This window comes from Crotalus tigris, unplaced genomic scaffold, assembly GCF_016545835.1.
Source record: "Crotalus tigris isolate CLP2741 ecotype Arizona unplaced genomic scaffold, ASM1654583v1 scf7180000018806.1695572, whole genome shotgun sequence".
Taxonomy (NCBI): Eukaryota; Metazoa; Chordata; class Lepidosauria; order Squamata; family Viperidae; genus Crotalus; species Crotalus tigris.
The window spans coordinates 13844-85932 of NW_024097205.1; the positions used below are offsets into that span (position 1 = coordinate 13844).

At 39.8% G+C, this 72089-nt stretch overlaps 1 protein-coding gene across 1 annotated transcript; it reads right to left on the reverse strand.

Moving 5' to 3' along the window:
• Positions 1-4516: 4516 nt before the first annotated feature.
• On the reverse strand, positions 4517-26633 carry LOC120313845 (serpin A12-like; the record flags this gene model as incomplete). Its single annotated transcript, XM_039356193.1, is given in 7 exon segments — positions 4517-4526; positions 5026-5296; positions 16545-16667; positions 16670-16938; positions 16940-17205; positions 21422-21438; positions 26606-26633. Coding segments are annotated over 7 exon segments (984 nt in total), but the record flags the coding sequence as incomplete, so codon positions are not given.
• Positions 26634-72089: the final 45456 nt, after the last annotated feature.

The window sequence follows — 72089 nt, forward strand, 5'->3', positions numbered from 1 at the left end:
CACCTGTTGATTAACATATTGCTCCTGCCTTTCATCAACCATTCCTATTGATGTTCTCTTCCTCAATGTCTTTTCCTTCCTAATCCGCTGCTCTACCTGCTGTTCCTGTTTACCCTCCTCCATCACTGTCCATCTTCCCCTCTCCAATGTCCTCCCCGTAATCTGCTGACTTGCCTGTTGTTCATCCATTTCTGCCCATCCTCTCTTTTCTAGCATTCCTCCTCCTCTGACCTGCTGTCCTACATGCTGTTCCCACATGCCAACATCCATTCCTATTAAACCCTCCTTCTCAAGCTTTCCTCCCCCCCAATCTGCCATCCTGCCTGCTGTTCTTATCTGCCCTTCTTCTTTCCTGTCAGTCCCACCCTCTCCTGTTTCCTCCCCCCCTCTCCAATCCACTGCTCTGTTTGCTGTTCCTTCCAGCATTCTTCCTCCCCTTACCTGCTGTCCTAAGTACTGTTCCCATCTACCGACATGAGTTCCTGTTGGACTCTCCTTCCCAAATTCCCCCCCCCCAAAACTGCTGTCCTGCCTATTATTCCTGCCTGTCCTTCTCCATTCCTATCAACCCCACCCTCTCCTGTTTCCTCCCCCCCTAATCTGCAGGTCTGCCTGCTGTTCCTGACTATTCTCCATTCTTACTCCCTTCTCAAATATCCCCTCTCCCCCCGTGAATATGCTTCCAATCTTACGTGCCTCATCTTTTCTGTTCTTTTCTCTCTCCCCTTCCCTTTTGATCAGTTCCCTGGGGTCGGGCATACCCCTCCCCCGTGTTCTGGGCCGTACAATCAATTCTGCTGTTCCCAAGAATCTTCCCTGGTCCCCTTCTCCTTGCAGTCCTTCATCATATCCACCTTCTCTTCCTTTACTACCCTTACCTGTCTGTGACCCTTATTAGAGCACAACTGAGCTTCTCCCAACTAATGTTTCAAGTTTACATGTGTCTTATCTATTTTCTGGGCTGTCAGCCAAGTCTCCTTTAAACAATAACAAATTGAAGTATCAAGTTTAGTCACAAGATGTCGCTTCTGCCAATTGAAGATTTCCTTTGAATCCCAAAGTTATTTTAATCTTTTCAGTTTTGTTTCTATTTTTAAGGAAAAACCCAGTTCTTCAGTAAAAATAGAAAGTAAAGAGTAACAAATACAGAATCTTTTAGTCCACAAATTTTAGGAAATAAAATTCTGGTTGGGATCTAATTAATTTTTTCAACGTTTTAAACTACCTGAGTAGTCAGTCGCCACTGTTTCTGGAGGGAGGGCTAAATTCTCCCTTCCCTCTCCACAGGGGGGAAAATACTTAACAGCTTATGCAGGTACAAAAAATAGTTAGGATTTTTAAAAGGTAAATCTCACCCAGTCTTTTCTGCACTGTTTTAAAGTTGCCTGATGGTAAGTGTGACTTCGTCTGTCTGCAGCCTAGTGATGAGCCATATTTCTATGGCTGGTCTTTCGTCCGCTGGTTTGGAGAGTTTTGCCAGCTCTAGTGGGATCCAGCAAGGGTCCCTCCTTTATGGTCGCCCCTACAGGGCGACGTTCAACCCTTTCCAGGCTCTCCCAGTGATGCAAAACTGGACGAGGAAGACTGAGCTCGTCTTCGAAGCGTCCATGGCAGCCGCATTGGCAAACCGAAGTCTGCAAATTTGAAATCTATTTGCTCTTTTTCCTGCTTCTTTTTAAGTATCTTCTTTTCAGGTAATGCACAAATGTTTATTGTAGCGAAATGATATAAGCTATTAAAATGCTATTTTATATAATTCTAAATATAGGAATACAAACTAAAAGCATCATTATCCACACTTCTAACATTAGAAGTCTCTTCAAATGTATACATTTTACAAACTACATGAAAAAACAAATAAGCTTTATGCAGTGACTTTAAACCCGCACCTCCACTCCATGAGATTACTCACTGTATATACGGAGAATTTTCATTCATTCAGCTAGGTCTCCTGTCTTTTTGCATCTGCTATTTATGCACATCAGATTGCAGAGTAATGTGGAAATACTCACGTAAGCATTAACCAGAATATTTATTTTAAGTATTGCCTAAAGACTGGCAAACACAAAGTGCTTTTTCAGCAACTGAAATAAATGAAATATTCAAGAACCCATTCAATGTTGATTGGTTATAGTAATGGCCTTCAAAAATTAGGTACATATGCTTTTTCTAATAGATGGTCCTATAATTAGGATTTGGGACCACCCTGTCCTGTTTGTCTTTCATAAGTCCTTGAAGACCTGGCTTTGTTCCCTGTCCTGGGGCCCTGAGGGTATGTAGAGTCCTGTTCCCTGGCTACAATGATATATATTTAATTTTTATTATGCTGTAATTGTTTTAAACTGTTTTATGTTTGTTGGTGGCTCAGAATTACTTGCTTGAGATGGGCAGGCATAGAAATTAGATAGAGATTAGGTAGATGATAGATAGGTAGATAGGTAGATAGATAGATAGATAGATAGATAGATAGATAGATAGATAGATAGATAGATAGATAGATAGATAGACAGACAGACAGACAGACAGACAGACAGATAGATAGATGAACCACATCCTCAATAAAATAGTGTCTGTGGTAATGTGTGTGTATTACAGACAGGACACACAATTACAATGATGATGACGATGAGGATGAGCATGATGACAATGATGGTATGGAAATTCATTAAGTTTACTAAGTTTTAGTAAAACAGTATGCATTTGATGTACCCGTATGACCATTACTCTGCTCCTTTGACAGGGAACAAAATATTCCCTCTTCTCCCTATTTTATATTTTTATATTTTTCAAATTGGCTTGGACTTGATAGTTTTTAAATGGAAAAGGAAACTTTCTATTGTTTTCCTAACCTTCTGCCCAGGACTGGAATTAATCTGCAAAGTGTCAACGCTGCTAACATCGGATGTTCTTGCTTTGATAACAGATAGAAATGCAGCCATTTTACTCTTTTGTTTTTACAGTTAGTTGATGCTGGGAGGAGGAATGTGGATGAGAGTCCAGCTAGTCATAACAATGATAACTCAGCTGTGGGAATCCAAGGTTTTTGTGCTCAGAGTTGATAAACCTTAAATCATTTTCCATGTCATTCAGAAATTCTATTAGTGATAATCCAAAGGCACCTGAAAGGCAGCAGGGTAGAAATGACTGGATTATGAAGAAGGAGAGCCCTCAAAAAATTATCTAATCCAATCTCTTGCCCAGGACTAGAATTCACAATTACAATATTGAGCGCTGACAGATATCCATCTAGATTCTGTTGAAATAGATCCAGTGAAGGAAAGTCCATCATGTCCCAGGACAGGCTGTTCCATTATTGAATAATTACAGCATTACCTTTACATCTGTTTAATATTTCCCAAAATGTTTCTTTCTCTGGGGAGGGGGGTAGGTAGGTGCTGACTTCCAACACATTCTCAATTGAATACTGTTATCAATTAATTAATAATCTATCAGTATGAACAGCAAAGAAGTCTTCTTGAGTGGAGATTTTTCTAGCTGCATTCATAAAGCAAATCATATGGCCATTAAGGGCATCCAGCTTTCCCAATTGATGTTGCTTGCTGGAAAGGTCACAAATTGCAAATTTGTGACTGAAGTATGGTGCAACCAGTGGTAAATGTGAGCTGGTTGCCAGCACCTGAACTGTGTTCACATGACTGTGGTGGTGGTGGTGGTGGTGGTGGTATGACTGTTGTAAATGTGAGGTTAGGTTGTAAATTATTATTTCCAAGACCATCATAAGTTTGAACTGTTGCTGAACAAATATTTGTAAGCCGAGAACTACCTGTACCCTCTACGATAAGGCATCATTTGCAACGAGTCAATTTATTTTGGTCTGAAGATACTTTTTTCTGTTGCTCCACCTCTCTTTCCACCCCTTGATCTTTTCTGCTTCCCTACAACTTAGCATGACATTCTTTCAACATTTTTCCTTATTGTTTTAATGTAAAATGTCGATCATATTTGTTATACATTTTATTAATGCTTTCTGTATTTTATTTTGCTATTATCTGCCCTGAACACCTTTTTTCAGATAAAAACCAATTTACAGGCACAGTAATAATGTCTGCCAATTGATTGGGCTAGTTACCAATTTTCAAGGATGTGTCATTGGGTATGAATCCAGTAACACAGGTTCTTCAGTAACTCATAATCTATTGACCACAAGGTGGCAGACTAGACAAAATAGAGAATTAAGGATTTCTTCTATGTCTCCTCTTAATCTATCTGTGTAGGAGAATATACTACTTTCAGGAAATATACTATACAAAATCCAAATCTTACTGCAATCTGCCAAGATCATTCTCACATATCAACATACACTTTGGACACCTTTAGCTCTTGGACAAGCTTATTTGTTTGTATTATTTAATTACTGGGCCTCTGTTGGATTTTTTAAAATAAAGAGTGGAGCAGAAAATACAATTCAAAAGAGTGATGATTTTTTTCTTGTCTTGGTTTTTCCGCAAGTTGCTTTTTTGAACCTTATGTATCTGATTTCTAGAAAACATATGCTTTAATTCAAACTATGGGCAATTTACAAATATGTTAAGAATGGAAAAACTTTCAGTGACAGTTAATTTGACAACTTGCCCAAAATATTTTCAAAATTTCAAATGTAATCACCATCCCAAAAGAATAGGTACCCAAATTATTCTAGCTTCAACAATTGCATGAATTATAAGTGCTGAAACTCAGTAATATGGCTTTTAGTTTGAAGGCTTGTTCATAAGAACACCTGGCTGGTAATTAGTCTGCAGTTGGTTTATGCCAATCGCTGTTTTGATTTGGTTTCATGCGGTCTAACTTTGTGTTGACTTGTCTCCCCCACCTCCTCTGAGAGACAGAGACAGAGGGAGATCTTTCTTTGTCTATGTAGGTAGGAAGCTTGTGTCCCTTCAGATGTTGCTGAATGACTTCTAGGATCTGTCATTAGTGGGCAAGCAGTCTGAAAGGACATTCTAAAGACATTCCTGCTTTTAGAAGCTCATCCCACCATTGTTGTGCTTCATCTATCTTACTTACCTTTTCGAAAGTATACTTTTCCATTTCTATAAAACTACATGTGACAAGCTGCTGGCCACCCTCTCAAGCTGCCCTTTGTCAGGCAGAATAAAATGTGCCACAGTGTGACCTTCACAGGGCATTTTCAAAATAGTACACAATGTTTCATCATCATGCCCAATTTCAAACATGCCCAGTTGGAACCTCATTGGCACTTTCACAACCATGTAAGGATTCACATAGAAGTTGCGCTCCTCTGTGTTCTTTGGGTTAGAAAGCTTCTTCCATTTAGCTTAGAAAAGAAGAGATATATTAGTAAGTAATTTTGAACTGTGGGTCATACAACTGGGGCAGTTAAGAGAAATTGGTGTGTTTGCTGACTGGGGAAATTCTGTATGCCAGGAAAATACAGCCTTGAATGCTTATTCAACCCTTGTGCAGCTGCTTCTGACATAGAGGATATGGATGTCTGGACTGTGATAAAACAGTCTTTTGAAAGAATTGTGTATTTCCATGACTGTAAGTATGGCTTCCCTTCTGACACAGTTCCTCAAGAGAAGGAAGTGAAAGAATATCAGAGGTAAGATGGATGCTAGGATGACTATCAAAAGGGATACATGGACTTAAGAGTGCATCCATCTTGTGCAATCCCATCTGTTGTTAAGTCCTTTGATCGTGGGCGAATGATGAAAACTCATTGTGCAATTAATAGCTCTTTATTTGTTTAACAGCAAAACCACAACAAAGGCACGCAGGCCTCTTTTTATATGACCAGATCCCCAGACACAATGGCAACAATCAGAGCGCTTTCACACCTTGTGCATGCGTGCAAGGCTGGCGCCACTCAGTCTGGTCCCAGGCAGCTTCTGGAATGCCTGGGACCATTGCAACGTCCCGAGCCTGCTTGTGCAGGCTCAGGACACAACACCCCTCCCCCCTAGATTGAAACAATCCTGACATCCTCAACATCCTTCCTTGGGAAGAGTGTTATACATTCTAACAATCAAATGCACGGAAATGGAATGCCTGAGGTTGCCTTCAAGCAAAACCCCCTCCACATTGTTTTGGTGAATGTATGTACCCGAAATCATAAAATAAAACAAAATAACATTTTTAGTCAGTGACCTTAGGAGTATCACCCCTTGAACTGGACAGCAATTTCACAAAATCTTTAAGATATTTGGGTGGGCACTTGGCCTGTTGTGATTTCCTTGGACCAGGAGAGTTTGCTTGGCCCCCCTGCATGCCCACTAAGCTAGGTGGGCCAAGACGTTGCTGCCCAATTTCCCCAGGTGACCCTGGCCTACCTGCTCACCTACCAGGCTTGGCAGGCCAGGACTTTGCTGCCCCAAATACCCGGTTGACCTGCCCATCTGCTGTCTGGCTGGATCCTCTAAGTCCAAGCCAGCATCCCTTGGAGGGGTGGTACTCCCCAGTTCCACAATGGACTTTTCTTGGGAGCACTGTCCCTGGAACCCAAGGCCAGCAGATGGAGATTCCGGGGTAGCTGCAGTGCCCCAGTACCCTATGGATCCCAAGGCTGTGCCTGAAGTGCCAGAATCAGGAGTTGCCTCTCTGTTTACCCCCTTTCCAGAGGACTTCCTTCTGGGAGCAATTGCAGAATTGGGCCAGTTCCCTTGCTGTGTTTCCAGTTCTCTTGTAGGTTGTGAGTTGTGTGGATACCCCCGGTCAGTCTCCCTATCTGGACCACTATCTGTTGTGTGTGAATAATGTGGATACCCCCGTTGTGACTTCCTGTCTGGAGTAAATGTGGATGTGCGGGAAGACCCCCTGCCCAATGAATTCCTGTTCCGAGCACTTGCGGAACCTTGTGATGGGACATTCATGGCCTCATCAGCTGCTAGGGAAGACCTGAGATACTGATCCCCAGAATGCACATTATAATCCTCCTCCCCCCCCCAGAGCAGAGCCAGGAGTGGAAGGGTGAGAGTCCAGTCTCCAACGCAGCTGGTCTATGTGCCGCCGAAGTGGCCGTCTTCCAAGGTCACTTCATAGGACAAAGGTCCTGAGACCTTGCAGACCACAGAGATGACCAGGCCCACAGTTTCGAGTCCAGACCGGATCACCCACTTGCAGTCTCCTTGGTGTCCATGGTTGTGACACTTGTGATGCCACCCGGTCAGGGTGTAGCCTGTCCAGCTTAGTGATGAGCCGGTGACCCAGTGGAATTCAGCAGGGCTCTTCCCTGTGGAAGTGCAAGGTTTGGTGTGATGTGCAAGAAGAAAGTTTGCTAACCTGTGATGCCAATTACTGTAAGTCAGTTTCTTGATGGCATCCTTGGTGGTGCGCACCATTCTCTCTGCCATTCCATTGGAGGATGGGTGGAAGGGAGCCGAAGTTGCATGGCGGATCAGGTTGGCCTGAAGAAAAGCCTGGAACTCAGAAGAAGTAAATTGAGGACCATTATCTGAAACCAGAACATCTGGAAGGCCATGAGCTGCAAAAATTCCCCTCAACACCTGGATAGTCTTGGCAGTAGTAGTGGAGGACACAGGAACAACCTCTAGCCACTTGGAATGGCTATCAACAACAACCAGAAAGAATTGCCCCGGAAAGGGCCCAGCGTAATCTATATGCACTCTAGACCACAGGGTTTGAGTTTCCTCCCACCTATGAACTGGGGCCTGAAGCATTTCAGGCCAGGACTGTTGGCACACTTGGCACCCATGCACCTGGGCCTCAATGGCTTTATCAAGGCCAGGCCACCACAGATGGCTATGCGCAAGCACTTTCATCCTGACTATACCAGGATGTCCCTCATGTAATGAGATCAAGATTCTAGACCTCAATGAGGCTGGGATTACTATCCTGCTACCCCATAACAAGCATCCCTTGAACGTGGACAACTCATGCTTCTTATGCCAGAAGTTTTGGAACTCTGCAGCAGGGCACTTGTCAGGCCATCCTGACAATACCCACGTCAGCACACGTGTAAGCGTGTGATCAGGGCAGTTTCTGCAGCCACTGTCAAAAGCAAGAATATACAATATACAATATTGTATATTGTCCCTGTTGTCCACATTGGAAGCATGCAAGCGGTGGCCCCACAGGTGGTCTGGGTCTTTCGGTAGACGTAGTTGTTGGGGGTCTCCAGGGGGTTGGTTGTCGTCTGGATCGTTCTGGTTTTGCTTCAATTCCAGGAGAGGGAGGCTTCTTATAGCGAGAGAGCTTAACATCCAGCTTCACGGCCGTCTGGTACCACTCCTGCAGCCGATCAGGTACTTCTCGATAGATAGATAGAGAGAGGTGATCGTCTAATCCCTCGATGAAGTAATGGATGAGGGACTGCTCAGGCCACCCGTCTATTCGACCTGCTATCTTGCGGAATTCTCACACGTACTCCAGGACAGGCCTCCCGGCTTGTTTTATTTTGTGAATTTGTCCTGCTGCTTTGAGGCCAATGGATGGGTCTTCAAATCGTTCTCTCAGTCTTAAGAGAAAGAGATGGGGATCTTCAAATTCGGGGGCTTGCTCACTATATAGATTGTTCAGCCATTCAGATGCTTCTCCCTCCAGGTTGGTCACAATGATGTTAACCATGGCCCCTGGTTCCGGATAGAGATAGGCCCAGCGATTCAAGTGAGAACGCACTTGGTTGAGGAAAACCAATCTCTAGCATTGAGGGGAGACTCAGGGAATTCTTGAATGGACAGAATATTAACAGCTGGAGCAGGATTAGGCTCCAAGTTGTTCAATGGCAATCTGCTCAGGTCATCAGCATGACCCATTTCTTTTCCAGGTTTGTGAACCATTGTATAATCATATACTGAGAGGAAAATGGACCATCTCAGCATACGAGGGGAAAGGATATGTGGGGTCTGTTTGGTAATGGTAAACAACCCCAGCAGAGGCTTATGGTCAGTGTAGACTGTGAAATGGTGGCCATATAAGAAATCATGAAATTTCTTAATGCCTGCCACTATAGCCAATGCTTCTCTGTCAATTTGAGCGTAATCATGCTCTGCAGAAGACAGAGTCCTAGAATAATAGGCCACAGGAACCTGAGTACCGTCATCCTTCAGATGACTAAGTACAGCTCCAACACCATAGGGAGATGCATCGCAGGCAATGCAAACAGATAGTTGCTCATTGAAGTGAGTCAACACTGCATTAGAAGTGAGCAAGGCTTTAACCTCATTGAAACTTTGTTCGTGGACTTTGGTCCACTGCCAACAGGCTTGTTTGTCTAAGATCCTGTGTAAGGGCTCTGCTACTGCAGCTTTATATGGGAGAAATGCATGATAAAAGTTTAATAGCCCCAAGAAGACTTGCAGCTCAGCCTTAGATTTAGGGCTTGGGGCCTGCTGGATAGCTTGCAACTTAGATTCAGCAGGGTGAATGCCTTGAGCATCTATCCTGAATCCTAAGAAGTCAGTAGAATTGACTCCTATCTTACACTTGTCCTTCTTTAACTTAAGGCCTGCTTTTCTAAACCGAAGCAAGACAGCCCTTAATCTCTCTGCCAAGTTTTGAGATGACTCACCGGCAATGAGAACATCATCAAAATATGGGCAGACTCCAGGAATAACCTGAAGTGTGCTCTCCATGACACTTTGGAATATGCCAGGGGCTACATTTACCCCAAATTGCAGACTCTTGACCTTGAATGCTCCTCTATGAGTTACAATAGTTTGAGCCTCAGCAGCTGCCTCATCAACAGGTAACTGCTGATAGGCCTGTGCCAGGTCAAGCTTTGCAAAAATGTGCCCCACCCCCTTGAGGGAAGCTAAGATGTGGCTTACTACAGGTACTGGATAAGTGTGCTGCTGCAGTGCCTTGTTCAGTGTACACTTGTAGTCTGCACATATACATATGTCCCCATTAGCCTTTAGAGGTGTTACTATGGGGGTTTCCCATGGACTAGAATCTACAGGTTCTAAAATACCCCACTGGAGCAATTTGTCCAGCTCAGCATCAATCTTGCCTTTGAGAGTGAAAGGTACCCTCCTAGGCTTAACCCTGATGGGTGTTATGGTTGGGTCTAACCATAGTGAAACTGGAGGCCCCTTATAGGATCCAAGCTCTGAACTAAACACATCTGCAAACTCCTTACAGACTTCTGCCAAGCTCCATGTTTGCAAATGATGCAGCCCAGTAACCTGGATTCCCAGAGCCTTGAACCAATCGAGTCCAATAAGACTCGTATGTTCACCCCCAACAACCAACACATCTAAGGGACCTTCAAAATCCTTTTGCTGTACCTTAAGAGTGGCCTCCCCCTTAACACACACCTTAGAATTCTGAAAATTAGTGAGTATTATATTGGATGGCCTGAGTTTGGCTCGAAGGCCACTGCTGTTGCAAATTTTCCTAAATGTGTTGAGGGAAATAATGGAGAGAGCAGACCCACTGTCCAACTCCATGGATAAAGGAACCCCTTGCAACCTTACTTTAAGGGGCAGTTTCTTCTTTAGGGGTTTATGTGTGCCTGTCCTGAAAATACTCCTGCACGATGTGCAGAAACCCACCCTATTTTGGCTGGGGACCCTGGTACCTTTCAGACACAATTCTTCACGAGGTTGCACCTTCTGGAGACCCAAACAGACTGATGCGATGTGGCCTTGCCTACCGCACGCTCTGCAAGTGGCGGAACGGAACCTGCACTCAGCTCGCTTGTGGTGTCCTCCACACCCGAAGCATTGAAGAGCTGCTGGGGCCTTGTCTGTACATTCCTTCTGCCTTCTTTCAGCTGCCTGGTAGAGCTTATCCACCTCTTCTTCAGGGTCTGCCTCCGAACCTTATCGAACGTCCTCTTGGTGGATGGTGGCTGTCTCTGGAGGGCTTCTGGTGGGCCGAAAATTCTTTACCACCCCGCCTGCTGCTTCCTCAGCTGTAACCTCTCGCAGAGCATCTTGGAAAGAGACATCTTCTTTTGCAAAAATCTTCTGCTGTAAATCTCTGTTCCTTAAACCACATACAAAGTGATCACGCAGCCTTTCTTCCAAATCTTTAAATTCACAGGGTCTGGCTGTTCGCCTTAAGGCCGCAATAAAATCCTTAGCAGATTCACCTGCCCTCTGGTCCCTTTGTTCAAACGTGTGCGTCCAAGCAATAACAGACAACTTGGACTGGAAATGTTCCTTTAGCAGTTTCTTTAAGTCAGTATACGTTACTGACTCCAGAGGTGCAGGGGCCACCAGGTTCTCTGCAATTTCAAAAGCTTCCTGTCCACAGACACACAACAGAGTTGCAGCCTTCAAGCCATCTTTTCTAATCTGATTTGCTTTGAAGTAACTCTCTACCCTTGCAACGTAGGATTCCCATCTCTCTGGGTGTGAGATATCAAAGTCAGATAAACGACCAATCTTTGCCATCCTGTAGTTCCTAACCTTCACCACTCACTCCTCTGCAGCTTCTATTGGGGAAGGGGTCTTTCAGTCGAGCTCACCCTTCAGCGATGCTGTACTGGCAGGCTGGGACGCTGATTCCAACACCATCTTCCCCTCTTCAGGACTTCCTTTACAGCTTTTCTTTCTTCAGCTTGTAAATCATCCTAACTTCGTCGCCAGTGTTAAGTCCTTTGATCGTGGGCGAATGATGAAGACTCATTGTGCAATTAACAGCTCTTTATTCATTTAAGAGCAAAACCACAACAACGAGCAAAGGCACGCAGGCCTCTTTTTATATGACCAGATCCCCGGACACAATGGCAACAATCAGAGCGCTTTCACACCTTGCGCATGTGTGCAAGGCTGGCGCCCCTCAGTCTGGTCCCGGGCACCTTCTGGAATGCCCAGGATCATTGCAACATCCTGAGCCTGCTTGTGCAGGCTCAGGACACAACACCATTCTCTATCCAAAGGTCTGTGTAAGGACTGTAAGGATTTTGATTCATTTATCATGCTGTTACAAAGCAAAGCAAAAAGCCTATAAAGAAACCTTCTGATTTTGTACCACCTCAAAATACAAGATTATCAGCCAATTAGAACTTCAGTAGATTTTTTAAAAATCCAAGTTCAAGTTCAAAACTCACAATGGGTTTTTGCCATGTCAGGCTGCAGGCAGGGAGGAAGTAACATAATTGAATTAACATCTATGTAAGTATACACAATTGAATTGTGTATACTTACAAAGAAAGCTAGCACCAACAAAGAGTTTCTTATGTATAAGGACATTTTTCATTACTTCATGGAAGTGTATTATAAAAACAACCCATAGCAAGAAACCTTCCCTGTGCTATTGTTAGATTTATACCTTAAGGCGATTCTTTCCACATTGGAGCCATTTTAATGGAATGGTTAAGATGCTGGTCTACAAATAAGGAGACAATGAGTTCTAGGCCTTCCTTTGGCATGATAGGCAGTTGGATGACTTTGCACCAATCACCCTTTCTCATCCTAGGTTTGTTGCTTAACACAGCCAAGATATTACAATGGAGTTTGGACAAATGTGCCATCAACAGGGGGAAAATAGTGAATACTGAATGGATCAAGATGTCCTATGGAAAGAATATCAAGAGCATGGATTCTTGTTTGTCTGTCAAGCTGACAAAATCAAGCATGGTGAAGTCAAGAAGGTTAGAAATGAATAGATCATGTGAGTGCAGAAGATCTTAAAGTCAAGTCCCAATCATTGGAGGAAATACTATCAGGGAAATTAACACCTGGACAATTTAGGCATTAGATACACAGCTGGAATAGCGGACTGGACTCAACCAGAACTAAAAGCCCTGGATAGGAAGACAAGAAAAATAATGAATCATGTTCTTCATCCAAACAACAGTGTTTGACAGACTCTATTTATTAAGGAAAATAGGTGGGTGTAGAATGTTGCTAGTATATTAGACAGTTGATCAAGAAAAAAAAAGGCATTGGAAGAACATATGAAGAACAGGGAAGAAGATGTACTGAAACTAGGACACCATGAAGGCTTACTGAATACTGGAGAGGCCAAACTGGCTTGCAAGAAAAATCAGATGAAGAATGAAAAAAGCCAGTTTAGCATAATGAGTAAAGCATCAGGCTAGAAAGCCAGAGACAGTGAGTTCTACTCCCATCTTAGCCATGAACTATCCATGACTCAGCCTACCATTCTTCCAAGGTCGATAAAATGAGGACCAAGATTGTTGGGGGCAATATGTTGACTCTGTAAATCATTTAGAGAGGACTGTAAAGCACTGTAAAGCGGTATATAAGTCTAAGTGCTATGCTATTGCTATGAAAGCCAGTTGGGTGAGCTTTGGCCAATCAATCTCTCTCAGCCCAATTCACTCCACAGAGGAGGAAGGAGGTGTATTGGATACATTTGCCACCTTGGATTATTTGTACGAATAATAAAGGCAGAATATAAATAAATAGAATAAATAAATATAGTAAGGCAAGATATTCCATGGCCAATACACACACACAAAAAAGCTGACAGGTAAACAGATAACAACGAGATCTGGTAGTGGCTAAGAGCAGAAAAGTTGAAGAAACAGACAGAGGGGCTAACTCTATCTATACAAGACCAAGCACTTAAAAATAACTACATATAAATTAAGAAGGCAGTAACAGATGGTAAATGCCACCTCTGCAAAGACACTGAATGAACAATAGTCCACTTACTTAGCTACTGCAAAAATATCAAAAAGACTGACTACAAACAATGGCATGACAAAGTAGCAAAGACCTTGGAATATCTGCAAGAAATATCACTTGCTTACAAGCAAGAACTGGGTGACTTTAGAATTCAGACAGACAAACAATTGCCTTATAACACCCCAGACTTAACAAATGTTGATAAGAAAAGCAAAAAAGTCTGGATATTAGATGTGGCAATACACAGAGCCAGCAGAAGAGAAGAGAAAGAACTAAAGAAAATCACAAAGATTTGAAAATAAAAGTAGAATGATTGTGGCAAAAGAAAGCAAAGATAGGAGCCTTAACTGTAGTCCCCCAAACTATTAGAGCATCACTTGAACACCATCAGCATTGACAAAATCACCATTAGACAATTACAAAAGGCAACTTGGCTTGGAACAATTTATTTCCTGCAAAAATAGTTTTTAATAAATAATAAATTGTAAGCTGTCCAGAATCACCTTTTAGTGAGATGGGTGGCAAATAAATTTAATACATAAAATATTACTAGATGACATCTATCTATCCCAGGTCCTTAGGAAGGACTCAATAGATGGATAAAAATGACAAATCCAGTCTAAATATCTGGCTGACTAGGCAACCCACCATAATAATAACAACAGAACAAAATAGAAAATGTGATTTATGCCAAGAATTGTTGCTATTATTTTCTATTTTGTTCTTTATTTTGTTCTTTATCAAAATAATTATATATTTCTCTGCTCAGAGTTCAATTGTAAAATATCTGTCTAATGGTAGTTGTAAGGAAGATTTTATCTATCTATCTATCTATCTATCTATCTATCTATCTATCTATCTATCTATCTATCTATCTATCATCTAGCTAGCTAGCTATGAGCTGTGGTGGCGCAGTAATTAGAATGCAGTACTGCAGTTTACTTCTGCTGACTGCCAGCTGCCGGCAGTTTGGCAGTTCGATTCTCACTGGCTCAAGGTTGACTTCTGAGGTCAGTAAAATGAGAATCCAGATTGTTGGGGCAATACTCTGTAAACCACTTAGAGAGGGCTGTAAAGTACTATGAAGCAGTATATGTCTAAGTGCTATTGCAATCTATCTATCTATCTATCTATCTATCTATCTATCTATCTATCTATCTATCTATCTATCTATCTATCATCACTTTTTAAAAACCACCCATCTCCCTCACAGGGGGACTCTGGGGAACATACAATAAGATGAAGAAATAATATAGATTGAAAACAGTGACTGTGAGAGGGACCTAGTGGATGATTACTTAAATATGAGCCAGGAATATGCGGTATCTGCCAAAAAGCTAATACAATCCTTGGTTGTTTTGGAAGAAAAGTCTTCATCGTGGTTTATCCAAGCTGGGAATAAACATGGTTTATTCTCAGCTTGGATGTAGTTTATTGAAGATGTAGTTTATTGGTTGTAGTTTATTGAAGAGGGGAGCCAGACAGAAAGATGACTCTGGCAGAAAAAGAGGAGAGAAAAAGGGCTGAGCACATGTGGGGAATAGGTTTTTATATCCTCTGGAGCCTTTTATTTGGAGGTTATTTCCTGTTCCTGTTTGAGGCTTTGTATTTCCTGTGTCATGTATTTTGACCTGTGTCCCTTTGTCATCTGTGAGTTAATTCTATTATGTCCCAAAGGTCATATCCTGCTTCCCTGGTGCTGGGACTAATGATTCTTAGAGTTTGAGTGGTGTATGCAGATTTTAGGTATCTTTGTCTTCTTAATCTCCAAGCTGGGGCCTTTCTGATGGTTTACATCTGCATTTGTACAGAGCTGGCTTCTGCTTGGGACAGAGAGACTTGGGGGCAGAGTTGGTTTCTGCTTTTAAAATCCTTTTGAGGAAATATATTTTTCTGCCCTTTTAATATTTCCTTCTCTGGGGGGCTGACTACCCACAATTGTATAAACAGAGGCATAGAATCAAAATCATGTGGGGTATTAGTACTGCTTTATAAATCCTTACTGCATCCAGTTTTGGTCATCGCATTACAAAAAAGATGTTGAGACTCTGGAAAAAATACAGAGAAGAGCAACTAAGATGATTAAAGGCCTGGAGACTAAACCATATGAAAGATGGTTGCAAGAATTGGGTATGGCTAGACCAGAGAAAAGAATGACTAGGGCTGACATGATAGCAGCATTCCAATATTTGAGGGGCTGCCACAAAGAAGAGGGGGTCAATTTATTTTCCAAAGCACTAGAAGGCAGGACAAGAAATTAATCAAGAAGAGAAGCAACCTGGAATCAAGGAGAAATTTCCTAACAGTGAGGACAATTAACCAGTGGAACCGTTTGCCCTCAGAGGTTGTGGGTGCTTCATCACTAGAGGTTTTTAAGAAAAGACTGGGCAGCCACCTGTCTGAAATGGTATAGGGTCTCCTGCTTGAGCAGCAGGCTGGACTAGAAGACCTCCAAGGTCCCTTCCAGCTCAATTCTGATTCTGAAGCCAGATATTGTTTTGGAACCTGAAGGAGGAATATAACTTTAGGCACAATGCATTACTAAGTAGTTGAATATATAGTTTCTAAAGATAGATATCAGCAGTATTAACACCTGAATGGCTATTTAACACAAACGATGTGTTAAACAGTCAGAGTAAGTTCATTGCTGAGCAGAAATCAGTTGGCAGAACAAAGGTTTATGTGGGTAGGAGGAAGGATTGGCAAGCAAAAAAAAAAAAAAAAGCAGAAGGCTAAGGCAAAGCAGAACTGCAAACAGAATGAAGTTCAGCTTGAATACATCTATTATCCTTTCTCCTTTAATATTATTTAGCAAAGTCAAAAACTGTCAGTGTGGTGCTAGGTAATTTGAGGCAGAGATTGTTTGTGTACCCTCCCAGCCTCCAGTTCCATAATTCCACTGAATGCCTACCTAGACCATAATATAATGTGTAACAAGAAACTGAGATCAACTATGACTGGAAAAAAAAATGACTCCAAAAGCCTGTTAAGTTGTTTTACCTTTCATATAAATATAGCTAATTAGCAGAATTTCAGTAATGGGATCGACTTCATTGACAAGCTTAGATATCTTCCCACGGGTTTTCCTTGTGATGTAACTTTTGATGTGCTGCTCAGTTTCTTAAAATTTTCCCAAAAGATGTCTCCTCCATAGAAGTTTTTGAGGCCTTTGAAGAATCGCTGTTCAGGATATAGCTGGTTTTGCACAAAAAGACATTTCCCAATTTCCATCTGGTGTCCAGCTCCTCCATTATTTAACATGCGTGTGAGTTCCCGGAAGCCTTCATGTATCATCCTCTCCTGGATCTCTGATGGCTTAAAATCAAGTCCTTTCAAAATTTGATCTGAAGTGTTATTCTTTGCACCCACGGCCATCATTGCAAAGGCAGAGGCCTAAGGGAGAGAAGGCAATATTCCCCTTGCTTCTGCCCCCTTGCTGGCTTTCCCTGGAAGAGACCTTCCTGAAGATCTTGAAGGCAAAGTCAGAATTGCTGTTGACTAGTACCTGGATTGGTATCTGGGCACCTCTTGGGTGAGACTCATACTGGTAATTGTCACGATTATTCTTGTTAGGATAGCTAGAAATTTGTGGGTAAGGATTGTCAGCGGGGGTTCCAGCAATAAAAAACAACAAGAGAAAGATGGTTTTCATTTTCCTCCTCTAAGAAAAAGCAAAAAAGAAAAAAAATGCATTTTTTCATTTAGCACATTATTTTGATTTGATTCATTTAAGAGACAACTCAATTAAATTCTGGTATGTTATAGGTATACATCAATGTCACATACAATATTTCCAGTTCTTAGCTACGATGCTATACTAGTTCCTACCAGTGGATGCCACTATTTCTCAACATAAACCTCTATTTCTCAACCAAAAATATAAATTGAATGTAATGATACAGTTAAGCTGGCAATATTTACCCTAGTCTCATTCATTCATTAATCACTGATTAGAGGGAAATAACTATGACTATATTATATATCCAATTTTATTTATTTCTACCTCTTTATCACTTTCAGCATCTTTCTCAAGATAAATGGTCTAGATAAGCATTTACTGTATAGCACAATCATCCCTGATAGGTATGGAACTTAGATGTTGTTCTAACTGTCAGGAAATTTCTCCTTAGTTCTAGGCTGGCTCTCTCCTTGCCACATGTTCCTTATGTTACCCACATATTTCCCATCTGTTTCTTATATTTGTGTAGAGTCCTTGGTGTTCTTGGAGATGGTTGTTTGCTTGCAGATATTTCATCACCCAAATTAGATGGTATTATTAGTACTAGTTAGTGTGCATTTTGTTCCCCCTTTACACATATTGTTGTTGGTATGGTTTTATATTTTATATATTTATTATATTTTGATCATACATGGGCAAAATAATCTTATTTCTCTTTTTTAATGTTTGAAAGCAATTATTCATAACAGCTACATATTTTTTCCATTATTAGAGGTCATGTCTTTTATCAGAGCCATGGTAACATAGCGGTTAGAATGCAGTCTTGCAGGCTAATTCTGCTAATTGCCAGCAGTTCGATCCTGATCGGTTCAAGATTGACTCAGCCTTCCATCTTTCTGAGGTCGGTCAAATGAGGACCCAGATCATTGGGGGCAATAGGCTTACTCTGTAAACTGCTTTAATATTCACGGAATGTGGCTTTTAAATCGGACTCAGACTCGCGGTATGACTGTATTATTTTATTGTTTTATGATTGTTTTAATCTCTGTACGCCGCCCTGAGTCCTTTGGGATTGGGCAGCATATAAATAAAATTAAATACAAATACAAATAAATCCGGCGACATGCTGGCACTTAGATTAGCCAGAGATAATTTGAAAAGTGCCATAAAAGGTGCAAAGCAAGCCCATTGCTAGAAAATTCAGAACTTTTTTCAGGACCCAACAAACACCAAGAGAATGTTGCAAGGAATCCAGGCCATTACGGATTATAAGGTGGCTCCATCGAGATGCAAGGACGACACAGACTTCCTAAACGAGCTGAATACATTTTTTGCAAGATTTGAGGCATCAAATAGCACTCCTGCTAGGAAAGCCCCATCCTGATGAGCAAGTGCTTAGCTTTTATGTCACCTCTGTCTGGAACACACTGCAGAAAGTTAATATTCGGAAAGCAGTGGGCCCAAATATCCCTGGATGTGTCCTTAGGGAATGCGCAGATGAGCTGGCTGGTGTTCTTACAGATATTTTCAATCTCTCATTGCAGCAGGCAGTGGTCCCATTGTGTTTTAAGACAGCCATCATTTTGCCAGTGCCAAAAAAAGTCTGCAATTACAGGCCTTAATGATTACTGTCCGGTTGGACTGACATCCATCATTATGAAATGCTTTGAGAAGCTGATAAAGGACATTATTGTATCTAGCCTCCTACCAGTATTTGACCCGCTTCAGTTTGCTTACCGATCAAATCGCTCTACGGAGGATGCTATTTCTTCTGTTCTCCATCTGAGCTTGAAGCACTTAGAGGAAAGAAATTCTCATGTGCGTTTGTTGTTTTTCGACTTCAGTTCAGCATTTAACACAATCATTCCCCAGCATCTAATAGACAAACTGGGCCTTTTAGGCTTAAACACTCCTTTGTGCAACTGGATTCTTGATTTTCTTTCTTTTTTTAATAAATATTTTATTGGTTTTTAACTATAACAGTCTCCAGTGCCTGGTGTACAGCGTGTTGTCTTGGTTTATATTTTAACAAGGAAAAAAGACAATAATAATTAATTAACAATCAATAATGATTAAGTCTGATAATTCCATAATTAGTATATTAATTAATGATATATTTCTTTGATCTTCCCTTCTCCCATTTATATTCTCCTTCAACCTTAAACAAAATATAATTCTTAATATTTTCAATATATAAATGATTAGATATAGGCATTTTAATATTTATACAGATAATAATAAACTCTATGTATGACATTATTTTTCAGCTTATATTATTCTTATAACCATCATCTCATTAGTTCACCATGCATCCTATTTTCATAATTTTTGTTTACGCTTAATTTCCTTTATATTCAATCCAATTCTTATCGGTCATAATTTCTTCATATGTTAGTCATCTAACTGTCCAAATTTTCCCATTTAAGTACATTATCCCAATATTTTATGTCATGCATTATAAAAATACTATACTTTTTATCAATCTTATAATATCTAGGTATAACATCCTTTTAATCGATTGATTTCACTTATTAATAAAAGTTACATCAACCCACTATTTTTACAATTCATATATTATTGAACATACTATATTACTTAAATCTCTTATCCTTCTTGTTATAAGGCCCCTTTATGTTCAAAATTCTCTATTCTTTTAGCCATATTCAAACAAGTGTTTGTTCACATAATAGTCCATCTGGTAGGGCGAGTCAAATCTCTTGTATCTGTCTCTGGTCTTCTTCTTTTGCTGAGCAGTTTTCCAAGTTGATGTAATCTGCTTATCCAGTGGTTCCTGTGTTTTTGTAAATGTTGTTAGGAATACAAAAGATGAAGTAAGTAAGATAAATACTTTCTGTCTCCCAAACTTTGATGGTTCTCCTGGAAGTTCTATAGTCCATTCCATTTTTCTTTTTGTATCAGAATCTTGTATATTTTTTCCTGTTTGTGTTAAATTGTAATTCTTTTCATTTGTTGTTTCATCAATTTGGTCATATTTTTCTAATTTGTGGTCTGTTATCTGAGTTATTTGTTCATTTGTTGTTATTTCCTGGGTGTTTTTTAATTGTAGGTTTAGATGAGAAATATGTTTATTTAAATCATCAAAGTTGTTTCGAATTTCCTCGTGGTTTGAGTCTATTGTCATTTGTATTTGTCCTAATATTACATATATTTCCTCCTGGAAAGTATTTGTCTTGCTTTGAAGTATTGTTTCTGGAGGCCCTTGATTTTTCAGGCTAAGTCCTTCAGGAGAAAATATTGAATGTGACATCCTGTCAGTTTTTGATACGTATATGATACCCATGTTGTCTGCCCCCTTCAAATAATCTTTCATCAATGTTTTAATTCAACAGTCAATTTATCAGTCGATCAAAATTACAGTTCAGTGTGTTAAGCCACTTTAAATCCTTCCTGTAGATTCTCCTCTAAAAGATTAGCCAAAGGCCAAGATTTTTCTTTTCCATAAATAGTTCTTAGATTTAAACAACAGTCCAAGTGCTTTTTTCCCCCTTTCAAACACTTTTTAATCTTATAGCTGGCTCTTCCTTTGTTCCCAGCTGTGTTCAAGGTTATTTGCAATTCAAAGGAACAACTTTTTCTTTATTTCTGGGCATTCTGCCAATTTCTGAGTCCTTATTGTTAGTATTCTATGCTCTGATTCTCCACTAGATGTCAGCCGTTATTTTTGTTATGTATTTTTTATAATTCCATCAAAAATCTTTAGGGTATAATCTTGACAGTTTTTAGTTTCTAAATTTGTCCAGACTGTAATATTTTAAATCAAATTTTAATATATCTCTTTCCTCCTTAATATTAATTGGCTGCTTCCGTCTATAAAGGAATAGGGATATAGTCCCCTCCCTTCATTTCCAGAGGTTTTCTTGCTTTGGGGATCTTCAAGGATTCAATTAGTAGATAGAAGAAAGAAGATAAATACTCTCACCAATTCCAAGCACACTGTTCACCGATGTTCAGGTTCATGCTCTTGGACTTCAGCTACAAGTAGCTTGGTCTAGATGCTGATCTCATGCTAGCCTTTCTCCTGGTGGGTCAGAGGGCTTCCCCCAGTCAAACAAAGCAACCACCATCACTTTGTGATCAATGGGGCACCCCTCCTTCATGGTCACCTCTTTGGGGTGCTTTGGACCCATCTAGGGTCCCCCTGGCAGGACAAAACTAGCCGTGGGGAGCGGAAATCCACCCTCATGCGGCCATGCGCTACAGGTGCAAAACCAGAAGTCCTAGATTCTTGATTTTCTTACTAACGGGCCCTAATACATGTATGCTGGAACAAATATTTCTAACACCATTTTCTCCTCAGGGCAGTGTTCTAAATCTGTTGCTGTTCGCCCTGTTGACCCATGATTATCGTGCTAGGTTTGCCACCAACCAGATTGTGAAGTTTGCAGATGATACAACAGTAGTGGGTCTTATTCATGATGACAATGAGGGTGCTTATTGTATCGCAAGGAGGTTGAGGGCTTGGTGAACTGGTGTAAAGAAAACAGCCTAGTTCTAAATACTGGAAAAACCAAAGAGATCATTGTCAATTTCAGAAAAGGCAGGCACAGCCACACTTCTTTGAGCATGATTCACCTGTGGAGATGGTTACCAGCATCAAATTCCTGGGTGTTCAGTTAACAAGTAGGCTGGCTTGGTCACTCAACAGTGAGACACTGGATTCTCTCCACTGCATTGCATGAGAAAAGCATATCTTCCTTCCCCTATTCTTACCATTTTCTACAGAGGGAGGATCGAGAGCATCCTATCATACAGCATAACAGTTTGGTTTAGAAGCATCACTGCTTCAGACAATGCAGAGAGTGGTGAGGATGACTGAAAAGATCATTGGCAATTCCCTCCCTTCCATCCAGGACTTAGCACATAAGCGTTGTTTGAGCAAGGGCCACAAGATTGTCTGGGACACTACACATCCTCTTCATGACCTGTTTTCCTTGTTACCTTCTGGGAGGAGGCTTCATGGTATCTGAAACAGAACATTCAGATTCAATTACAGTTCTGTTCCATACAGTATTAACCTTGTGAACTCTAAAGCTTCCTCCTTTCATTATGTATTCAAGATGGACAATAAATAATATTTATATGTTACTTATATGTAAGGGTGTGGGTCTATACATATGTTGTATATAGTATGTTTTAAATGTGTGTTATGTATGTGTACACCTTGAGAGCAAGCAACTAAATTTCATTTTTAATGTGTGCCATTGTGCCCACAGGAAAAAATGACAATAAAGTTTATCTATCTATCTAATTCAGAAATAAACCTCCATTTGAACATGTGCAAGAAATAGGCAGGGATAGTGATGCCCGTCCTATGGTAGTTCAGTAGGCAGTAAGGAGTGGAAGGAGAAGGTTGTGTTGCAGTTAACTTGTCCGCCAGATCAACTGAAAATGAACCGTGCCATAGAAAATCCCACCAAATATGAAGTGCATACAGTAATACAATTCCTATGTACGAAAAAACTTTCAGCAGCTGCAATTCATTGCAAACTCTGTAATGTTTACAGACCAAATGTGATGAGTGAAGGTGTCATATGTCAATGGTGTTGCATGTTTAAAGATGGACGAACTGACGTGCATGATGAGGCAAGAAGTGGCTGCCCATCTGTGGTCAGCGATGAACTCATGCAGGAAATTGACAAAAAGGTCTATGAAGTCTATTGATTCATGATATCTGCACTTTCTTTACACTTTCCCCAAATTTCTTAGACTGTTTTGTATGAGGTAGTGACAGAAAATTTGGGATACCGCAAGTTTGGTGCTCGTTGCGTACCAAAACTTCTTTCTGAGGAGCACAAAACACACTGAATGAGTTCATGATGCTGTTAAAGGGTGGCTTCATTCCCAGGCGGGAGATTTTTTTTGTAGAAGGAATTTCAAACCTTGTAGACATTATGACAAGTGCCTCAATTTGAATGGTGATTATGTCGAAAAGTAATGTAGTTTTCTAATGTGTATAATAAAAGTTCAATATCTGCAAGTGTCTGTCATTGATAACCAAATAGAGGTTTATTTCCAAATTGCCCTCATATAAATCTAGATGCCATTGGTAATGTTATTACCAACATTTCTAGGTGAGTACAGAGTGTTGTTGAGCTCATGTTGCTGAGCTCATGTGTTGCTGAGTGTTGGTGTTACTGAGCTCATGTATTATATTTGACTTCAGCAAGGAAGCGGATTGTAAACTAGATAGGACTTTGGTCTGATCTAGCATGCTACTTCTTATATTCACCGTATCTATTCTTAACATTCTTTTGTCAATATATTTGAGAATTCATAATTTTCATATATTTCATGAAAAACTAAGATGGATGATTTGGGATAGTAGCTTACAGTCAACCCTATTTCTACATACCTACTAGTTGTAATTTTATGTAATTCTACTGGAGTCCATCCTTATTCATAGTTGTAGAATAGTTTTCATCTGTTTTTTTTTTTTTTTTTTTGTCAATCAACTTGTCAGACCTCCTGGTAAGACAGAAATCTTAGAAATAAAAACAAAATATATATATATGTTTTCTGAGGTTTTCGCGGGTGTTTGTATGTAGGTCTTTGGTTGTTCGGGTTTTCTCCCACGTAAAATTGGAAGTGTCTTGGCGACGTTTCGACGAAGTCCCATTCGTCATCTTCAGGCTGGTGTTTTCAGCTTCGTGCTTCGAGCAGCTCAAAGCACGAAGCTGAAAACACCAGCCTGAAGATGACGAATGGGACTTCGTCGAAACGTCGCCAAGACACTTCCAATTTTACGTGGGAGAAAACCCGAACAACCAAAGACCTACATACAAACACCCGCGAAAACCTCAGAAAACATATATATATATTTTGTTTTTATTTCTAATCATATATATATTCATTAATTTTTAGTTCGCAACAGCTTACTTAATACCAAATGTAACCAAATTGGTATTTGCCAAGAGAACTGTACTTACTGTATTGCTTTGTTCTCTCTTCCACCTTTGATTCCTTTGGACCCTGGAATAAAGTATAGAATCCTCAATTACTGGCCAGCTTGGTCCTCTGACTCATAAGTAGAAGGATAACTGGTTCTACCAGACTTTCAATTTATGCTGTATGTACATGTGACTCTCTTTTACCATGACAAATGACTCTCTCTCTCTCTCTCTCTCTCTCTCTCTCTCTCTCTCTCTCTCTGATATTTGGGAACACATCAGCAGCAGAAACTCTTGTGAATGCACGGGATCTTGTTAGCCAAATGGGCTATGTTACGTGCATATGTAATAAATAAACATACAAACAAACAAATAATATACACCACAGTCTTTTTAATTTATTTCAAACAAAAGGAGTGATCATTTTCTGCTTTTATTGTTTCTCAGTATCTCAGTCATTGGTTGATCAGATAAATAGCTGTAATATCAACCATGCTCAATTAACCTTATTAAATAAATAAATAAATTAAGAAAAATAATTTTCTTTTATTTTTCATGGTGGCACAGAAACAAAATTATGAATACTACAAATACACACAGTTTTAAAACCTGCAAAGATGCACTGAGAATGTTGCTCTTTGCAAACAGAATTTTTTAAGAGCTTGCATTCTTGTTAACAGCTTCAGGTTACCAATTTCAAAAATTTGGGCCGTATAAGAAAATTTAAACTGGTTAATCATATTGGATTAGAAGACTCCAAAGTCCCTTCCAGCTCTATTCTGAGTGACTGAAGAGCTATAGAAACGGAGTTGCTGAAGAAAGGAACCAAAATGCCATGACAGGTGGCACAGGATCATAATTTGTAACTCTGGGAACTTTGGAGAGAAGATTTCATTTCATGAAATAGAAAGCCTTCCCTTCAAGTGTGCCAAACCCAGGCACAGCCCTGCAAGCACATGTTTGCCAAAAGGAAATCTCATTATTATGCCTTTCCACAGAAGCTGTAATTTCACCTCAGAGTTCTATGGTAATTAAACAGGGAGGCAACAGCTTCTGACAAGCCAAGTGGTGGTAAGCTATAGTTTGGAAGAGGCGTTTTTTTTTCTTGATGGTCTAAAGAGAGGCTAATCCCTAACACAGGGAAGCGTTCTGTGCTTTGAGTATAATGCACACAAGCCATTCCATGCGGGTCTGTGGTATTTACAAGATGAAACTGCTGATTTGAAGAACAGTTTAGAGAGTAATAAATAAACATGGCATGATAAAAAAAATCAAGAATGCCACATAATCCTGAAAGTGCTAAAAAAGCAGTGCTTTTGCATATTTGATAATGTGATGCTATAAAATGAGCCAGGCAAAGTGATGATAGCAGCTTAATGTTAGGTGAGATGTTGATAATAATCACCCAAACAATCAAAACGCATCACTCCTAGAACTCAAGATATATTTCCTCTTTAGCATCCTGGCTATTAATACAGGTAGTCTTTGACTTACAATAGTTTATTTAGTGACTGTTCAAAGTTACAACAACACCGAAAAAGTGACTTATTACCATTTTTCAATTTCAACCTTTGCAGAATCCCCTTGATCAGATGATCAAAATTCAGATGCTTGGCAGCCGATTCATACTTATGACCCTTGCTATGTTCCAAGGTCATATGATCCCTTTTTGCAAACTTCTGACAAGCAAAGTCAATGGGGAAGCCAGATTCACTTAAAAACTGGGTTATTAACTTAACAACTGCAGTGATTCCCTTAACATCTGCAGCAAGAAAGGTCGTACATTGGGTTAAAACCTCACAAGTGTCTCATTTAACAACAGAAATTTTGAGCTCAATTGTACTCATAAGCTGAGGATTACTTATAATTCTATCTCTTTGGATGTAGAATGAATGGATGAATAAAGAGTAGGACTATGCTTTTGAATCTCATGAAATCTCATGCAATTGTGCCATATCATTGCCCAGTGCTCTTCAACATCTTCATCAACGATCTGGATGAGGGGATAGATGGGGAACTCATCAAATTTACAGATGACACCAAGCTGGCAGGAATAGCCAACACTCCAGAAGACAGGCTTAGGATACAGGAAGATCTGGATAGACTTGAACACTGGGTGCTATCTAACAAAATGAAATTCAATGGTGAAAAAAGTAAGGTTCTACATTTTGGAAAGAAAAACCAAATGTACAGGTATAATATAAGGCAAGGGTGTCAAACTGCCGGCCCACGGGCCAGATGCGTCATGTGGAAGCCACACCCAACACATTATCAGCAATGGCAAAACCAGCCTGATACGTTGCATGATGTCACATGACATCGCAAATTTGAAATGCCTGGTATAAGGGGGTACCTTGCTCAATAGTATTAACTGTGAGAGGGACCTCGGAGTCCTAGTGGACAATCACTTAAATATGAGCCAGCAGTGTGCTGCAGCTGCCAAAAAAGCCAACACAGTGCTAGGCTGCATTAACAGAGGGATAGAATCAAGATCACGAGAAGTATTAATACCACTTTACAATGCCTTGGTAAGGCCACACTTGGAGTACTGCATCCAGTTTTGGTCACCAGCATGTAAAAAGGATGTTTATTTATTATTTTATTTATTTTTAAAATTTATAAGCCGCCCCACTCCCGGAGGACTCTGGGCGGCTAACAATAAAAAACACATAAAACAACAAAACAAACAGTACAAGAACAGTCATCCAGGGGTCAGATTTTATAAACCCCAGGTCTGCCGGAAAAACCAGGTCTTAAGCAGCTTACGGAAAACCAACAGGGTGGGAGCGATCCTAATCTGTTGAGACTCTAGAAAGAGTACAGAGAAGAGCAACAAAGATGATTAGGGGACTGGAGGCTAAAACATATAAGGAACAGTTGTTGGAATTGGGTATGTCTAGTTTAATGAAGAGAAGGACGAGGGGGGACATGATAGCAGTGTTCCAATATCTCAGGGGTTGCCACAAAGAAGAGGGAGTCAAACTATTTTCCAAAGCACCTGAAGGCAGGACAAGAAGCAATGGATGGAAACTAATCAAGGAGAGGAGCAACCTAGAACTAAGGAGAAATTTCCTGACAGTTAGAACAATTAACCAGTGGAAAACCTGCCTCCAGAAGTGGTGAATGCTCCAACACTGGAAGTTTTTAAGAAGAGACTTGTCAGCCATTTGTCCGAAATGGTATAGGGTTTCCTACCTGAGCAGGGGATTGGACTAGATGTCCTCCAAAGTCCCTTCCAATATTATTATTATTATTGTTGTTTTTGTTTTTGTTGTTGTTGTTATTTAAACCCTGAGTTGGTTCAGGTTTTTATCCCTGTATTGCAGAGAGGTGCAATATTTGTCCAAGACCTCTCTCTCTATATATATGCAGGTCTTGGTGTATTCGGGTCTTTTCCAGTGTAAGATTCAGAGTATCTTGGCGATGTTTTGACGAGGTCCCTCATCTTCAGGCTGGGGTCTTCGGCTTCGTGCTTGTGCGAGCAATATATGTATGTATGTATGTATGTATGTATGTATGTATGTATGTATGCATGTATTATACCTTATGATGTTGCTAAGTAAATAGAGAGCTTGGACTTTATCAAGGCTAGATTTGGCAAAGGAAATAATTCTAGATGGAAATATTCAAGAAAATCACTTGATTGAGTTGGGCAGTTATAAAAATTGAATGAAAAAATAAAAAAAATAATTAAAATGTGTTTGTTATCCATTTTCAAAATGTCTTTATATTGTGGAAATGAGAAAATGGAGCAATATGTTTCTATGTGGTCTAGATTTAATAAGTTTAAAGAATGGAGATACACAAAGAAACACATACACATAAATACACAAAAATATAATATATATTTTCTTTTTTCGTGTTCTTTTTTCTTTTTTATGTTTAGTTTATTTTAATCACCATAATGTGGGCAATTGCTTTAACTGCATAATTACTATTATATTTTGTTGCTTCACTTGTTTGCTGCATTCTACCAGTAACTATAATAACTAGGGGGGGGGAAACATAACTATGCATGGAAAGTTAATCAGAATGAAGGTTGCCAGGGATGACTGTCCTAGGCCAGGGCTAGAAAAAAGAAATAAAGTACTGACAGTGCTTGGCTTATGACCACAACTGGGAGCAAGAGAAGGTGGTTGCTAACTAAGGTGGTTGTTTTTGCTATGATTGTTAAGTGAATCCAAATTTCCCCATTGATCTTGTTGTTGGAAGCCAGCTGGGAAAGTCTCAAAGGGTGATCATGTGACCCCCCCAGAAGCTGCAACTGTTGTAAATAACATGCTGATTGCCAAATGCCCAAACTTTGATCACTCGATCCTGGGGATGCTGTGACAATGGTAAGTGTGAGGTCCAGTTGTACGTCAGTGTTTCAAGAGCTTTTCCTATAGTCACTAAACAAATGGTTGTAAGTCAAGGACCACCTGCAGAGGTTCATCCAGCAACAGCTCCTCTACTTGTTGCCAAATTGTGTATTGTGATATACAATAGGCAGACAGAGCTTTTAGGTAGCACCTCAGTTATGGCTATCCACTAAAGAGAAGTGAAGACCCCAAAGAGAGATTAGAAGGAGCAATTTATGAAACTCTATTCCTGACCCCTAAAAGGATTTGTCCTATGTGGGTAATGCCTGGGGCCTTGATGTCTCCCAAGTGAGCAGACACTCTGTGAGGAAAGTTGGAATCAGAAAAAAATTACAGCTATTGAATAAACTGGAGGGGAATAGTTCAGCAAAAGAAAAGGTGTTTCGTCTTGATTGGCTGGCTGAGGAGCAAATGATTGTTTCTTCGGCTATAGTTCAGGCTCTTGATGGCTATTCAGAAGACCCATGTTGTTATACCTTATTACACCTACTGGAGACTGCCACCTACTTTTCATTCTTGTAAGAAATCAGTAGGCAATCCATGATGAGATAATGACTGAATGTCTCTCAAGTGGGACTTCTTCATTTTCCCCAAAGTAACCTCACTGGGATTCACTAATCATGATTAATATGAGAGATTTGGATACCTTTAATCTTTGGCTATGAAGATACTACTCTGTAAACTAGCAAATAATGTAAAATAAAGCAACTCTTTTCTCCCTGTCTTCTTGATCTACTTCTTTTCTTCCATAGCTTCCATCTGATTTTATAAACACTGCAGTAATGAAATACGCCTACAATGTTTTCCATACAGATTGACTAAGAAAAAACAGAGACAGTTTCCAATAAGGTGTGTTACTAAACTTGATGGCTGTGCACCATAAAGGAATTTTCTTATTGCTGAAATCATTAAATTCCCCTAAAGTCTTGCATATGTCTATGAATTGCAGGTAAAACCCTTGCTGTGTTGTGTTTTCCCCTTTCTTCAAAAGCTGTTGGAGGTATGTGAATGACATGCAGACAAATGTTGAATATTTCCCCCACAAGAGCTCTAAAGAGATGGTTTTGTTAATTTAAATATTCCAGTGTCAGCATGTGGGTAAATACACTTTTCTTGAACACTCGGCTTGATTGTAAACTACATTACAATTTATCATACATAGCAGGGAAGACTAGCAACAGTTTACTGCTGTGAACTACCCATTTCTGATTACTTAAGGCTAGATTTGCTCCAGGCTTTCTTTCCAGTTATATGTTTAATTTTAATACATTTCACCAAATTGTAAATTTATGTAAAACATATCTTCCAGTCTATCTCATGGTTTAAATTTTTTATCCTCAGCTATTCTCAGCATTCCTCTCATGGATTGAAACTTATAAAGGTATTATACATTTTGTCCATGTTTATGATACACTTTCCTCCAGAATTCTTTCCATTTGGTGAATGGTTTCTAAATAACAAGGACATCAGGTACTAGATGGAAACCTATCCCAAACTTTCTTCATCCCCACACCCAACTAGATATCAGTATCTTAGTTAGAGATTTCACATTATAAACAGAGTGCCTTAAGTCCAAGACTTCTGATAAAAGATGTTAACATAAGTCCTGCTCCTAGTCTATCATTTTAGGCAGATATACCTGAAGCTGGTGCCAGAAATCTGGCATACTAATCATTTTTCTATGTTCAGGATGAATAAACCTTGTACCACAGATATAAGACTCCAATGACTTCCTTCTATAGAAGTTAATCTCCAGATAAATGTTGGAATTCCTGAAATTACTACTACTCAAGGGTAGCATCATGAGACACATGAAAGCAATAATTCTATATATCATAGGTCAAATGTAATTGTCTATTTTAGTTACAGCCTGATTATGTTATTGAAAGTGAATAAGCTTATTCGACATGGAGGGAAGTGTGTAGTGGAGTGCCCCAGGGCTCTGTTCTGGGCCCAGTACTCTTCAACATCAATGATTTGGATGAGGGGATAGATGGGGAACTCATCAAATTTGCAGACAACACCAAGCTGGCAGGAATAGCTAACACTCCAGAATAGACTTAAGATACAGAAGGATCTTGACAGACTTGAACATTGGGCACTATCTAACAAAATGAAATTCAATGGTGAAAAAAGTAAGGTTTTACATTTAGTCAAGGAAAACCAAATGCACAGGTACAGTATAGGTGGTACTTTGCTCAATAGTAGTAACTGTGAGAGGGATCTTGGAGTCCTAGTAGACAATCTTTTAAATATGAGCCAGCAGTGTGCTACAGCTGCCCAAAAAGTCAGCACAGTGCTAGGCTGCATTAATGAAGGGATAGAATTAACACCCCATGAGATGTTAATACCACTTTACAACACCTTGGTAAGGCCACACTTGGAATACTGCATCCAGTTTTGGTCACCACGATGTAAAAAAGATGTTGAGACTCTAGAAAGAATACGGAGAAGAGCAACAAAGATGATTTGGGGACTGGAAACTAAAACATATGAAGAATGATTCTGGAATTGGGTATGTCTAGTTTAATGTGGAATTAATTGCACAAATATGTCCATGGACATGCTCCCACAAAGGCCTTGAGATAACAAACAGACTGCTCCAGACACAGAATACATTCATCAGCCATTTGGACAGGCTCTGATAAGAACACCTGCATAGCCTTGCATCTGGAGAGTGTCTGTTATGCGATACATTGTAACCACCCCCTATATACGTCTTTTGATTACGCTGTGTGATGTAAAAACTATAGTAACAATAAAATAGGGTGTTGGAGTCAGCTCTGGGCTCCCATCCCGAGATACCTGCGTGCGTGTCTCATTCTCCATGGGAAACCACCACATCTGGTGACCCCGACGTGATCCACTGAGGGATACGTCCCTGCCGACCCTTTACTTATCGCCTGGAATAGGCTTGGTGCACCCGACGAAGTTGCTGGCAACTGACTCCTCTTCGTAAGTATGGGGGGTGGAATGTCTCATGCTCAAAAGCAGCATGTGGAAGAGCTGAGGCTACTTGGCAGGAAAAAATATCTTACTGATCAGGAACAGAAATTAACCCGTCACCTTTCTAAATCTGAGGCTGTTAAATTGCTTGCTTACGTATGGGCTAACTGCTCATCCTATCCGGAGTCTGGATCTTTAAAAGTAGATACATGGAGGAAAATCGGCGCCGTCCTCCATCAGTCTCCGAGAGCCCCCCCAGAGATTTTGTGTCTTTGGAAAATTGCCTATCCCTGATTCAAACCCATGCTGACTCGCCTCATCAGCCTTTATTAGACCCTCCACCGTATAAAAGTCCGTCTGTTATGTTGGCCACTCCCTTGCCCCCTGGAGCTGGTTTTAACCCTCCTTCGGCCCCTGCAAATTTTATGGATCCTGATAAACAACAAACAGCCTCTCCTGTTCCTGCCATGTTGCCGCCTGTCTCCCGGCCCGGAATCATCCATGGTGCTTTTCAAAAGGCTTTAAACAATGGTGATTTAAGCGTTTCTGAACTATCCAAGACAGAGTTGTTCCCTGTTACTTACCAACAGACTGCAGCAGGCATAGTGGTTGATTGGGAAGCACTTCCCCTGGCTATGATACGAGAATTGAAAAAGGCTACAAAAGATTATGGCATAACCAGTCCCTATACTAGAGGACTGATACACTCAGTTGCTAGTGCATATTGAATGTTGCCTCAAGATTGGAAAGATCTGTTCCGCATGCTTCTTAACGGAACGCAATACGTAGTTTTTGAATCTGAATATAAGAGAGAGGCACAAAACAGAGCTAATCACCCAGGTTCACAATGGACAGCAGAACAACTCTTTGGTGAAGGCAATTTTGCTACCCTTAATGCTCAGGCTCAAACTTTCACCCCCTTTGCATTTCCGATCATTACTACTTGTGTTCTTTCTGCCATGGCTCGTGTTGATGAGTCTGGCACCCCGATTCAATCTTTTTCTGCCATTCGCCAAACTGCAACTGAATCCTATGCAGACTTTGTGAATCATCTGCAAGTTGCCATTGAGCGTCAAATTTCAAACAGAGATGCAGCAAATGAAATCCTCATAAAATTGGCTTATGAACATGCAAATGCGGACTGCCAGTCCATTCTTAAACCACTTGTTTCCAGTCCCATGGCCACCCTAGCAGACTTTCTTAAAGCCTGCCGCATTGTGGGAACCAATGCTTTTCAAATGGACACTCTTGCAGCCGGAATCCAAAAGGGGAATCAACCCCAAGGCACTTGCTTCAATTGTGGAAAACCTGGTCATTTTAAAAAGCAATGCAGAGCCCCAGGAGGTGGCGCGGCTCGACCCGCTGCCATTCCCGGAGCCAAGCCCAAAACTGTGTGCCCAAAATGTAAAAAGGGTTTTCATTGGGCCAATCAGTGCCGTTCCTCTCAGTCCAATCGGGGAAACTAACAGAGGGGTCTGCAGCTAACCCCTCTCCAAAGGCTGCATCCTTTTCAGACTTCACTTCTGCTTCACAATATTTTTCTGGCATTGATTTAAAATTGGCTTCTGATCTTTCTGTTACTTTTCCTAACCTACTCACGGTTGCTGAAACCCTTTATTCTGGACCCTTGCCTCTGGAAACGGAGGCAATAATCCTTCCCACACCTGTTGCTCGGGAACAAGGAGTGTTTGTGCTTCCAGGTATGATAGATCCCATGTATAGAGACACCCTAAAAGTCCAATTTTATACCAATCTCCCTGTCACAATGAACCGGGGGGATACGGTGGCACGCTTGGTTTTATTACCACGTGCAGCACCATCCATTCCAAAGGCTGCATATGCACCTCACTCTGGGAATTCTTCCTCTGATTTATTGGCACTAACAAAGCAAATTACTCCCCAAAAACTGGTGATGCCTTTTTTAATCAATGGCATTCTCTTCTCTGGTCTTGTAGACTCTGGTGCGGATGTCTCAGTCATAAGAACAGCTGAATGGCCCTCTAACTGGCCCCTCGAATCCTCACCGGCAGTCAGGGGAGTGGGAGGACTTCAACAAGCAAGCTCCAGTAAAAATTGGCTTACTGCACAACGAATCACAAAAGGCATTTCTGCTAAATTTAAACCTGTCGTCCTCCCTCTTCACACAAATTTATGGGGCAGAGACTTACTCTCTCAATTTAATGCGAAGTTAACTCTGGAAGACTAATAATGCCTCCTTCACCCATGAAGCTTACGCTCCTTTCTGACACCCCCGTGTGGGTAGACCAATGGCCACTCACTTTAGAAAAACAGGAAGCATTGCAGAAACTGGTATATCAGCAAATACAATCTGGCCATTTGGAACCAACTACCAGTCCTTATAACACCCCAGTATTTGTAGTCAAGAAAAAATCAGGCAACTGGAGAATTATTCATGATTTATGCCTCATTAACATAATAATTAAACCCATGGGTCCGCTACAGTGCGGAATGCCCAACCCAAATATGATCCCCAAAGACTATGATTTGGCAATTATTGATTTAAAAGACTGTTTTTTTACCATTCCTTTACACCCTGATGACAAACAACTTTTTTCCTTTTCTTTGCCTCAAACTAACATGTCCCGCCCTACTCCTCGCTATCAATGGACTGTTCTTCCCCAAGGCATGCTTAACAGCCCCACCATATGTCAAGCTTTTGTGGACGCTGCCTTGTTGCCTTTTCGCAAATCCTATCCTAACTTTTTGCTTTATCATTATATGGATGACATTCTCCTAGCTGCACTGGGTCCTCCTGGCACGGTGCAAACTGTCCTTCCCCAACTCATTCAGCTTTTAGCTTCTTATGGCTTTATTGTTGCCCCAGAAAAAGTTCAGACCCAATCTCCCTTTTTATATCTGGGACACAAAGTCCTAGCCTCTCATTCTGTTCCAGTACTCCCTGCCATCCATCTTCCTTCTCCTCTCCCTTTAGTTGCTTTACAACAAATCTTGGGCACCATAAATTTTGTGCGTCCATTTCTTGCACTCACCACTGCCCAGTTGGCACCCTTGTTTTTGGCTTTGCGAGGCCACTCTTCCCCCTCCTCTGTTGTTGTTCTTAACCCCACTCAAAAACATGTTTTTGCCTTAATTAATAGTGCCCTCTCCACCCTCTGGGTGGACTGAGCCATTCCCAATGAGCCTTTGTCTTTGGCCATATTTAATACTCCCTCTATTCCTACAGCTGCCCTTCTCCAACATCAAAAGGGGAGGGTCTCCATTGTTGAATGGATTCACCTCCCCAATACCCCTCGCAAATCTATCAATCCACTGCCATATATGTTTGCTCTTTTAATTACAAAGGGCCGTTTTCGAGCAAAATGTTTAATTGGATTTGATATTGTTTTTTTATATGTCCCCATTTCTCTTACTATATGGGAACCTTTATTTGCCTCTTCAGATGTATTGCAACTTTCTCTTGCTGACTAGGCAGGATCTGTTTCCTGTCATATTCCCTCTGACCCTCGCTTCCAACTCCTTAATAATGTTTCCATTTCTCTGCATTCTCCCATTTCCTCCTCTCCCATTCCTAACGCTGTCACCCTGTATGTTGATGGCAGCAAGACTTATGGTTCATGTGTATGGAAGGAGGGTGAACAATGGCACACAAAAATTACTCCTCCTCAAACTTCTGCTCAGCGTGCTGAACTTGCCGCTACAATATTGGCCTTACAAACTTTTTCTTCTGAACCTTTTAATCTTATTTTAGATAGTCTTTATGTATATAAAGTTCTCACCTCTTTATCTGATTCATATGTGTTACCCTCACTGGATGACTCTCTCCTCAGTCTATTTCTTACACTCCAATCCCTTCTTCATTCCCGCTCTACTTGTTTTTTTCCTGCTCATATTAGAAGTCACCAACCTTTCCCTGGTATTATCTCCGAAGGCAATGCCAAGGCGGATGCTGCTGCTTCGGCCGCCTCGACTCACCAGGACGTTTCTGTCCTTGTTTTATCTCCCATAACCCCATGGGACAGCCATTCATATTTTCATCAAAATAAGAAGGCTTTAATGAAACAATTTTCTTTAACGGCTACGGAGGCTGCGGCTATCATACAACAATGTCCCACTTGCAGCCTCCAAGCACACTCTGTTCCTCAAGGGGTCAACCCAAGAGGGACGCAGAGCTGTCAACTTTGGCAAATGGATGTTACACAATATTTGCCATTTGCCCCTGGAAATATTTGCATGTTTCCATTGACACCTATTCAGGTTTTATTATGGCCACACCTCAAAGGGGTGAGTCTGCTAAACATGTTATTAATCATTGTATTCGTACCTTTTCTACCCTGGGCAACCCAAAAGAAATTAAAACTGACAACGCTCCTGCTTATACCAGCACCTCCTTTGCGCAGTTTTGCTCTCGCTGGTCTATTGTTCATAAATTTGGCATTCCATATAACTCCACTGGTCAAGCGATCGTGGAATGAGCCAATCAGACCGTAAAAAGGGCTCTAGACATGCATACAAACAAGAAAGAGGAAAATACCCCCGGCTTGCCTGGGATACAAAACACTCTTGATCTTGTACTTTTTACCTTAAACTTTTTGAATGTTTCTGGCACCCCTGGCTCAAGTGCCGCAAGCAGGCATTTTTCTGCTTCTCCCACAGATTCTTCACACCCCCAGGTATACTATCGACATTTGCCTGATCCCACCTGGAAAGGGCCTGCCTCCCTCATTACCTGGGGTCGAGGCTACGCTGCAATAGACGACCATGGCGAGATCATTTGGACTCCAGCTCGTTGTGTTCGTCCTTATATGGCTCAACGTACACCACCTCAGCCAGGCATATGAGGATCAGGGACTGTGGGCTTTTAATGCTTTTGTATGGGATGCCAGGTGCACTGCTCTTACACTTAATGTCACGAACTGTTGGATTTGCATGCAAATTCCTGGTGACAGTCATGGTGGCCTTATTTTCCATGCCATTCCGTTCAATGAAACAGGATGGAAGCAGCTGTGGAACATAACTACAGAGACATTGCATATAACATATGCTGTGGGCGCTCGTATAATGGAACCTGCCAGATTTTGTTTTTATAGCACAGGACTATTCCGTACTGCCACTTATTTGGGAAATTATAGTAATTGTCAACAAGTTATTATATGGAATTCAGCAAAGAAATGCAAATCCATCAAAAGCAACCTTACTAAGATAAATGACACTTATCGAAGCAATCAATGGACAAACGTCAGTACCTACATGGCTTGCCTTGACATGGAATCCATAATAACATTTGCTAATGAGTCTCACCAGGGTTATTATGAGTTACCCGATATGTGGCTACTATGTGGCCGTAGAGCCTATCGCCAGGTGCCTAAGGATTGGAAAGGCACCTGTACACTGGGCCTTTTGACCCCTGCTGTATATGCCTTGCCTCATCTCCCTGATGGACGCCTGTGGAACAAACATGATACTGGTTCCTCGGATCCACCCCTAACATTGGGTGGTAGTTTAGAGACTCAAATCAGCAGAGGAATATTGCCCAATCTAGGAGTTGCCATGAACTATAGGGACCTTCATTTGCTTAACAATTGGACTGTTCATATGTTTAATGAAACAATCAACAGCATTAAAATGATTAATCAAGAAATGGGGGAAATAAGGGAAGTAGTTTTGCAAAATCGATATGCTTTAGATATTATTTTAGCAGCAAAAGGCGGTGTATGTGCTTTAATTCATTCTCATTGTTGTATGTATATACATGATTTTCAACCTAATATTTCTGCTACAGCCAAGAAAATGGAATCTATGATACAAAATAATCCCTTACGCAGCGATGGATCTGGCACCGTGGATATCTGGGGTGCCCTTTGGTCCTGGCTACCGGATGGATCCTGGCTACGATCTTTGATTTCTATTATAGTAACCATTTTGATATTAATTGTATTGCTATGTTGTTGCATTCAATGTATTCCCTCCCTCCTGCAAATCTGCAAAAATGTTACGCCCTCCACTAGGAAGGACGCCTTAATCAGTGAATCAAGATCCCTTCTGGAACTGGAAGTGAGTAACATTAAAAAAACACAAAAGCAGGAGATGTGGGATTAATTGCACAAATATGTCCATGGACATGCTCCCACAAAGTCCTTGAGATAACAAACGGACTGCTCCAGACACAGAATACATTCATCAGCCATTTGGACAGGCTCTGATAAGAACACCTGCATAGCCTTGCATCTGGAGAGTGTCTGTTATGCGATACATTGTAACCACCCCCTATATATGTCTTTTGATTACGCTGTGTGATGTAAAAACTATAGTAACAATAAAATAGGGTGTTGGAGTCAGCTCTGGGCTCCCATCCCGAGATACCTGCATGCGTGTCTAATTCTCCATGGGAGACCACCACAGTTTAATGAAGAGAAGGACTAGGGGGGACATGATAACAATGTTCCAACATCTCAGGGGTTGACACAAAGAAGAGGGAGTCAAGCTATTTTCCAAAGCACCTGAAGGCAAGACAAGAAGTAATGGATGGAAACTAATAAAAAAGAGAAGCAACCTAGAACTAAGGAGAAATTTCCTGACAGTTAGAACAATTAATCAGTGGAACAACCTTCCTCTAGAAGTTGGGAATGCTCCAACACTAGAAGTTTTTAAGAAGAGAATGGATAATCATTTGTCTGAAGTGGGGTAGGGTTTTCTGCCTGAGCAGGGGGTTGGACTAGATAGATTTCCTACAGGTACAGCATGATGCCTTTTAATTCCATGGTAATATTTCATTCATTAATTTATAAATGTGATTAATGGACATATGTGGAAAGGTAGAGTGCTGTTAGTTTAACTGTTGCATAAAATCCAGAGGAAGAGAAAGTAGTAGCAAAGAAAAGGAACTAAAAGCAAGGGACAAGGAAAAGGAAATGTAACTAAATTTAGTTTTGATCTTTAAATTTCTTATATCTGTATTCTTTCATAATCAGTTCCACCCAATTTGCCCAGTCTTCCTCTTCATCTTAACCTATCCCTTTTTTCTGCATATTCTTTTTTTGCTATTTGAATCTTATCCATTCTCTATATGACCAAATTTCCTCAACACCGTTCTTTCATACCAGTCAATCAGCTCTAGAAAAAAATGGATAGAAGAATGCTATTACAATTATTGTCTTTTTATACATGAATTTCACCTTCATACATTTTATTGTACCACATAATTTATTGAACATTTGTCACATATTATTTTGAGTTTTCAGCCAATAACATGGCATTATCTGCAAACAAAACATCATTTTTTCAACATTCTCATAGCATTAATGATTTCCTTTTCATGCTTTTTTTTTTGCATGGGGCACTAGCATTTATACAGGTTTTTTCATTACCATTCTTTGACATATCACTCTCATTTTCATATAAATCTCTAAAATACTAATTCCAGCATTTCCTCACTTTAGTTTCAACCTAAATAATTTCACTTTTATTTTTAATTCTATTCAGTCTCCTGGAGAATCCTTGATTAGTTCTGTTTACCTACTTCCAAAACAATGTTGTATTTCCATAAAATATTGTATTTTCTTTGCTTTTTAAATCTTTTCACCTTACTCTCTTTGGCTATGTTCTTTGCAATCCATCACCATGTTTTCTCTAAGTCTTAATAGGACTGAAACAAGCTACCTGCCCATACACATACCTGTGCCTTGCAACTTTTTCTTTCTGTGATGTGAGCTAGTCAACTGGATCCCTATGTTTCTTAATTAATGGCAAGTTGAAAGAACATTTGTTCAGTGGTGGGATTCAAATATGTGAACAACCAGTTCTCTGTGTGGATGCTGCTTCCGGAAGTCCATTCTGGGCCTGGGCAACAAAAAATTAGCTACCGGTTCTGCTGAAGTGGTGCGAACCAACTGAATCCCACCACTGCATTTGCTGTATTCTGGATCGGGTCACCTGGCTTATTCAGTCAGTTGTAATTAAGCAAAAATAGAGCTTATTGCAATATATGAACCCAACCATACTATCATTCTTGACCTAAGGTGATATTAGTTCTAAATTTATGATCTTCCATTCTGTGCTGCTGGCTAAGCAATATGTGTCACACATTGTTTCAATTTAAGCAACAATGACTTGGATCTGGATTATTGCAGATGTCTGCCTTCTCCAAACACATCCGTTCATTCATTCATTCATTCATTCATTCATTCATTCATTCATTCATTCTGTTCATTAGATTTATATCCTGCATTTCCTCCAGTATGTCAAGGTGCCATACAAGGTACTTCCTCCTCTCATTTTCCCTTTCCCATAATGTAGGCTGCCTTGAGAAATAGAAAGTAGCCCGGTATCATTTACAGGTGGAACTTGAAAAATTAGAATATCGTGCAAAAGGTCATTTATTTCAGTAATGCAACTTAAAAGGTGAACCTAATATATGAGATAGACTCATTACATGCAAAGCAAGATAGTTCAAGCCGTGATGTGTCGTAAGTGAGATGATTATGGCTTACAGCTCATGAAAACCCCAAATCCACAATCTCAGAAAATTAGAATATTGTGAAAAGGTTCAATATTCTAGGCTCAAAGTGTCCCACTCTAATCAGCTAACACCTGCAAAGGGTTCCTGAGCCTTTAAATGGTCTCTCAGTCAGGTTCAGTAGGAATCACAATCATGGGAAAGACTGCTGACCTGACAGTTGTGCAGAAAACCGTCGTTGACACCCTCCATAAGAAAGCTTCAAAAGGCAATCACAAAAGAAGTTGGATGTTCCCAAAGTGTTGTATCAAAGCACATTAATAGAAAGTTATGTGGAAGCGAAAAGTGTGGAAGAAAAAGGTGCACAAGCAGCAGGGATGACCGCAGCCTGGAGAGGATTGTCAGGAAAAGGCCATTCAAAAGTGTTGGGGACTTTCACAAGGAGTGGACTGAGGCTGGAGTCAGTGCATCAAGAGCCACCACACACCGACGGATCCTGGACATGGGCTTCAAATGTCGTGTTCCTCTTGTCAAGCCGCTCCTGAACAACAAACAACATCAGAAGCGTCTTACCTGGGCTAAAGAAAAACAGAACTGGTCTGTTGCTCAGTGGTCCAAAGTCCTCTTTTCTGATGAGAGCAACTTTTGCATCTCATTTGGGAACCAAGGACCCAGAGTCTGGACGAAGAATGGAGAGGCACACACTGCCAAAAACACCAAAACCTGGTTCAATGACCGTGGGATTACTCTGTGCTTGACTGGCCAGCAAACTCGCCTGACCTGAACCACCTAGAGAATCTATGGAGCATTGCCAAGAGAAAGATGAGAGACATGAGACTGAACAATGCAGAAGAGCTGAAGGCCGCTATTGAAGCATCCTGGTCTTCCATAACACCTCAGCAGTGCCACAGGCTGATAGCTTCCATGCCATGCCGCATTGAGGCAGTAATTGCTGCAAAAGGGGCCCAAACCAAGTACTGAGTACATATGCATGCTTATACTTTTCAGAGGTCCGATACTGTTCTATGTACAATCCTTGTTTTATTGATTGCATGTAATATTCTAATTTTCTGAGATTGTGGATTTGGGATTTTCATGAGCTGTAAGCCATAATCATCTCACTTATGACACATCACAGCTTGAACTATCTTGCTTTGCATGTAATGAGTCTATCTCATATATTAGGTTCACCTTTTAAGTTGCATTACTGAAATAAATGAACTTTTGCACGATATTCTAATTTTTCGAGTTTCACCTGTAGTGACCTCCTACAGCTGAAAGTGGACCTTAATCTAAATGTTCCCGGTCAATAATCCAATAACTTGACAATCTCACAGTACTATTTTTCTCTTACTTTTACACAGAGATTAGATTTTGCCAGTGCTGTGCAACAATTCAAAAGAAATACAAATAATGCAATGTTCTTTTCCTATTTAACTTTGCATCAGCTTTGTTTCTCTTTCTCAGTTGTTTGTGAACTCCTTGGAGCAAATAATGAAACCAGTTTTTGGAAACAGAATGAGACACTGCATTCTGTAGAGCTCAGGTTCAGGTCTGCAATGAGTCCATTCCTTGCCCTACACTTCTCTTTGTTCCCCTCCCATCTGCTTACTTACTGCTTACTTCTCACAGGAATCTTTCCAGCAGTAGGTGGCTTGAGAAGGAAGGAATCACAATCTTAAATTCCTGGTTTGTTTAGTTTTTTCCTTTCCTTTCCTTTCCTTTCTTTTTTTTATTTATTCCCTAGGAACATATTGAGACAGCCAATATGTTTAATGTCTAATATTTCTTTTGGGGAAGGAATTGTCTTAACTTCAGGTTTCTCTAAATAAAATGACACATGCTGACTATTTATATGTGGAGTGCTGCTGCTCTGTCAGAGAAAAGAACCCACTTCGCTTATACACACCCAGAACTGTTTCTTCTCTGAGACCATTTATAAATTTGCATTCTTTTCTTTTCCCCTCACCCAGAGCCACATTTGGAGTCACCCACAATAACAGAACAGAATAACAGAATAACAGAGTTGGAAGGGACCTTAGAGGTCTTCTAGTCCAACCCTGTGCGCAAACAATAAACCCTAAATCATTTCAGAAAAATGGTTGTCCAATCGCTTTTTAAAAACCTCCAGTGTTGGAGCACCCACAACTTCTGGAAGCAAGTCATTCCACTGGTTAATTGTTCTCACTGTTAGGAAGTTTCTCCTTAATTCCAAATTGCTTCTCTCCTTGGTTAGTTTCCAACCATTGTTTCTTGTCTTACCTTTTGGTGCTTTGGAAAATAGGATGATCCCCTCTTCTTTGTGGCAGCCCCTCAAATATTGTAACACTGCTATCATGTCACCCCTAGCCCTTCTTTTCACTAGAACAGTTATACCCAATTCCTACAACCACTTTAACTTCCAGCCCTCTAATCATCTTTGTTGTTCTTCTCTGTCATGTTTCGACAGCAGAGGTCCCCAATCCCCAGGTCGTGGCTCACTATTGGGCTGTGGCCTATTAGCAACCAGGCTGTATGATCGGCAGGCCAGTGCCCATGCACATGCATGCACAACTCAACTTGCACAAGTCAAGTTGCATGAACCTGCATGGGTGTGCTGGTCTGCCACTTGTGCAAGTTGAGCTTGCATGGCTCAGTTCCCCTCCCCACTCCTTCTGCTGGGCTGCCAAGACTCAAAGGTTGGGGACCGCTGACCCAACACCTTTTTTACATTGTGGTGATCAAAACTGGAGACAGCATTCCAGATGTAGTCTTACCAAGGCATTATAGAGTGATATCAACACTTCATGTGATCTTGATTCTATCCATCTGTTAATGAAGCTGAGAACTGTGTTGGCTTCTTTTGCAGCTGCAGCACACTGCTGGCTCATCTTTAACATTCATCAAAATGGTAAAAGCAGCTTCACAGCACCATGTTACAAGCTTCACCCCTTTAATATGTGCACATAATGTCATGACAAACGTGCAAAAGAGATGGGGTTGTGTTATGATGCTCTGTAGCAGCTTTCACCATCTAGACCCCCCCCCCCAACTTTCCTGTGGATTCCCATACACAAAGATATTTTGACTTTCACTTTGGAAATTCAGAACTTCAATCATTTCTCTGTTCGGTTCTTGGGTTCTCTCTCTCTTTAACACATTTAACCATCACTAGGTATATGCAGATAGTCCTTGACCTACAACCACAACTGAGTCCCACATTTTGATTGTTACAGTTGCTAAATGAGTTGTGCCCCATTTTATGACCTTTTTGCTACAGTTGTTAAGTGAATCGATGTAGTTGTTAAGAGAATCATGCAGTCATTAAGCAAATCCATTGACTTTGCTTGTCGGAAGCTCCCTAGAAAGGTTGTAAATGAGAATCCTAGGACTCCGTTATGTTGCCATCATCGTCAATACAAGCCAGTTGCTAAATGGCCAAATTTTGATCATGTGACTATGAGGAATGTGCAATGGTTATAAGTGTGAGAACTGGTTATACATCATTTTTTTCAGTGTCATAGTAACTTCAAGCAGTTGCGAAACAAATGGTGATAAGTTTAGGGCTACCTCTATACGTTTCCATTATTTCTGAACTAATGGCTTAGTCCAGCCATTAATTCATCACACAAAACTGCATCCTATAGAAAGCTAGATGTCAAGAAGAATCAGGGGATAGATTATCCAAAAGTCTGTTTGGCTTTATGAAGGTCTTAGCTGAATGTTGCATTTCAGGATCAGGCAACAAAATGGCCAGTTTTTATCAATGCTGTTTTTAACTTGGGGAAGAAAAATATTAAAAATGGATGCTTAAAGCCTTGCATATGCAGATAAGCATCTTCATCCTAAAATTGTCACACGCACTTCCAGACCTAAAATCTTTGGCCTTAATCACTCTGTCATATCACATTATTATCATGATTTAGGTTGTACCATGACCGGTAGCTGAGATATTTAGGAACAGATCTATGTTCAGGCAAAAATGCTGCCTGCTCTTGATCTAAGTAGATATTTGTCCATAAAAGCTTTGGCCACAATGAATGCATTAGATGTTGAAGTGCTACAAGGCTGGTGATGTTGTCCCTTGTGCACATGTGAATCTCAGTGATGTTGACAGAGAACAATGCATAGCTATTAGCATGTCCAAACTATTCACAAAAGACAAGAATATCAATTACTGCAAAATGGAAAGTTCCATTCTTTACTTTGGAGTGGTTCCTTAGGAATTAACAGATGTTTGACAAGTGCAAAGGGAAAAGTTTGGAAATGGAAAAATGTAAATTAGCCTCTTGTTAGAATAGCCACAGTTGGCTTTCTCTGCTACAAAATTCCTTCACTGTACTTCTTGGTACTTCAACCCACATGACTTTGGCACTTCTCCCATACTTCTCACTGATTGCAAAAAAAGGTTTGCTATTAACTTCTGCTATTGATTTGGATGGGTGTGGATCCATCCCACATGTGGTGCAATGCTTATCCAGAGCATCTGTTATGGGACTTTGGCCAGGAGTTCATCAAAGGAGTTGGTAGCTCTCCTTTTCACAGAAGCTGCACCAGTAACTTTTTCAAGGACCATCAACCATTTTCAGAAGTGGTTTGCCATTTCCTCCTTCCTCGTCTTCAGAGAAAGTAGCAAAGGGTGTTTTTGCTTTGTTAAGAATTAAAGAGTTTGTCAATACATACAGGTAGTCCTCGAGCACAAAATTTCCATGGCTAAGCAAGACAGCTGTTAAGTAAGTTTTGCCCCATTGTACAACATTTTTTTGCCATGATTGTAAGTCGAGGACTACCTGTATACCCTAAGGGATTTTATTGTCAATTTATCTATTAGGGAAACTTCTCCAAACAAACAGAATAGCAATAGCAACAGGACTTAGATTTATATATCGCTTCACAGTACTTTACAGTCCTCTCTAAGTGATTTACAGAGTCAGCATATTGCCCCCAACAATCTTAATCCTCATTTTACTGATCTCGGAAGAATGGATGGCTGAGTCATGGATAGTTCATGGCTAAGATGGGAGTAGAACTTACTGTCTCTGGTTTTCTAGCCTGATGTTTTAATCATTACACTAAACTAGCTTTTTTGCATTCTTCATTTGATTTTTCTTGCAAGCCAGTTTGGCCTCTCCAGTATTCAGTAAGCCTTCATGGTGTACTAGTTTCAGTACATCTTCTTCCCTGTTCTTCAGGTGTTCTTCCAATGCCTTTTTTTTCTTGATCAACTGTCTAATATACTTGCAACATTCCACACCCACCTATTTTTCTTAATAGAGTCTGTCAAACATTGTTGTGTGAATGAAGAGCATAATTCATTGTCATTATTTTTCTTGTTTTCCTATCCAGGGCTTTTAGTTCTGGTTGAATCCAGTCCACTATTCCAGTTGTGTATGTAATGCAGGATCACTGTAATAGTTAGAAGCAGACAACCTGATTTTTTCATTAGAATTTTTGTAATGTAATTTTTGAACATTGGATCATGAATACTGAATCCAAACCTTTTACAGAATAGCAATAGCAACAGCACTTAGACTTATATACCACTTCGCAGTGCTTTACAGCCCTCTCTAAGTGGTTTACAGAATCAGCCTGTTGCCCCCAACAATCTGGGTTCTCATTTTACTGACCTTGTAAGGATGGAAGGCTGAGTAAACCTTTAACCCAGCGGTTCTCAACCTATGGGTCGCGACCCCATTTGGGGTCGATCAACCTCTTTTCGGGGGTCGCCAAAGGCGGCGATCCGCCATTTTGTCCCCTCCGGGGGCGCGCTGCGCCTCCGGGGGGGCGGTGCCGCGTACGCGTGCTGCGCGTGGGGGTGGCGCGCCTCCGGGGGGGGTGCCGCGCATGCGCGGCACACACGGGGGGCGCCACTGCGCATGTGCGCTGTGCGTGGGGGCCCCATCCCCATGCGCGCCGCGCCGCGCATGCGCATAACGTTTGTGTGACGGGGGTCGTCGTCACACAAACGTTGAGAACCGCTGCTTTAACCAATCAGGATCGAACTGCTGGCAGTCAGCAGAGTTAGCCTGCCAGACTGCATTCTAACCACTGCACCACTATGGCTCTGATAAAAGACATGACCTCTAATAATGGAAAAAATACATGAGATTCGAACTGCCAAACTGCTGGCAGCCGGCAGCCAGCAGAAATAGCCTATAGTACTGCATTCTAATCACTGCGCCAGCACAGCTCATTAAGGTATAGAATATTCCTCATTAGGGTATAGAATAGAACTGGATCACTTTTGGTGTGGTGGGAGAAGTAGGCAAAAGAAAGAAAAGGTTTGAAAATGGGCTGGATCAGGCCAGGCAGTTTGGAGGAAAAAGGTCTAAAAAAAATTCCTCAGTGAATTCCTATGACTGTTGAGCAGGGAGTCAACCTCCATTCTAGGTTCATTAAGAACTCCAGAAACCATCCTGCATGATTTCTGTTATTTAAAAGTTTACAAAAGGGAGAAATTAGAATTAGGGAACTATGGGAATGCATAGGATGTCTCTCAGCAAGTAGAGATTTACTGTAAAAATTAAACACTGATGTGTAGCATAGAAACTAAGATCAATCTGAATTTAATTCCTACTACCAGATGTAATTGGTGCAGAATTCTATACAATATAGAAACCACTGAATTTGTATAGGTAGTCCTCGACTTATAACAGTTCATTTAGTGACCATTCAAAGTTACAACAGCACTGAAAAAAGTGACTCATGACTGTTTTTCACACCTACAACCGTTGCAGCATCCCCATGGTCACATGATTTACATCTGAGGATGTTGACAGAGCGATGGGAGTGATGAGCACCTCCACTTGTTTATTGGACCTGTGTCCTTCCTGGTTGGTCTCGGCCGCCAAGGAGGTGACACGAGACTGGCTCCAGGTGTTGATCAACGCTTCGTTGAGGGAGGGGTCCTTCCTGCAACCCTTGAAGGAAGCGGTTGTGAGGCCCCTTCTCAAGAAACCTACCCTGGACCCGGCTGATTTAAATAACTTCCGTCCAATCTCCAATCTCCCCTTTTTGGGGTAGGTTGTAGAGAGAGTGGTGGCGCTCCAGCTCCGATGGTCTCTGGATGAAGCAGATTACCTAGACCCTTTTCAATCTGGCTTCAGGCCTGGTTTCAGCACAGAAACTGCTTTGGTCGTGCTGATGGATGATCTCTGGCGGGCCCGAGACAGGGGTTATTCTTCTGTCTTGGTGCTACTTGACCTCTCAGCAGCTTTTGATACCATCAATCATGGTATCCTTTTGCGACAACTTGGAGGGGTGGGAGTGGGAGGCACCGTTTTACGGTGGTTCTCCTTCTACCTCTCTGGCCAGTCACAATTGGTACTGGTGGGGGGACAGAGGTCAACCCCAAGGCCCCTTGAATGCGGGTGCCGCAGGGGTTGGTCCTCTCCCCCCTCCTATTTAACATTTACATGAAGCCACTGGGTGAGATCATCAGACAGCACGGGGTGAGGTTTCATCAGTATGCTGATGATACCCAGCTATATATCTCTTCCCCGAGCTCTCTCAGTGAAGCGGCTGATGTGATGGGCCATTGCCTTGAAGCAGTGAGGGTCTGGATGGGGGTTAACAGACTCAGGCTCAATCCTGACAAGACCGAGTGGCTTTGGATGTTGCCTCCCAAGGATCATGTTAACTGTCCAGTGTTGACTCTAGCAGGGGAAAATATACCCCCCTTTGGAGCAGGTTCGCAACTTGACCCACAGCTGACCCACAGCTGAAATTGGAACATCATTTGACGGCTGTGGCTGGGAGGACCTTTGCACAAGTTTGTCTGTTGCACCAGTTGCGATCCTACCTGGATCGGGAGGCTCTCCTTACAGTCACTCATGCCCTCGTCACCTCACGCCTGGACTACTGCAATGCGCTCTACATGGGGCTACCCTTGAAAAGTATTCGGAGACTACAGTTGGTCCAGAATGCAGCCGCGCGAGTGATAGTGGGTGTTCCTCGGTACACCCACATTACACTTATCTTCCGCGAGCTGCACTGGTTGCCTATTGGTCTCCGGGTCCAATTCAAGGTGTTGGTTATTACCTTTAAATATGGTAATATTTAAATATGGCTCAGGGCCTGGCTATTTGCGAGACCGCCTACTACCTCATAGTTCCCTTCGTCCGGTTAGATCCCACAGGCTGGGCCTCCTTTAGGTCCCATCGGCCAAGTAATGCCATTTGGTGGGGCCATGGGGGAGGGCTTTCTCTGTGATGGCGCCCATGTCTTGGAACCAGCTCCCCCCGGAGATTAGGACTGCTCCCACCCTGTTGGTTTTCCGCAAGCTGCTTAAGACCTGGCTTTTCCGGCAGGCCTGGGGTTTATAAAATCTGACCCTTGGATGAATATTACTGTATTGTTTGTCTTGTTAAGTTATATTGTGTTTTTATTGTTAGCCGCCTGGAGTCCTGCGGGAGTGGGGCGGTCTATAAATTTAAATAAATAAATAAATAAATAAATAAATAAATAAATAAATAAATTTGGATGCTTGACAACTGACTCACATTTATGACAGTTGCAGTGTCCCGGGATCATGTGATCCCCTTTTGTGACCTTCTGACAAGCAAAGTCAACGGGGAATCCAGATTCACTTAACAACCATGTTACTAACTTAATAAATGCAATATTTCACTTAACAACTGTTGGCAAGAAAAGTCATAAAATGGGGTAAACTCACTTAACAAATGTTTCACTTAGCAACATAAATTTTGGGCTCAGTTGTGGTTGTAACTCAAGGACTACCTGTACTTCACTGTTTCCCATAAATTCAGAATTACTTACAAATATATGGGTCAAATGTATTGATGGCATTTTTGGCTTTGAATTTTACTCAAATTATCAATCCAATGAATTTGTACACTCATTCCATAATTTGGTTTTAAATGTTCAATTAATTAATCATGATCTAAAGAGTGGGTCTCTCTGTATGCTGCTTGCCATTTGATATAACCTCTTTCCACAGGAGGACTTCAACATACTTTGCAGACTAAGAAGTCCGAAATCCAAAGAGAATACTTTTATTTATACCATCCACATTCTTAAGACTTTGGGAACTAATTGGTAGATCTGAGGGCATTTCATATCTTTTGAACAGTGTTTTTCAATTCAGTGCCCTATTAAGAACTCAACCCTTGTTGCAGCTTTTGTGGATTTCAAAGGATTTCAAAGTAAGCATTGGCTGCCGCTTTCCTCTCAGAATGCCATCTATCCTAGGTCCAGATGTATTAAAAAGTGAATGTGTTGGAGGGGTAGAGGCCTATAATAATAATAATAATAATAATAATAATAATAATAATAATAATAATAATAATAATAGTAAAAGACTGTGGCAAAAGCAAGCAAGGGTAGTACCAATAGTAATAGGCTTCTTGGGCGCAATCCCAAAACAACTGGAGCACCACTTGAACACCATTGGCATTGACAAATTTGCTATTAGTCAATTGCAAAAGGCGGCCTTATTAGGAACTGCTTCCATCCTGCGACGATACCTGTAATACCATCAAACATCCACATCTGCCTATCCCAGGTCCTGGGTAAGGACTCGATAGGTAGACAAAATGCCAAATCCAGGCTGAACATCTGGCTGACTGTGCGATGAATGATAATAATAATAATAATAAAGCTGACATTCAGGTCTCTACCACTTCATTATTTTTGTATTGTAAACTGCTTTGTAAGCCAGGAGATCAAGCCCTAAAGCAAATTAAGCTTAATAATAATAATAATAATAATAATAATAATAATAATAATAATAATAATAATAATAATAAAGTTGTAAGGGACCTTGGAGGTCATCGAGTCCAACCCCCTGCTCAGGCAGGAACCCTACATGATTTCAGACAAATGGCTGTCCAGTCTCTTCTTAAAAACTTCCAGTGTTGGAGCATTCACTGCTTCTGGAGGCAGGTTGTTTCATTGGTTAATTGTTCTAACTGTCAGGAAGTTTCTCCTTAGTTCTAAGTTGCTTCTCTCCTTGATCAGTTTCCATCCGTTGCTTCTCGTCCTGCCTTCAGGTGCCTTGGAGAATAGCTTGACTCCCTCTTCTTTGTGGCAGCCTGAGATATTGGAACACTGCTATCATGTCCCCCCTCGTCCTTCTCTTTGTTAAACTAGACATACCCAATTCCAGCAACCGTTCCTAATATGTTTTAGCCTCCAGTCCCCTAATCATCTTTGTTGCTCTTCTCTGTACTCTTTCTAGAGTCTCAGCATCTTTTTTACATCGTGGTGACAGAATTTTGTTTAAGCATACTTTATAAAATAAATTAGGCATTTCATTAATCAAACATTACATCTCAACTATTACAGTGTATTTTTATTGTGTGGAGATAAAACATAGGGTGAAGAGCTGTCAAAATAAACACTGAGCTCTTTGTCAAAGGCTAGAGCACAAATAGATGTGCCAATATAAGTATATGGTTTTGCATAAGTAGACACATGAGTACACAAATACAAGCACGCACGCACACACACACACACACACACACACACATTACAAGATTGTACAAGCTTCAAAACAGTATATTTAAATATCACTCATTCTGCCATGATTAAATTGAGATGCATTTATCAGGACCAATCACTTTTTATCCTTCCTGAAAAGATTTTGTCAGTGGTACGAATGAAGAACCAAAACTTCACTATTCCTTGAGTGCATGCAATCTAGTTAATTCTCTAAAATGAAAACCATGCCTGAACTACAGCCATGAAAGCTCTATTATCCTAAGATGTCATAAGAAATTCCTGGATTTACATTTGAATGGGAAGTGTGGCAAGAAAAAACTGTAACCTTGCCATTCCTGAGTCTTACAAGTCTTCCTACTCTTCTTTTCATTCATTCATTTAATTTCACTTCTGAGGTTCTGGATTTCTTTGTTGCTTCTGCCCACCCTTTCCCATATTTTGCCTTCTAGGCTTCAGTACCTGGAACTCCATTCCATTTCAAGCTTTGCCAGTACTTAGCCTCTCCTAAGATTTGTTGCATTAAATACTATTATGCAACCAAGAAAGAAAATGAAAAATATTCTTTATTCTGCCTTGATAATCATCAGGGGATATTTAACAAGGATATCTGGCCCTTGGCCACCTATAGGGCTGAGCACATTAAATTAGCTGTGCCATACAATCATGATCATATTATGCAAGTCACTCTAGGAACAAGAAAATGGGAATGGCCAAAGCAGCTAGCAGAGCGCTTCTTAATTGTACTTGATACAATTGGCTTTGCAAAATGGAAATGAATGGAAAAGTAAACCCACATACCCTGATTGCCTCCATAACTATTTTTCTCCATTTTTAATTAAGGTGTTATTTAAAAAATAGATCCTTTCGCTCACTCACCATTATAATTCAGGAACCAGATGGGCCCCTTAATTCTCACCTGGCTTTCATCTGGTGAGGTTGGAAATCATAATTCTATTTGTATAAGATTACTTGTTTTCTCAGGAAATTCAGGCAAACTCAGAATATTGAAAACACACTTCTGCCTTAACATGGACCTTGCACTTGGCATCCATCTTTTGTTTATTTCTTTAAAGTATTTCTGTCATGCTCTTCAGCCAAAACAGGTCTGTAGAACGGCTTATCGAAATCAATAGCTATACCAGGAATCAACAGCAACATAATCCCCACTGGTGCTAAGGCAATATCAACATCCCTGGATCACATTTGCAGAATCTCAGCAGTAAATAAAAATTAATCAAAAATTAAAATAGATGATTTTTTTTTGCAAACATCCCAAATCTCAAAAAATTACAGGGCTGTCACATGATATGTCTTCAGATTTCAAACAAAAACACCAAAGCCCCAAAATATTTTTGATGAGAATGTCAACATTTCATAAAACACCAGCATTCTTCAATGAGCTTATGTGAAATTCCATGCTAGATCTTGGAAATGAGATTGCCAAAAGCTTGCACAACAGATGTATTTATTAGCCCCTGGCACTTACATTTGCTGGTTCCTGAATTAGAAGTTCATGCTCTTAGGATGATACTTACCAAAGATACGAGACATCCAGAAAGGGGGAGAAAAGTATGGAAAGAATAAAAAGTATGAGAATGGTGGTTAGCTTGGTTGCCTAGATGGATGACATCTGGATCACATTCCACCCTGTTTTGCATTACTTCTATTTTCCACTTTAGCTAATGTGTTCTTTACTATCCTGTTCCACTTTCTTTTAGTCTCCCCCCCCCCCCCGCTTTTCCTCTTCTCCTTTTGCTCTCTCTTCATGAAACTGGCTTAATCTGATTCTCTTTATTTTTCCTTTTCTCAGGGCAAGATTGTTCCCCAGAAACCCTTCTGGTGCTCATTATTGGAGAGAGAAGCTCCCATAGGAAGCAGTTCACCAAGTTGCTTGTGAATATAAGTCCTGTTCTCCTTAGAGATATTTGAAGATACTGACACCATAGCCCAACGCACTGTACGCATGTGATGAACTTCTCAGGATCGCTATGAAGGTGCCATCTGTTAGATCACATTATTCATTTGTCCGAATTGGTATTGCCTCCTCAACAGGAGGTCTCAGGTAGGACTATTTCATATCCCCTGTTTCTCCCCAAAGAACATACTGTAGGTGTTTTTATCATTAAACTATGGCTTTTCTTAAGGTGATTGATGTGGAAAACTAGCCGAAAATTAGTAGTAGCAGGTACATTTTGACTTATGACCACAATTGAGCGCAATATTTATGTTGCTAAGCAAGGCAGTTGTTAAGTGAGTCATCCCTCATTTTACAACCTTTTTCCATGGTTGTTAAGTGGCTTCATTGTTAAATGAATCATATGGTTGTTAAACAAATCTTGGCTCCCTCCATTGATTTTGCTTCTCAGAAGTCGGCTGGGAAAGTTGTAAATGGTAACCACATGACCCTGAGACAGGAGAACTGTCATAAAAACATGCCAGTTACCAAGTGTTCGAATTTTGATCATGTGACCATGGACATGCTGCAATGATCATAAGCGTGAAAACCGATCATAAGTCCTTTTTTCAGTATTGTTCTAACTTCAAACAGTGACTAAACAAATAGATATAAGTTGAGGACTACCTGTAATAGTTCAGATATTACATAGGTACACCAAGTTCTCACTAAAAAAAAAACCCAAAACTCTCTGTTCCAGCAGCACAAAATGTATCTGCATTCTTTGCTTAGCCAACCTTAGTACTGAAGGTACTTATCTATGCCTGACAACTATTTATTTTATATTTGGTTACTAATTAATAGAATGCAGTACTGTAGGCTAACTCTGTCCAAAGCCAGGAGTTCAATCCTGACCAGCTCCAGGTTGACACAGCCTTCCATCCTTCCAAGGTCAGTAAAATGAGGACCCAGATTGTTGGGGACAATTTGCTGACTCTGTAAACAACTTAGAGAGGGCTGTAAAGCACTGTGAAGTGGTATATAAATCTAAGTGCTGTTGCTATTGCTATTCTGGAAAAGGTTTGGATTCAGTATTCATGATTCAATGTTCAAAAATTACATTACAGGAATTCCAATGGAAAAATCGGGTTGTCTGCTTCTAACTATTATAGTGATCCTGCATTACAACTGCTTTGGGAATAGATTGGCTCGAAATAAGCATAATTAATTGGAATTTTGAATGTCCAACAGACTTCTGTCAAATCTCTAAAGAGAAATTTTGGAAGAAAGAGGCACAATAACAGCAAAAGGAATTTTATTTCTGAAATTCCTTCCATAATCTCAAATAAAAAATTGTGTGGTTAGTAATATATATCTATTCCTGTTCCATCAATTACTCACTTCATTTATGGATGTTTATGAACGTACATGTTACTTATAAGATCTGTTGAGTAAGTTGCAGTTATTTTACTTGCTGACATACTATACATCATGGATTTTGTCTTAAAGCTGCACAATGGTATGTTTTTTACATAATATGTCTCAAAAATATGGTATGTATCTGTGTGTGACAGATGTTTTAACATTTTATTATTGCCCATTCCCGCTTTTGATACTCATTGTAGCAACAAATGAAAGCATTCAGTAAATGTATTATGCTTGCATGAAATAGATATCTATATTTATCATAACATTCTGCATCATGTCTCATGCTATTTGGAAAAAACCTTTTGAGGGAATACGATCTAAACACAACAAAGCCCCAATATTATAGCTGTTATTTTAATAAACTTGAATTATTATAATGCAAGATATACCTTCTATATATTTCTAAATAAAGTTCCAGTGAGTCAGATATCATAAACAGTTGTCAGGGTTAATAGAAGTTGCATTCCAAAATATTTAAAAATCATTAAATTACTATCCCACTCTCATCACTTGCGATTTATTTACTTATTTATTATTCATATGATTGATTTAGGCTAGATTTTGTATCATTTTGTAAGCTGCCCAGAGTCACTGTATCAGTAAAATTGGTGGCATATAAATTTAATAAATAAAATAAATGTTGACAATCTATTAGAGTATATTTGATCATCTAACTGAGGATTTATTCTATGAAGAGATTAAGTTTATTAGGTCCCAACCCTGTAATTCCTTTTCATTGGGGTGGAGTCAGGGAAAATGGAACTGAGTATTTACTGACCGGATGCCCTTCTTGACGCTTATGCAGAGTTCGCAGCAGATATTTTTCTCTTTGTGCCTTGATGAAACATCTGTCGCTGCCTAGAATTGAACTCTCAGCCTCCTGAGTGTGAGGTGAGTATCTTCACCTCTAGGCCACTGAACCGCTTCATTAGGTCCATATATTATTTAATTATATTTTAATTATCTGTTGAAACTGTTGACTGAATTAGCTTTTTTTGTATTCCTGCTTTGTGGAACAGACTTGCACCAAAGTTGTCATTGATTTTTTTTTCAATGACACTGAATCATATTCATTTTTCAATAACTCTGGAATCTCTCCCCTGATATCATTGGTGAGTTATACATAGATTTCCCCATGCGAATTAATCACAGAATGTTTGCTTGCATTTTTGGATTAATACAAAGCAGTGTTTCTGAACCTTGACAATTTTAAGGCATGTGGACTTCAACTCCCAGAATTCCACAGCCAGCAATTCTGGGAGTTGAAGTCCACATGCCTTAAAATGGTCAAGGTTGAGAAACACTGCAAGGAACCTGTGGAGGTAAGTAAGTGCTAATTCTTTGAGCGAGGGATGACAAAAAGGATTATGCAATTCAAAAATATCAAATGCAATGCAGCTCTGTAACTCTGAGGAAAGGTTCTGATTTCTGTAGAAAATATTTTCTCCATTTTGTTGCTTGAGCAGCAGCTCTTTTAAAATATATATTCTCTCCTGGGAGGTACTTTTTATTATTTTGCCTGATGTTGACCAAAGCATTAGGACCAAGTAATGAGGAGCACATGTGCTGGAATCATTATTAATCATTACGGATTAATCAGTAATTGAAATCTAAGCGGGGTTATAAGGTGGCCTACATCATAATCCCTGTGGGTGGAAAGCAAGAACACAAGCAGGAACAAGTTCTTTGACCAGTACTTTGAAGATAATCAGAGGTACCTTTGATTGAATCCCATTTTTAATGCACATTTACCTCATTTATAAGGATTTTCTGAACTACCTGAAAACTGAAATGATATTACACTCTAAAACTTGCAGTTTTTAACATTTTGCAAGGCAGCTTTTCAGTAACTCACACTAACTCGGTTCTATGATTCTAAAAGGCCACAAAACAGTATCATACAATGGTTAAGGTATAGTTACTGTTGCTGTTATTATTAATTTGATTTGTACAGCTATCATGTCATCTAAGTAACCCTGGGAAACTCACAACAGATGCAGACAACCACCCAATAAAAAAGCAAGTAAAAAAATCCCAATATACACACATATAAAACCCATCAATAATCATGTTATTGATTATTGATGTGTAAAAGTAATCAAGATCAGCAGCATAAATTATAATTTGGTAATCAAGATCAGCAGCATAAATTTTAATTTGGGATTAGAATTGGAGAGACCCAGGGACAAATTGGCCCTATGAAAACTGATTGGATTCCTTGACTGTCCAACCTACTTCATAGGGTTGTTATTAAATTAAGAGAGACCTTCAAGTAAATCACTTTAAAATCTTGAAGAAAAGGCAGGGAATAAAAATCTAACAACACTGAATGTTTTGTTGGGGGAGGGGAAAATAAAATATCAATTCTGAATACTATGCTTTTTGAATAAAATGCTTAAAATGTTTTTTTTTTAAGTGAAGTACACAGTCTGGTTTATAACTCAGTTAATTTATTATGGCCCAAAGGCTCAAATAGAAAGTTTCAAGTATAATCCAAAATTTGGAGTTAGATAAAACAGTTAAACAATTTAACAAGTAAAATATTTGATTAAAATAAGGTTTATAGTTCTATTTATTAGGGAAGGCTATGGTGGAAAAAAAGCATGGATTTAAAACTATTAGCTATGACTAGAAAATGTTGCCACCTGCTGGCAGAATTTAAGATGTACATCATAAAGGTCAAACATCGGATATGTTTAGCTTTATCCTTCCTTCAATTCATTTTATTGCAACTGGTATTTCTGTGCTGTTTTGTTCCAAAATACTCAGTGCAGATGATATTCAGAGCTTTATCAGAAAGTTGTTTGCAAATACATGCTAGCAATCAGTACACTTTTGCGTAGGCTTTGTTGCCCATGTTGCCTGTTGGAATTCTGCCAATGTTGCTTGCTTATGAAGCAAAATTGTTGTCATGGAAATTCTTTGGAGATATTATTGCAATCTGTAACATTTCCCTTTACTTAGGAACTCTCCAGTACTGATAAATAACTAGTTTAACCCAAGATGCTTTCTCGAGATATTTTTATTGCCAGCAATCCTTCTTTATCCATTCTCTTAGCCAAACCGGTAACATCCTTGTTCTTATATAGCAAGACAATCAAAGGCAAGGAAAAGGCTTATTATGGGAGGTCTATTAGATAGGAATCACTAGGATCATCATGCCAGTGAATTTGCTAAGCATTAAAAATGCAGAATATTTTGTAGGAATATAGAGCAGGAAAAAAAAAAAAGAAAAATGCCATCCCTCACTGTCCATTCCTCACGTAAGTAACCTCCCCTAACCCGTCCAGCGAATCCACTAAAAATGTTACAAAGGAAACACAATGTTGCAAAAGACCATCATTTAAACCAGGGGTAGTCAACCTTTTTATACCTACTGCCCACTTTTGTATCTCTGTTAGTAGTAAAATTTTCTAACCGCCCACCGGTTTCATAGTAATGGTGATTTATAAAGTAGGGAAGTAACTTTATTTTATAAAATTTATAAAGCAGAGTTACAGCAAGTTAAAGCATATAATAATAATTACTTACCAAATACTTTATGTTGGACTTTCGCTAAGTTTGGCAGAATAAATCTTTATAAAACAACTTACTGTAGTTAAATCTATCTTTTTATTTATACTTTGCATACATAGAAGCATAAAGTCTGATGAAATTACATTTAATTAATTAAATTATTAATGAGATCTCTGAGGCTGATGCTGCGAAACTAAATACTGGATATCTGGCTCAATTTTTGTAAGGAACAAGCGAAGATCTCCTCTTTCGGAAATATTCAGGCAGTTTCTTTCTTTGGTCATAATATGATTAACAGCACTAAAGCCTGATTCCACAAGATATGAGGTAGAGAAAGGTATCAATAAACTGAATATCATTTTCCACATATTTGGATATAAGACAGGCATTTTTTTACTTTGCCATAGGTTTTCATATCGAATTTATGTTTACTTTCTTCATCATATCTAATTTCTAACAGTTCTTCTTGGCAAGTTGTATCAGCCTCTTCAATATTTGCAGTAAAAGGATTTTTCATCCAGTCATACACCTTCAATTTCAAAATATCTTCAAATTGTTTTTCCATGTCCAATTTAAGTTCATTGAGGTGGCTACTGAATCTGTCAATATTCTCTGGAGTTACATCACCTTTTATAGATGATAATTCAGGAAACTGATGAAATTCTCTCTTCAATAGATTATAATGAAATAGTTCAAGTTTGTCAATAAATAATGACACAATACTTTGGCAACCTATAAGAGTTTTATTAGCTCCTTGAAGCTGCAAATTGACATCATGAAATCTCTTGAAAATATTTGCCAAATAAAAGGCAAGCCAAGGTATTACAGGTGGTCCTCAACTTACAACACAATTGAGACCAAAATTTATGTTGTTAAGTGAGACATTTGTTAAGTGAGTTTTGCCCCATTTTACAACTTTTCTCATCACATTTGTTAAATGAATCACTATCGTTCTTAAATTAGTTACACGGTTGTTAAGTGAATCTAGTTACCCCATTGACTTTGCTTGTCATAAGTTCCCAACAAGGGATCACATGACTGGGGGACACTGCAACAGTCATAAATTGTCAAGCATCCAAATGCAAATCATGTGACCATAGGGCTGCAACAATGGTCATAAGTGAGAAAAATGGTCATGTCACTTTTTTCAGTGTTGTTGTAACTTCAAATGGTCACTAAATGAACTGTTATAATTTGAGGACTACCTGTACTCTGCAATTACATTTTGGTCTTTTGGCTACTGTGACAATGCCACACACTAACAACAGCAACAACAACAACAACTAAATCTAGCATACAGTCAATGCAAATTTATTCAGAATCTCCATTGGAGTCTACTTTTTCGTAGGCAACATTTTGATAGTTACGACCAATATAAGAGCTACCTTTTTAATGTTTGCTTAATTATTCCTATGGAAATAGCAAAATTCTTTTAAGAGTATAATTTATGCAAGTGTACATATTCAACATTCTGTTTCTCATGCTGCTTTTTTCTATATAAAGATGTGCAAAATGGCACCAGGATATGGCTGTAAGATTATCTGATGACAGAAATGCATACAAATGTAGATTATGGCAAAAAGGCTTTAAAGTGTCTGTTTTTCATTTCCCTAACCAGTTTTGGTTTTCTGTTCATTTTACTAAGCATTCTTCATGTAATACTTTAGAAGATATATTTAAATCTTTGGGATTGAGGCTTCTTACGCCACATCACATGCTTTGATGAGGTCAAAATTACATGTCACTTGGAAATATGTGGCCAACAAATTATACCATTCTGGACAAAATCGTTTATTAGATTTGCTTCTGATGTTCTCTATCCTTTCATATAAATCACCCCCAACCACTCTGATATCTTTAATCTGTGCCCATTATGTGGCATTTTTTCCATCTTTAATACTCCAGATTTAGCTCACTGATAATTTTGATTTGGTTTTTTTAATGTGTGCACAACTCAGCATTATCAAATTTCTTGTTAGAGATGTAAAGATGTGACCTTGTATAATTTATGTCAAGGCAGCAGTTTTAGCACAAGCATTGCTAATTATATGCTAACATTCTCTTCTCTTCCCCCTTACCCTTACCCTTACCCTTCCCTCTCTCCTCCCTTTCTCTTCCCTTCCCTTCTTTCATGGACATTACATTAGCTATCCATTGTGTAGCTAACTTTCATTTATAGATTATAAACAATTCTACAGTTAGAAACTGGTTCACTGAAGCTTTTGTGGTTTACCAATGTCATATTTATCAATAATCCAACAATTAGAGTAACTTTGTGTGAGACGGGCAGTCATGGAAATTTAATAAATATATTTTTTTTACTTTAAGTGTGTTTGTTGTATATTTATACCCAAGTAAATCTTGGTCTAGAACAGCGGTTCTCAACCTGTGGGTCATGACCCCTTTGGGGGTCAAATGACCCTTTCACAGGGGTCACCTAAGACCATCAGAAAACATATTTCCGATGGTCTTAGGAACTGAGACACCACTCCTCTATCCATCTCTGCACAGCTTTGAGCTGGGGGCCGTTGCAGCGCCGGATTCGTTTCCATCGAGCATCTCCTAAGGGAGGCTTCGCGGCCCTTTCCGTGGAGGAGGCTGAACTAAGCTCTGCCGGCGCTGTCGCTCTCTTGGCTCTCTCTCTCTCTCTCTCTCTCTCTCCCTCTACCCACCTGGCGCTTCTCCAATAGGCTGGGTGGAGCCGGCGGAGCGGCCTTCCTGCCCCCCCCTCCCCAGCCAGCTGGAGCCGGGCAGGCCGGTGACCTTCAGAAGTGAGGCAAGGACAGGCGAGGTGCGCTGAGCCCCAGGCACAGCGGTTGAGTGGGCAGCATCAGTGCGCGCTTGGAGAGCCCTTAGGGTTGGGGGTCACCACAACATGAGGAACTGTATTAAAGAGTCACGGCATTAGGAAGATTGAGAACCACTGGTCTAGAACAAGCAAAAATAAGTCTCCTTCAAACAAAAGTGGCCTTTATTTACTTAGTAGCAAAACATTATTTTTTGTGTTTATTCTCACTGCATATGAATTTATTATTAAGATGTTTTAGGTAGAAATAGGGCAATTAGGTATATACATGGAGGATAGCTCATATCTGAAGTATGGTTCAGTATGTGAAATGATCATATAAGCTGGTATGTTTTGTGTGGGGATTAAAATTATGGACACATAGGCAGCAAAGGGAAGTATTATCACACATACACTGACATTAACATGAGAGAAATGTACACTCTTCATAGCTGCTGGGGTCCTGCAAATCAACTATCAAAAGGCTGAAGTTATTTTCTTACTGCTTCTTCATGAGCATGATAGATAACCACTACCTCATTACTTCATAACCATTACCTCATGTCATAAATCCAGAAATAAGACTTAAAAGGGTGATGCCCTCATGAGGTACTATAGGAGGTTCAATGAACCATGTTCAACCCCTGTTTGTAATCTTTGTCACTTCAAAAAGTGTTTCTCCAACTCCATCTGCCAGTGTCACCATTAATGTATTCTATCCAGAAGGAAGCACAACTGCTGGTTGCTCTTGCAGGAACATTGGCCACGGCAAGAAAACAGGTAATATGACTCCCTTGGAAGTTTACTAGATGGTTTATTCTGAAGGATCCTTTCCCAGAATAAGGAACTGAGGGGAAGACCCAGGTATTTCCTGTACTGCATGAATGGATGTCTGCTGGGAGGGCCAGTGATGAAATATGTATTGCAATATTGTAAGGCAACCTGTCTCTTTATGTAGTTGTGTTTGAAATTGTGACACAAGTATGGAAGGCCATTGTTTGTGTTGTAATGTCAAAATGCACAGGTATTCATTTTGGCAGCATCCATGATTAGGAATGAGTATCTATGTAGATAGCTGCCAAATAGGCTTTAAGTAATACTTATTACTATTACAATATTGCAATAAATTGCATGAGATCTCCCGACTTTGCTTTGCCCAGAAGTCTATACATTTTGGAAGAAATCCCTTTCATTGATAGACTGCTTCAGAGTCCTAAAAGAAGGCAGTGGCAAACGATATCCATGTTGCCAAGAAACAGTGTAGATGTCTCCATGAAGTCATTAGGAACTGAGCTTGTCTTGAAAAAGACCTAATCTTTTATAACTTGTACAAATTGTATAGCACATTTAATTCAGATGATTCTGCATGGATAGAAAAGTTATCCATGAACTTGCAAGTCAAGGATCCCGATTACAAACTTTGACTCAAATAATTCTGTTGACTTCAATAGAGAGACAAGCACACACACACCTACTTATGCATCATGAGTCCTGGATTAGTTGGCTTGGCAAATATTTTTGATTTTCTTCCAGAAGTGGAAAGCAGAAATTAAGTAAGAAAGCACAATTGAAGGATTGCTAATTAGTCAATAAAAAGGGTTATTATATAGAACTAGTGAATTTACATAATGCTCAGTTAGATCACATAAGCAAATTTACTGTTTATTAGTATTTATTAGGAGCCACTTCAACCTCTAGTTACAGTTTCAAAATAAAGTTTGCCAATTCAAAACTGGTCGGGCCCCATGCTAATCTTTTTTAGACAAATTTGCTATAAGGAAAATTCATAAATGGAACACACTGATTATGTTTCCCACCACGTATTTTCTGTTGTCAACTTTTAACAACTTTCCCCATGTAAAGTATTGTAAGCTCTGTTATATGCTTTAACAATAGAAAACATTCAAGGTAGACTTGAATTCAAATCTCCATTAAACTGTAAAGTTCACTGGATAGCTTTGGGTCTTTCACCCACAGTGACTGTGTGAATTTTGCCATTTTTTTGTACTTTCATATCAGCACGTAAACCAATAAGCAATGAATATCTGCAGATAAAACAGCACTATAAAATTTCACATAAGAATTTCATATCTGCCTATAAATTCATGGTATGGTAGTCATTTGTACCAGTTAGCCATTTATTTACATGTAGAGATGAAATTATCAATCTCTGAAGTATATGCAAAGAAATTAAACTATACAGATCTACAATGCTATAATACAGGGGTAGTCAAGCTTGGCTCTTTTATGACTTGTGGCTAAGGAGTTCTGGGAATTGAAGTCCACGAGTCATAAAAGAGCCAAGGCTGACTACCCCTGCTATAATATATGGATTCATTTGTAAATAGGCCTGTCTTAGGATGTTCAAACTATTCATTAGACTAAATATGTTATCCCCAGAGTGTTCCTTTCTTCCTCCGGACTGCAGTGATCTGGAAGCTGCTGCTGATCATGAACACCGAGATCCATGCGGTTTTGAGAAGGAAAAGATTTCCTAAAAGCTTCCACCTCCAGAGCAGCACCTTGGCACATTCCTACATAAAAGCTATAATTAGTCATGATGACACTTTCAATTGCCACAACTAAAATTATAGACCCAACAAAGAGATGCAGACAGTTAAGATGCAGTGATGCAACAGGATCCCTGGGCTACTCAGTAATTATTTACATGAGGAGTGTCAGAAAAATTCTAACTCCTTCCAAGCTTCTGCTTGTCATTGCTTTTTACAGAACTCAGTTGCCCTACAATAGAAACAACCATAGAACCATAAATTAACATCCAAGCAATGTGTCAGTAACAGAACATAATTGCAAACACACTTTGCTAGGGATAAACAAGCAGCTGGGATGAAATGCTAATAATGCAAGGCAAAGTAAATCCTACTGAATTCTTCAGAACTTATCCTAGTGCCAAGTATGTTTATAAAGCAAGGCTGGGAAAACCAATAGATCACGGGCTGCTGCTTGACTCCAGCTAACTCTCAGAGGCTAACAGCAACTCCTAGACCAGTGTTTCTCAACCTTGACAATTTTAAGGCATGTGGACTTCAACTCCCAGAATTCCACAGCCAGCGTTGCTGGCTGTGGAATTCTGGGAGTTGAAGTCCACATGCCTTAAAATTGTCAAGGTTGAGAAACACTATCCTAGACCAAAGTTCAAAACTCATCTACATTATAAACTGCCATCACATTGGCTCTGGCTCAATCCATTCAAGAAGATTCAGTATCTGAACAAAAGGGGGTTCCCTCTACATAGGCTATAACATTGCAGCCTAAACTAAGAGCAACTAAGATGATTAAGGGCCTGGAGACTAAAACCTATGAAAAAAGTTTGCAGGATTTGGGTTTGCCTACTCTAGAGAAAAGAAGGACTAGGAGTGATATGACAGCAGTGTTTCAGTTATTTGAAGGTCTGACACAAAGAAGAGGGGGACAACTTATTTTCCAGAGCACCAGAAGGCAAGACAAGAAACAATAGATGGAAACTAATCAAGAAGAGAAGCAACCTGGAATTAAGGAGAAAGTTCCTAACAGTGAGCACAATTACCGGTGGAACAGCTTGTCTTCAGAAGTTGTGGGTGCTTCATCACCCGAGGTTTTTAAGAAGAGACTGGACAGCCACTTGTCTGAAATGGTATAGGGTCTCCTGCTTGAGCAGGGGGTTGGACGGGAAGAACTACATGGTCCCTTCCAGCTCTAATTGAATTGAAAAATTTAATACAGGTAGTCCTCGACTTACAACCATTTGTTTAGTGACCATTTGAAGTTATAACAGCACTGAAAAAAGTGAGTTATGACCATTGCAGCATCCTCATGATCGCATGATCAAAATTTGGATGCATGGCAATTGGTTCATATTTATAATAGTTGTAGTGTCCTGGGATCATGTGATCACATTTTGCAACCTTCTGACAGGCAAAGTCAATGTAGAAACCACATTTGTTTAACAATTGTATTACTAACTTAACAACTGTAGTGATTCACTTAACAACTATGACAATAAAGGTCATACATAAATGGGACAAAATTCACTTAATTGTCTTGCTTAGCAATGAGAAAGTTGAGCTCAATTGTGTAGTGCTTTCAAGATTTCAGGAGGGGCATCTAATTAATCAAGTCAGCCCCTTTTATTGGTGCAGGAATCCAAATGAAAATATCCATGGCACAGCCCACCCTTCTCCTACTAGTTGATTTCACTGTTGAATTGCTCTGAACCAACCTTTATGAAGGTTTTTCCAAGGTTGGATTGGAACCCATTTTCATATAACTTAAATCCATTATTCCATATGTTGCATTTTTCAACAAGAGAAGCATTTATGTCATACCTTGAATACTGCTTTCAATTTTGGGGTAGCTCATTTCCCAAAGATTACAGGTTACAACAGTTCAGAAAAGACTGACAAAGGTGATATGGGGATTTGAAAACATGTATTTTGAGAGTAGACTGAAGGAATTTGGGATATTCACCCTGTGATGACCCAGGGCCCCGAACGGAGGCAAAGCAATTAGCTGGTCAGAACAATTGTCTTTGTAAGTACTGCCAACATTCACCCAACAGCCCCACATATGCTGGCACAAGTTCAATAAAACAGTCAACAAAGTTAAACAGTTCTTTAAAGTAAAACAGATAACAAACAAAGTATGACCTTTTCAACGCCCAGCTTGCCTGTAACCTGCAAACTGCAAAACTGAGGACAGCAAGGAGAACTCAGCAGGAAACAAACTTGATCCAAAATACAAAGCGTCTAGGTACAAGAGATCACATCACAAGAGTTCACATTTGTTCCCGACAAATGCCCCACCCCACAGCGCCTCCTTAAATACCTACTCCCCAGGTGTACCTTGTGGAGTGGGGCGTGATGCTCTCCTCCCGAGCAAGTGAGCCTGCCTCCGTTGTTCCTTCCTCCTCTCTGCTCTCCTTGCTCTGGGATCTGGTGGGGAGGGGCCTTGCTCCTCGCCTGAGCTCTGCCTTCCCTCTTCCAAACTTGAAGAGCCCTGGCCTGCTTCAGCCTTCTCCTCCCCACCATTCTCCGAAGCCACAGACACCCCCTCCTGGCCTCAATAGGGAACTTCATGTCATCCTCAGGGTCAGGCTCCTACGGAGGCATGACACACCCTGGGAAAAAAAGAAGACAATAGTTTCTCAGTTTCAGTGACTGCTTAAAGAGAGGGCACTGGAAACAAAGATGGGTGGAGGGCAGTTTCTCAGAGTCCTGGCCATTGCGGCATCCTCGTGATCAGGTGGTTGTGATCTGGGTACTTGGGGACTGGCTTGCAGTCACGATATCACAATGCACCACAGTAGCATGATCACCATTTGTGACTATCCTTTCAATCATAACCTGAGGACTCCTGCATCAGTATCAGATACATACAAATGTGTCATAAGAAAGGTGATGAGGATTATTTTCCATTGCCATAGAAATTAAGACTGGAAATAATGAGTAGGAGCTGCAGCTATTTGGATTCTGTTTAAACATAAGAAAAGCTCCTGAAAATAAGTTTTGTTCAGCAGTAGAATTGTCTGCCTGTAGCAACTGAGAGTTCTCCATATTTGGAAGATTTTTAAGAGGAATCTGGACCCTCACTTCTGTAAGAAGTTTAGCTGGTTTTCCTGCATATTGCAGAGAGTTGGGACTAGATGATCCTTAGAGTCCCTTTTAACCCACAATTCTGACACTACAATTCTATGAATGGCTGCAGGCTTCAAAGAGCAGAAGACAACCTGTCTGCAGGGGAACTGTTTGTTACCTGTGACCTAACCAGCTTAAGCAAGCAAGCATAATAAATAGGTAATTAGGTGACCACACATAACTCCATTTTACATATTTATTATATTATACTTGCAGTCAGTGGGTCTGAACAAATGAGAGGCTTGCAGACTAAACAAATAAGATAACTATACTGGACTGGATATCACATATTAATTGTGAGTTAATCAGTCAGTCTTTGTGTAGCAAAGAATTTCGTTCTCATATAAAATTCTTTGGTATATATTTTTTTGAAAATAAATAAATAGTGTTGCATAATATTGTATGACCCACTGGATCTTTATTTCTGATTGAAAACTACTTGATTGATCAAAATGTGTGATGAAGAGCTGATGGTTGAAATAAAGATGTGGATTATAACACAGATATGCCATCCAATGTAATGTCCCAAAGCTGCTTTTTCAAAAGGCAACTGGACTTGTTTTTTCTTTGAAGACATTTTGCTTCTCATCCAAGTGATTTAGCCTCACCTTTCCCTTTCTAAATAAATTTTTTAAAAGTCAACTAAGCAAAATTTTAAAATGACAATTTCTGTTGGGACCTTTGTTAGATGACTTTTTAAGTTTGCTAGCAGTCCACTATATTTTTTATATACATTCTGTAAGTTTGGTTTTTACATTGTACCCTGGGACATTTATATGTATAAACAAGTAGCATTAAAAGCTAAGTGATCTTGTCCTTTGACTGAATAAGAAACAGATCTGAATTACTGATAGCCTTTATGCTTTCAAAAATGGGGGGATCGCTTCTTTGACTCAAAATCATGGCCCCAGCAGGGTAATAAAATCAAGATGGTGGCTGCAGCCGTATTGCTGAAGCCCAGCACTTTGTTATACATGTGGGTTTTGTTCTTAAGAGTTATTATTACTCAGCCCTCAGATTTTCACTTGAAGTGGACAAATAAGTGGACCCACCCACTTAATAAAGAGAAAAATGATAACATTTGTATTTTATTCTATCTCCTTTATGTAATGATGCAAAAAAAAAGTCTCTTTGCAAATGGGGAAAAAGAGAAATTGCCATTTGACTTTTTCTAATCTTGGCATTTAGCATTAAATATTTTGACTGCATTGAAAAAAGCAAAATATATGAAGGGTTTGAAAAAAACTGTTGATTCATTACCCAAATATATAAAGTCTCACTTTTCATTATTCATTAAAAAGCAGATTAAAGTTTATTGCCTGCCAAGCGGTTTGCCTTCCTGCTCTTTAGGGTTAGCATAAGTCAAAAGAAATCAGATGAGCCTGGACTGGTTTTGACCACTTGTAATAATTTCATTAAAAAAAAATCTGGTTACCAGAACTTCTGGTTTTGACATTGCGATGATGCAGATGCAGGAACATGGGGCTCTGTCTTTTGCATTTAGTTTCACCCTGCTGGGGGACCCTGGAAAGGGTCGAAAGTCACCCCATAGAGGTGGCAAACAAGGAGGGGATTCTCATTGATCATGTAGGGGTGGCAGCCCTCCCATTTGATCTGAGGAAGCCCTCCAAACCAGCGGGGGAAAGACTGGCTGCATTTGTGTAGCCAGTCCAAAGCTGCTGACAATGGAAGTCAACAAGCACTACCAAGCAACTTTACAGCAATGTGGATGAAACTGGGTGAGACCTGAGCCTTTCTTTATTATTTTAAGACCTCTTCCTGAAAATCTACCCAAAGCACTCCCCCAGATGAAAGAGGGAAAGGGAATTTCTGCCCCATTCCCTCAGAAAAGAAAAGCAGCGAATTAATTACTTGGGGGAAATGGCAAAACCTATAAGACTTATCTGGAATTAATATATATTCATACAGCTTGAAAATTTGGGGACTAAAAGTGTTTTTAGGACCTTTTTTAAAAAAAAAAATTCAAAAGTTTACAATATAAGTTTTAAATCTAAAAACTGGAAAGCGGCAGTGATGACATCTAGTGGTGAATTACAGCACTACAACTTATTTATGCCTAAAAGAAACCTGGCTTGAAGCCCAGAACTACCGTATATTCCGGCGTATAAGACGACTGGGCATATAAGATGACCCCCAACTTTTGAGAAGATTTTCAGGGTTTAGAAAGTCGTCTTATACACCGGAAAATACGGTACAATATTGAATTTCTGTTTATAGATGAGCACAATAGGAGCTCCATTCCTTTGCTGCTAGAAAGTGAGTGTTGCCCACCACTGCTCCCCTAATGCTTCCTGAACTCAGCTGGTATTTTTTTCCCCATATATTTTATTGATTTTTTAAAACATAAATCACTTAATAGTTGGTAAACAGTGTGTTTGCTGGGTTTACATTTGTAAAGAAAAATTTAAAAATTTAAATGGGATTTTTGAATGCTTTGTCCTGATGGCTGTGGAATTCTGGGAGTTGAAGTCCACATGCCTTAAAATTGTCAAGGTTGAGAAACACTGTGTTAGTGCTTATTTCTGTAAAAAAAATAGGGCTGGCCACTAGGGGGCAGATTGGTTTTAAATTCAGAGAACAGCTACGTGGCGTATAAGACAACCCCCAACTTTTGAGAAGATTTTCAGGGTTTAGAAAGTCGTCTTATATGCCGGAAAATACAGAGATAAGACTTTGGCTGGCCTTGGAAGCTTTTACTATTGATAATTGCAGCTGAGAATAAAGGAACAGGCTTGGGAGCTGCTTATCGTGTGGCAGAGATGATAAACATTCTAAATTTGGCCTGTCTGAATTTTGAACATAAATGCTGACTTTCAGAACTGTATTGTGGATTTATTTTCTTGTAGAAGAAACATACGTAACCCTTTGGATTATAAATCTTGATTGTTAAACAACTTTCAATGGTTCTTTTTTCTCCCTGGACAGAAAGGATATATTTCTTACTGGACACAAAAAATTTAATTTTATTTATATCTGCTTAGGGGAGATTCAGGAACAGACGGTTGGATAAATCTATAAAGGCTACTTATAAAAAATAAAATAAAATGGATGTTTTATAAGCATTAAATAGTAAAACACCATCTTTAACATCTGTTCCCAGTAGCCTTAACTTGCCATATCACCAAGAAAATACTGATGAAACACAGAAAGAAATTCTCTCTGTTGAAATTAATACAAAAAACAATTACTTTAGCTTGTGAACAGGTTAATAATAACACAAAGGAGATAAAAAAAACAATTTTCTAATTTAAATCTACAGACTCAGAGAACAACTACAGAGAAGGAACCAGCATCCAGAAAACAGAAGGAAAACTACAGAATGCTAACACAAACATTGATGATCTAAAGGAAGAAACTAATGACCAGACTCAGATAAATGAAAACTCAGAAGACACAATGATAATATTGGAAATGGAAAAGACATTTTATAAACCAAGGTTTCAGAACATACTGGATGACAAGGAAGGAGAGCTGATGGAATGGAAGAGAAAGTTGTTAACAGAACTGTGAGAAACTGGAGAAGGAGGGAGGCAGTTTAATGAATATCAATGGGCTAGCTGTTCCAAAAACACTTTAACCAAACTGTTTCTCTTGTTTCAAATAATATATACAAAAATAGAGGAAGAATTACTTGATGATCCAAATGCACTGACTTGGAAAGTTAGTTGGCAAAGAAAGAAAGCTAGAGTAAGATTGAAGGAAACAGAAGCTTTGATCTATTAGAGGGAATACTATATTATTAATTAGAGGTTTGAATATGGTTAAGAATAGATTGTTAGAAATAGAAGTATTATTATAACTAGATAGTTAGGATTTGTAATAAGAATATTATATCTTGATATGAAAAAGGAAATAAGAATATATTAAGAACTTTGAATAAGGGATGCTTTTGGTTGCCCAAATATAACTTGTTTTGAAATTATAAATGATTGGGATACTTTGAACACGGATGGGAAATTAAAATTGAAAAAAAGCAAAAATAGGATATGGATTAAATAAGTGGAAATTGAGTGCAAATGCAATTATTTATTTATTTTATTTTATTTTTAAAATTTATAAGCCGCCCCACTCCCGAAGGACTCTGGGCGGCTAACAATAAAAAACACATAAAACATAACAAAACAATACAAAAACAATCATCCAGGGGTAAGGTTTTATAAACCCCAGGCCTGCCGGAAAAGCCATGTCTTAAGTAGCTTACGGAAGACCAACAGGGTGGGAGCGGTCCTAATCTCCGGGGGGAGCTGATTCCAAAGCGTGGGCTCCATCACAGAGAAGGCCCTCCTCCGCAGCCCCGCCAAATGGCACTGCTTGGCCGACGGGGCCTGAAGGAGGCCCAGCCTGTGGGATCTAATTAAGATATGGTTTGGCTAGAAAAGATATTTTAAACTGATATTATTGATATTGTTAGAAAAATATAACAAATGTTGATATGCAATTGTATGTTTACTAACAATAAGAATTGTATTTTCTTAATGTGGAAAAATGGTTATTACCAAAAGAAGAGAGGATGTACTGGCAGGTGTAATAGTGGACTTAGTTGGAAGAAGCTTATATGTACCACAGAATCACTAATGGACTCAGTCATCACGCTACCTATTGAGCACTTGTTTGTGAAAATAAAAAATTAATAAAACATTTATTTAAAAAATCTGGTTATGAGAGAGAGAGAGAGAGGGAGAGAAGCAAGGCAACATTCTGCTCAGTAAAGAGACCATTATCAACTTTTAAAGCCAAATTCCCTGGTTTTTAACTGCATATTTTGAAATAATATTCCAGGAAAAAGCTTTTCTTTATGAAATACTGTAAAGAAGAAAATTTGTGTCAGAAATGCAATTTTGCGTACAAGTTTTGAAAAGTGATTGAGGCCTTCTTGGTTTTATACTTTTAAAAAAGGATTAATAAAGCTAAGAATTACAAAAGGAAAAAAAAAACATTAATCATATGTAACCAATGGTGGGATTCAGCTAGTTCGCACCACTTCAGCAGAATCGGTAGCTAATTTTTTGTTGCCCAGGCCCAGAATGGTCTTCCGGAAGTGGCATCCACACAGAGAACAGGTTGTTCACATATTTGAATCCCACCACTGTATGTAACTAAGTTGAAAAGATTTCCAAGACAGAAATGTTCTCTCAGAAACATCCCCCACTTTCATCTCTTTATTTGTGTCCTTTGTGTCTGCCCAGCCATCCTGCCTTTTGCAATTACTGCTCCATTCTCAAGGTTTGCAGATATGGAATCCCAGGGTTCCCATGGTAGAATGGGAAGAAGTGATAGAATCTCTCCTTCCCTCCTTTTTTCCCCTTCTTCTTTCCTGGAACTTGCAATAGCATTCTGTTTCCTTTTTTCCAGTTATTTTTTTCTTTGTAAACGTCTAACACAAACTTCATTAGAGCCTTGTCCACCACTCATTTTTCTTTCAGCAAGACCCATTTGCTTCCTAGGATCACTGCTAATGCATCACATGGGACACAAAAACTGTTAACAACGATTTATTTCCTAATTTTTCTTTCCAGGTTTCATTCACTTTCTTTTCCAGCTGATCATTCTACATAGCTGAAAATACACCAGACCATCGTAAGCTGAGCCTATTTTAGACCTCTTGTTACTACTACTACTACTACTACTACTACTACTACTACTACTACTAATAATAATAATAATAATAATAATAATAATAATGTTGGAAGGGATCTTGGAGGCCATCTAGTCCGACCCCCTACTCAGGCAAGAAATTCTATACCATTTCAGACAAATGGCTGTCCAGTCTCTTCTTAAAAACTTCCAGCATTGGAGCATTCACAGCTTCTGGAGGCAGGTTGTTCCACTGGTTAATTGTTCTAACTGCAGGAAGTTTCTCCTTAGTTCTAGGTTGCTTCTCTCCTTGATTAGTTTCCATCCGTTGCTTCTTGTCCTGCCTTCAGGCGCTTTGGAGAATAGCTTGACTCCCTCTTCTTTGTGGCAACCCCTGAGATATTGGAACACTGCTATCATCTCACCCCTCATTCTTCTCTTCAATAAACTAGACATACCCAATTCCAGCAGCCGTTCCTTATATGCTTTAGCCTCCAGTCCCCTAATCATCTTTGTTGCTCTTCTCTGTACTCTTTCTAGAGTCTCAACATTTTTTTTACATTGTGGTGACCAAAACTGGATGCAGTATTGCAAGTGTGGCCTTGCCAAGGCATTGTAAAGTGGTATTACTTCACATGATCTTGTTCTATCCCTCTGTTAATGCAGCCTTGTTTATTGGCTAAATGGGTTGATATGTACAGTATTTTTACAGATTGTGTGGTCTTCAAGTAAACCACATGGTCGTTAAGTGAATCCAGCATATTCAATGGGCGTTTTCTGTTTTCTTTTGGAAAATGGCAAAATAGTCTTAGTTTTTTTTGGGGGGGGTTTTGAGGTCTGTTGTAACTTTGAATGATTGTTAAACAACAGGTCATAATTTAAGAACTATCTATATCCCATCCTTGGGAACTAATCATTGCTAGAAT